The following is a 72,089-nucleotide window of genomic DNA, read 5'->3' on the forward strand; positions in this document are numbered from 1 at the left end:
TGCTAGCAAACGAGCGCGCTCTGCTGGACTCTGGAGAGTCAATAAGTTCTTTTAAAGTTGACTTACAGAGAGGCTCGTCCCACTGTTTTTGCGACTTAAGAGACACCGGAAGCGGGCTACCGGGACAAGACTTCACAGTGGTAATACAATCGATACCAGTGGATGGGCAAAAATTTTTATTGGCTAGGTCCTGTGTGCTGTGAAAAGAGGCCAAAAACGCAGGGAGGGCGACACTGACAACTTGGCGTATACCCAGGCCGCCACGACGAATTGGCAGAGAGGCCTGGGTCCAAGCGCGGTTATCGAGATGGATGTTTAGGATAGATGAAAAAGTGGTTTTTAGTACGGAGTCTAAGGGTTCGATAAAATGGGGATGTTTCCAAATGGGACTACACCTGAGTATATAAGTGAATTTCGGAACGAACAAGCAAAACTTTATGATGATTAATGCCATGTGTGCGCTGATTTTTAGAAGGCGGTCCGAACAAGCATTATGGACGTTGAGATGTTCATTAATGAGTGGTGATATTGATTCAGGGAAGATAGGAGCACCTAGGAGTCTAAGGGAATTTTTATCTATTATTTTGATGTTTGTAGCCAAGGTATTAAAATATGAAATTAAATTTTGCATGTCAACCGAAGGGAGGGGTATGTTTACAAATAACTCGCATTTGGAAAAGTTTAGCTCAAGGCCTATTGAGGTAAAAGAATCCATAAGCTTTCTCAAGTCGTCCAAAACGGTTTTCGAATCTCCTCCTAGGATCCCATTGTCAAGATACCATGAGTTGAATTTTGAATTTAGACTTGAAATGGTAGGGTGGATGGCGAGACTGAAAATGGCAGGGCCAAGAGGGTCACCCTGCTGGCAGCCTACTGCTGATGATAGACGATGAGTTTTAAAAAGTAGGTGTGAGGGCTGATGGTAGCACTGCCAAAGGTATTTATATATCAGGGGTGAAACATCCTGAACTTGCGTGAGAATAACACCTCTGTCTATAGAATTAAACGCGTTCTTTACGTCTACCTTCAGCAGCACCTCACAAGCTTTGTCTTGCAGCATGTACAGCAGCTTCACAGCCGCCTTTGCTGCCGAAGCCTAGTTGCACCCGGTCATCAAATCGTCCATGTAGAACTCTTGGTGGACCCGTGGCGCAGCTATAGGATACTGCTCTCTGTGGTCACATGCTACGTGATTGAGTGCCTTTACTGCCAAGTAGGGCGCTGAAGCAGTTCCGAAAGTAACAGTCAGCAACTTGTAATCTGTGATTTCATTTCCAGCATTTTCGCGCCACACTATGCGCTGAAAGTCGGTGTCCTCGTTGGCTACTCTTACCATCCTGTACATTTTTACTATATCCGCCACTAGACAGACGGGGTACTGTCTCCAACGCATAATGAGGTGACGAAGTTCTGGTTGCAAGGTAGGTCCTGTCATAAGCTGATCGTTTAGTGATATCCAGTCATCATATTTACAGGAAGCGTCAAAAACGATTCTGACCTTGGTGGTGCTTTTGTCCTCGCAAATCACGGCAGGGTCAGGTAAGTAGATCGCTTTTTTCTTTTTATAATCAGGTTCTGTCACGGGAACCATGTGACCGAGCTGTTCATACTCTTTTATTACTTCAGAGTATCGTGCTTTTAGGGTTGAATCTCTTTCAAATTTTCTTTCTAATGTGTGTCACATTACTTTTGACTGCTATCTCACGTAAATTTCATTTGCAGGTTGGATTGTCCCGAAATGGCAACTTCACCACGTACCTGCCCTCTGCGTCTCTCGCAGTCTTGGATGCGAAAAGATCTTCACACTTTTTTTCTTCGTCTGTTAACAATAATTTAGCTTTCCACTTAATGGATCATCTTGTCCCAATGCTAAAATTATGTTTACAGTACATATGGGGCTACTTTATAGCACTAGTGCGAGAAGTAGCATATTATGTTACTGTGTCGAACATTTAAAGGGCCATATGTACTGTAAAACGTTGTACGATACATGTGCGAATAGGTAATTCGCAACTCGTGTCGATTTTAAAACACTCCCTTCGGTCGTGTTTTAATTTATCGCCACTCGTTTCGAATTTCCTATTTTTCGCACTTGTATCGTAATGTACTATTCCCTGATTCAGCAATTTGCCAAGGATTACAGACGAAGAGGACAAAATGTAACTAACGTGATAGGACACTGACATGTCCACCAAGACATCGTGTGTTATGGCCCGCTTTTACGATTCTACAGCGGGCCGTATTGTCACCAGGCTTCTTGATTTGCATGACGTTTTCCCAAAAGGAGACGCGAGTGCGGCTGAAGAAGGTGCCACTGGCTCGCGACTTTTTGAGTTGATAATAAACTCCCTGAATGAAAATAACATTCCTGTAGAGAACATACTCGACTTTGCTTGCCATTCTGCAAACAATAACGTTGGCGAGCATAACTCTATCATCAGTCGTTTAAGACAAGAATGCCCAGGTGTCATTCTCATGAGGTGTATATGTCACTCATTACATCGGGCTTCCAGCGACGCATGCAAGGTTTTGCCAAGAATGTGTGAAGATTTGGCTCGCAATATTTGTTCACATTTTAAACACAGCGCTAAAAGAAAGGCTCGCTTGCAGAAATTCCAAGAGTTTACACAAATAAAAGAACACCAGATGCTTGCCTCGGCTATTACAAGTTGGCTCTCCTTTCTCCCTGCTGTCGAAAGAATTTTAGAACAATGGCATCTCCGATGAATATACTTCACCGATGTCTGGATGACAGAGCGCACGATGGCAACCGAACAACCGAACAAATATTTCAAGCTCTTCAAGACCCATTCATGAAACTTTAGTATAAGTTTTTTGTTTGGGTGCTACCAAAGGTAACATCATGAATGCCTTTTTTCAATCATCTGCAGTCGTAGTAACCTCACTACATGATAAAATGGCAACTTCATATCGCGACATACTGTGCACATATATGAATTCAAGCTATGTCAAAGGCATAAATCTCGACCAGATTGAACCAAACGATTCCAAAAAATTTATACGGCTGGAGAGCATGTATTTAGGAGTCGCAGTTATGGAAGGCCTTAACAATCCAGACATTATAGCTACACCTGACTTTATAACTAGTTTCAGGTTAAAATGCCGAGAATATTTAATACAATTATTTCAGGGAATCAAAAACCGGTTCCCGTTTGAGATCAAACTTGTTACTGCTCTGCCGGTTTTACAGCTAGAAAAAGCTCTGTCGGAAAGACAACGTGACCTAATGCCGTTACTTCTATTTATGACTGAATTATGTCCCAGGGCGAAACCAGCTGAACGCTATTGCAAAAGTTAGATGACGAGTGCGCTTGAAGCCTTTGTGTGTAAGTGTTAGAGGTGTGCGCCGACCGGCGTGGCGTACGCCGCCGGTCATTTTTGCCACGCCGCCGGCCGCCGATCATTCCACCGGCGTGAAATCGGCGTGAAGTTAGAACTTGAATTTTGGTCCGTTCTGTGTATGTATGTATGTACATTCCAACAAGGCATATAAATTAATTCACGCTCGCGCGCGAGTACATGCAGCGTTAATTTGAGGTGATGTCAAGAGAACAGCATATTCCATCGCTTAAAACTGCCACACCGACGCGATGGCATAGCGTTGTAGTCATGCTAGAGAGTATATATAACCATGCAAATAGAAACCCCATTCATAAGCTGCTTGGAAAACTAAACAAAATCGAACTAAAAATAGAGGATTATGAATGGAAACTGATTAGTGATTTAATTAAATTTTTAAACAAATTTAAAGATGCTGTGAACATCATGAGTGCTTCAAATTCGACAACAATTAACGTTGCACTTGTGTTTAGGTGTGAGCTAGAAGACACTTTGAAACAGGTTAATGATGACGAATGCCTATTGATAATTAGCATGAAGAAAAATATGTTAAGCAAGCTGGATCACCGATTTCCCATTAACAAGGTGCTTATCGCAGCAGCGTTGCTGGATTGTCGGTTTCAAGGACTCCATACGCTGGATACATACCTTGAAAAGAACGGGGAAACCAGAGTTACGTTTCTATCCTCTTACATAAGGGAACACATAACAGAAAGTGATCTCCCAAAACACCTGCGGAATAATAGCAGACTAGAAAACAGTTCTAATGATGCCGCAATTGCTGGACCAAGTTCGTCATCAAAGATGCTATTGGCCATATCCCGGAAGCATACCGCTGCCGCTGCCGGTAGTATTACTAACGATGACACTATCGTAAATGACTGTTGGAAATACCTCGGGGGTTGTGATCCAAACGATTTGTCGGATGGTGACCTTCTTCGTTATTGGCGGGAAAAGAAAAATAGCTATCCTTGGCTTTATGCTCTTGTGAGAGCCTTAATGTCCATTCCCGCCACGAGTACTCCTAGCGAGCGAGTTTTTTCCGTTGCTGGACTCGTACTGTCTGCTAAGAGATGCAGACTAAGTCCTAGCAACGTGGACATTTTTGTCCATGACAATTATGACTCATGTAAGCAAAGCTTTAAAATGTGAACTGTTCATATGTTAATGCTTTGCTTAAATGCTTACATGAACATGACGGTTTGTTACTATGACCAGTTGATTAAAAAATATATGTATGTGCCATGCTGACGTTGTTTAAATTAATAGGTTTAAATTGTTTTTTCGTGAAAGAAAATGTTTTATTTGTTTCATTCTTAGAGTATTAAATAAACGGTTATTTTTTCAAATTTTAGTTGTTTTTATTAATTACGCCGATCACGCCGATTACGCCGACGCCGCCGGCTATTTTTGGACCAGACGCCGCCGCCGATGGTTTAGCCTTCGGCGCACACCTCTAGTAAGTGTGTGTGTGTGTGTGTGTTTTTACATGTTTCATATTTCACCTCATTTTCAATGAAAATTATCCAATAGCGTCCCTTTTATATGTGTACGATAATTTGTGAAGCCCCCTCCGGACTATGTGCGTGAATCGCGGCGCGACTTCGCGGAGCGAACATACCGCGACGTTGACGTAGACTCCACACTCGCACAACTTCACGGCGATTTCGCAGTATGGTTCGCTGCAAGATGGCGCCGAAGCATTAGCTGATCGGATTTAGTTTGCGACAAGGCACTGATTCAAACTGGGAACTGTCAAATTGATTTTGGTTGATCAAGTTCGCACCCAATATAATCAAGTAGCCGCCATAGAAGGTTTAACAGATTAACCGACTCGTGAGCGAATCGCGGCGCGAAGCGATTGCGAGTGTGGGCCAAATACCGACAAAAAACGGGGAATAAGGCGCAAAGGCGTGAACAATCTGCGAAATCGACGCGAGGGCCATCCACACTCGCGTTCGCGCCTCGATTCGCGCACGAGTGTGGAGGGCCCTTAAGGGTTGGTACGATAATCCACCTGGGCGCACCTGGCAACACTGATGGCAACACTGTCACTGTCAGTTGTTTTTTTTTTTGGCGGGAACTCAAAAAAGAAACTTGTAAAAATTTTCACTCCAAGTTTTAAAATTGTTAAATAATTGTAAAAGTTAGTTTAATTTGTTCATATTTGTGTTAAGTTTCTACATAGTTACTGCAACTAGTTGTTAGTGATGACTGGTAACGAGGGGGGCGGGGATAACCCGCCCACCTCCCACAAACGCCCCAAAGCCGGCGGCGATGGAGTCCAGGACGATGGCAGCGGCGGTGAGCGATCTAATAATGAACAATACATTCCGTACTTTAAGCCTGGTTACAAAAGACTATTTCCGGAAAACTCGACTACAACTGATTTTAAAGTGTTTGTGGAACACACTGACTTAAAGGACAGACTGGGATATAAAAGCCCAATTTATTTAAACCATATATTTACCACTAGTATAAAAGGTGTCACATCTATTCAGCGTGTAAATGCGAATAAAATCGCAGTAGTCTTCAAACGACACAACACAGCGAATAACTTTCTTAACAATTCTGCGTTTCTAGAACAACATAAAATGAAGGCATACATAAGCGCAACGCAAATTGAAAAAACTGGCATGATAAGGTTTGTTCCGGCAAACATTTCGAACAAAGATCTATACAGGAAACTGAGTTCCGTTTATGAAATTATATCTGTACGACGCTTCACCAGGAAAGTAGGAGAAGACCGCGTTCCACTATAAACAGTTAGTGTTACATTCTTATCGAATGTACTGCCAGATAATGTGCAGTATGATTTATTTTGATATAGAGTATTTGAATATATCCCACCTCTGCAGCAATGTTTTAAATGTTTTAAGTTTAATCACTCTGCTCGAGTATGCAATGGCAAGCAAAGATGTTCTATTTATTCAGGTGAACACTTTTACAAAGAATGTAACACACCAAATGAGATATCCTGTATTAATTGCAGTGGTCCTCATCTGGCTATATCTAAAGAATGTCCAATTAAGATTAAAAAACTAATAGAAAAGAAAAACAAAATAACTTACGCAAGCCTTGCACAAACTAAAATTCCTGAAAGCGAATATCCCTCCTTGCCATTGTCCAAACAACAAAATAAGCCATTCCAAAAACCTGTACAATTTGTAAATAAAAATGTAAATAACAAACCTGCTTCACAGGTTATAAATCAGGTCCAGCCTATGGACCTTAAAGCCCAGATCCTCGGTGATAAAGATGTACTAATGGCCCTGGTACAAACACTGATAGAGCTGGGCAACAATCCTGATTCTGTGCCGATCAATACAGCATCCATAAAAGATAGGCTAATTAAAAATTTATCCTAATAATGGATTCAGGTTCCTCTGGAAAATCTCAGTTACGTATTGCGCAGTTTAATATTCAAAGTGCGAATGGTAAAAAGCCTTTATTAATTAATTTTTTGCAAAAAATGAATATTGATGTATGTTTACTCAATGAAACTTGGTTTAAAGAACATCATAATTTTAAAATTCCTGGTTATAATCTTCACTACAGATTGTCTAAAAATCCTCACAATGGTGTAGCAATATTAATTAAACCGCACCTGAAATATAATACTTTAAATACAATTTTTTATGAAGACATACAAACTATAGCAGTTTCTATATCTACCGAACGCGGTAATTTAACTGTTCTATGCGTCTACTGTCCTCCCTCTACAGGACACATTAGATTAAAGAGGCTGCGCAATATTATCAGAGACCTCCCTAAACCTATATTTATTGGCGGAGATTTTAACGCTCATCATATTGCATTTGGATGCTTATCGACAAAGGGTCGTGGTAAAGATCTATACGATGTTATTGATGAATGTGAATTGTGTATCTTAAATGATGGTAGGTTTACTACAGTGAACCGTCCTAGAACAAACCCTTCAGCCATTGACGTCAGTCTTACTAGTGATTCCTTGGCACCTCTTTGTGAATGGTCTGTACATGACGATTGTATGGGAAGTTACCATTACCCTACTATAACCGTAACAGCATTAATCACTGAAAAGTATCAATTTTGTTGGAAAGTCAATGGCACACTTTATTAATTGACATGCTCGTATAGAGATGTCTTTAGAATATTTTGGCTCTGGCAACTTGTGCGCTGTCATTCTTTTTTTTTTGCTATCACGGATCGACCGGTAAATATCTCATTAGATTTTACTCTCGATATTATAAGTTATTTACTTAATGTTAATGTCCTTATTGACGACTTTACATTTGTGCATTTTGGAAATACACGGAGTGTTAAAGGACGACGTTGTTTTAGTTCACTATCGCACCACTTCCTCCTGCTGCGTATGCACCCAGTGACGGGCTCTGCTTAACAGGTTAAGATGCCCAGCATACCACGAGAAAAGGAGAAATCGTGATCCATCTAGTAAGTGGCTGTCGATCGAGTGGCAAAACCTTCAAAATATAATCTCTTACGTCGTCCTACAACGTTAATTCTACATATTTTTGACATAAATTGCCACGATGGCTGTAAATGCCACTAATGTCGTCATGGGCACTCCCGTCATCGAGAAGCTGGACGGGAACAACTATCTAACGTGGAAGTTCGCATTGAAGATGATTTTGATCACGGAAGGATTGTGGGACACAATAGACAGGGAGTCGGACGAGGCTTTGACGGGCACAGATGCCGCGCGCGACCAGCGCGCTTTGGCACGTGTCTGTCTCAACATAAAACCGGCTTTATTTCAATACGTTCGGACTGCGACAACAGCTAAAGAAGCGTGAAAAAACTTGTCGGACATATTTGAGGACAAAGGGCTGTATCGGCGAGTGTTACTTTTAAGACAACTACACAGGGTAGATTTCACTGAGCATGCAGACATGGCTACATATATTGAACATGTAATGTCCCTAGTTCACCAACTCGCTGACATCGGCAGGGTGGTCGAAGATAAAGAAGTGGCCGAAATCTTATTGAGTGGCCTTCCGGCAGACTATGACACATTGGTGAGCAACCTAGAAACGTATTGTATATCTTCTGAAGAGCTGAAAAGCGACCTGGTGCGTACTCGTCTTCTTCAAGAGGCGCAAAGGAAGTCTGCGAATAACGGGAGCTCGACAACAGCATACATTACAAGCAAGATTAAGTGTACATACTGTCACCGAGTCGGTCACATCAAGCCCAAGTGTTTTAAATATAAGAAAGATAGGAAACAAAGGGATTCTTCCAAGTCTGCCACCGCCACTGCAGCTTTCTTCGCCCAGGACCGGACAGATGTCTTCTTGGACTCAGGAGCGTCTTCTCACCTTTCTAATGATCCAAACTTGCTCAGCAATATAAGGGATACAAAGAAGCAATCCATAAGTTTGGCTAACAGCGAGACAATGTCAAGTTCCAAAACTGGAGATCTTAGTGTTGCTTTAAATGGACAGGTGAGAACCTTTAAAAATGTCATGTTAGTTCCCAACTTATCCGCAAATTTACTTTCTGTGTCTAAATTATGTAAAGATGGTCATTCTGTTTTATTTAATAATGATGGGTGTTTTGTTTATGATAGGGGTCATAGTCTCAATAAAGCACCTAGCGACTATATGGCTATAGCTAACTGTGTTAATGGAATCTATAAACTCTCTGGGGATGTGTCTAGGGCTGAGGGATATAATCCTAACAGGAAGCACTCTTTGGACCTGCAACCCAGGCAGGTCGCACCGAGCGCTGCAGTTGCCGTCTCTACCCCGTCTGTGATGGACATGTGGCATTTTAGACTTGGTCACCTGCACTCAGCTGGGATGTGTAAGTTGAGGGATGCATGTGGTGTGTTGTTTCAGGATAAAAACCTCAAGAACTGTGAAGCATGCATTAAGGGGAAGCTTTCGGCCGAGCCTTTCCCTAAGGCTAGTAACAGTACAACAACGCAACCACTACAGCTGGTGCACACTGACGTCTGCGGACCAATGCCTGAGACGAGCCATGGAGGAGGAAAATATCTGCTCACCTTCACGGATGACTACAGCCGGAAGAGTTTTGCCTACATAATGAAGAACAAATCACAGGTATTTGATTGTTTTAAACATTTTAAAGCTATGGTAGAAAAAGAAAAGAGTTTGCCTATCCTTTGCCTTCGTAGTGATAATGGTGGAGAGTTTACTAGTTCTAAATTTACACAATATTTAAAAGAACATGGTATTATCCACCAGACCACTATTCCCTACTGTTCTGCTCAAAATGGAGTAGCAGAGATGTTAAAGATTGTGTAATCTATGCCGTACATTAGGGGTAAAAAGATTTTGTATCTGTGGTTTCCTCTTTGTCGCTGCCCTCAGCCCAATGCGGTTGTAAGATTGTGTCGTCCCATTTATTTTAATTATTTTATGTTTTACTCAGCCTTTATAACTTTTACAAACCTCTTTTAATGTAATGTTTTCGATCATATAAAACTAGATATAGTTGTGTGTTAATTTACTACGATTAATACAGACTCATATCATAACTTGGTGTTGCTCATTCGTAATCTCGGTTAGTCCCTCGTCTGCTTCCCGTGTGCTCCTTATATTCCGAACAGGTTCAGGGCCCAGGCACAAAAGCTGCAGAAAAGCTAAAAGGCGTTGAGATATTCCCAGATTACCCGAGTTACGACAATGGCGCAACCAGGGACGAGCACATGCAACATAACCTCAATGTCCACCTTAGAGAAACTGAAAGGCTTGGACAATTGGATCAATTGGAAATTCGCTGTGAAGATGGTGCTTACTCTTGATGGTTTATGGGGCTGCGTCGATGGCACAGACACGGACACTACCAAAGATGGACGGGCTTTAGCAAAAATTTGCCTGTCATGTGAGCCACACCTTTACCAAATCGTGCGGAATGCGACGACCGCTAAGGATGCGTGGAAGTCATTATCCGATACTTTCGAAGACAAAGGACTGTACAGGCGAGTACTTTTATTACGCAAATTACATAGAGTAGAATACGGTCACTTTGCGGGCATGTCGGATTACATCGAAGGTGTCCTTAAGCTCGTCACGCAGCTAGCCGATATCGGGAAGGTTATCGACGATGCAGAGACAGCTGAAATCCTGCTGTCGGGCTTGCCAGAAGAATTCAACATACTAGTGTCCAGCCTTGAAGCGGCTAACCTCAGCGGCACCTTATCAAGTGAGGTGGTCCGGACTAGACTACTTCAAGAAGATCACAGACGAAGCCAAAGTAACACTACAGACAACCTAGCCTTCATGGCTAACAGGAAGAAGAAAAGCAACAATAACTTATGTACTTACTGTCAGAAAAAGGGCCACTCCGCAAGCCGCTGTTTTAAGAAGAAACGAGAAGAAGCAAGGAAAACTGGACAGGAACACACCATGTTTGCTTCTGCATACTCGGCAACACATTCTAATGAATATGTGCTCGACAGTGGAGCGTCCAGTCACATGGCTGGTGACTTGTCTCTTCTTCATGAAACTAAAAGCAAGAAATGTGTGATCACAGTAGCCAATGGACAGCAACTTAATAGTGAAGTTATTGGTAAGACTTTTATATCACCTGAATTGACTCTAAATAATGTGCTATATGTGCCTAATTTAGCGAAAAATTTAATGTCTGTCAGTGAAATTACAAAAAATGGTTATGTTGTAGTGTTTTCTAATAATTATTGCAATATCTATAGCTCTTGTCAAATCACAGGCAATAAGGTTTTAACTATTAATAAACAAGATGGGCTCTATAAGTTGAAAGTGGATGAGCAAACTCGACCTGACCTCCAATTAGGCAACTCTATGTCCCTGCATGGGCAAGGATCCATGAGTGCCAATGCTGCTGACGCTGTGCCTTACTCTATTATGCATAAGCGTCTTGGTCATTTGAACAAGCAAGGTATGTCGGTATTAGGTGGAGGGAATAAGTGTAGTGTCGTATTTCAGGCTGAAGACGGCATTCCTGCACAGTGCATCGCCTGCCTTACCGGGAAGATGTGTGAAACATCGTTTCCGCGGTCAAGTGCGGGGCGTGCTGCTAACCTTCTGGACCTGGTGCATAGTGACATCGCCGGACCGGTTCATGTACCCAGCTGGGGCGGAGCTCGGTATTTGCTGACATTCACCGACGACAAGTCAAGACGCACCTTTGGCTATCTACTGAAGAACAAGTCTGAGGTGAGTTCTCATTTTGTTAATTTTAAAACCTTAGTAGAAAATCAAACTGGATTGCGTATTAAAGTATTACGTACTGACCAGGGTACTGAATATTGCAATAAAACTTTGTCCGATTACCTTAAAAAGGCAGGAATAATTCACCAAACTACTTGTCCTTATTCTCCTTCTCAAAATGGTGTCAGTGAGAGAGCAAATCGTACGATTTTTGAAAAAGCTCGAGCTATGTTACAGGATTCTCAGTTACCTGATCGCTACTGGGGCGAGGCTGTTATGACGGCCATTTATTTAAAAAATAGGTCGCCTACCAGTGCATTATCGGGTGGAATTCCTGAATGCGAATGGACCGGATCTGATAAGTTAGATCTTAGTCATTTACGTGTTTTTGGCTGTGTAGCATACTCTCATGTGCCTAATCAAAAGAGACGCAAGCTGGATGCTAAGGCAAAACAGCATATTTTTGTAGGATATGGCGAAACGTGTAAGGGATATCGCTTAATAGATCCAGTTAACCCTAGAAGGGTTATTTATTCTAGAAGTGTTGTGTTCCTTGAGGACAAATTTATAGGAAACAATCTATTACATGCAAATGCTGAGGCGAAAAGAGCAAATTTTATTATTTTTGATAATTTAATAAATGATAATTTAAAAAATGATAATAGAGGGAATAATACTTGCTGCAATAACATTTTAAACAATAACTGTGATATTAGTGTAGGTAATAATGATTGTGATAATAATCTTAACCCTCTAAACAGCCATGAGGATCATGTAAATTATAATTCACCTAATCGGGACTCTATAACTGTTTCAGAGAAGGCGGCAAGCACACCAGTGCAATCACCCCTGTCTGAGCTGTATCGCACAACTGAAGACGCCACTGAGGATAGCGGCGAGGCTGTGGTGCTGTCTAGCCCTGTCACCTCACCACTGCAACCCTCTGCATCTTCAGATTACGAGCCAATGTTGGCGGAAGTAGAAGAGTCTGCTGTTCCAACCAACTTTAGGCCAGTGCGGAGTACGCGAGGTATATTTCCTGAAAGGTATAATGATTTCCATATTGATTCTCTGATGGCTACAGCAAGTTCATCGCAAGAGCCACTTACTTTCCGCGACGCCATGAATTCACCTGAAAAAGACGAGTGGTATGGTGCCATGGAGGTTGAGTTGGGCTCGATGGTCAAAAATAATGTGTGGGAGTTGGTAGATCGTCCAAAGAATGTTAATATTGTGAAAAACAAATGGGTTTTTAAGAAAAAATACGACTCCACAGGTAATTTAAATAGGTATAAAGCAAGACTTGTTGCATGTGGGTATAGTCAAAAAGAAGGAATAGATTACTCGGATACTTATTCGCCTGTGGTTAGGCATTCCACCCTAAGAATTTTATTTGCAATTGCAAATCAGTTGGATCTGTGCATGGACCATATTGACGTCACCACAGCTTTTCTAAATGGTGAGTTAACTGAAAAAATCTACATGGAGCAGCCAACTGGTTTCCAATCTAATAATAATAAAGTATGTTTGCTTAAAAAATGTATATATGGCTTGAAACAAGCAAGCCGGATGTGGAACATTAAAATACACACATTGCTTGCTAAAAACGGATTCTTGCAAAGTAAATGCGAACAAGAGAGGACTTTTCGCATTATATTTGATAAGGTACGCTGCATGTTACAGCATTCAGGTCTCAGCAAACGATTTTGGGGAGAAGCAGCAATGACTGCTGTATATTTAAAGAATAGATCTCCCACGTCGGCTTTAGCTGGACGTATACCTGAGGAGGTCTGGTCTGGCAAAAAGGTCAACCTTGGACACCTCAGGGTTTTTGGCTGTACTGCTTTTTCATTGTTACCTGAACATAAGCGAGATAAATTGGATGCTAAGGCAAAGGAATACATTTTTGTGGGATATTGTGATACATCTAAAGGCTATCGCTTAGCTGATCCTTTGGATCCCACAAAGGTTATTAAATCTCGAAATGTTGCTTTTATTGAGAATAGATTTTACAACCCGTGTACAAACCCCTTTCAAGAACTTTCCACGAGTGATAGCATTTTAACTTATAATGATATTTCTAATGAGATCTGTGATATTGGTAATGTTTCTAGTCAGAATAGTCAAGTAAATTCAAATAATGATAATGAAATCGAAAATAATGAAATTATTAATAATGAAATTTTAAATGATAATATTTATCAATGATAATAATAATGAGAATAATTTGAATTTATCTGACAGAGATTCATCATCATTTTCAGGTGGAGAAACCGATGAGTACTGCACTGGGAGCAGCGACTCCAGCACAGCTGATTCACCAGGTGCCGGCGGCCCACAACCAGTGAGCCTTCCCCCTGTGGCAGCTGAAAGTGATGGAGCGTCTCGTCCTGTGGCCGACGCTACACCACAACGATCGTCTCGCTCCACGCGTAATGTACTCCCTGCGAGGTATTTAGACTATGATTTATCCTTACTCGCTCATGGTCCCTCTCCATCGACTGATGAACCCATTACCTATGAAGAAGCTGTAAGTGGCTCTAATAGCCAGCAATGGCTAGATGCCATGAAAAGTGAGTATGATGCTCTAGTTAAAAACAATGTCTGGGAATTGGTAGATAGGCCCGTTGGTAAAAATGTAATAAAATGTAAATGGGTTTATAAAACTAAATATGATGCTTCTGGTAATTTTGATCGTTTTAAAGCAAGATTAGTCGCCAGGGGCTTTACCCAACGGGAAGGCATTGATTATAACGAAACGTTCGCTCCTGTTGTCCGTCACTCGACAATGCGAATTTTATTTTGTATAGCTAATCAGTTAGACTTAAACATTGACCATCTAGATGTGGCAACAGCTTTTCTCAATGCTGACCTTAATGAGACTGTATATATGGAACAGCCTATTGGTTTCAGTGATAATAATAAAAATAAAGTATGTTTGTTAAAGAAAAGCATTTATGGCCTCAAACAGGCAAGTAGAATGTGGAACTGTAAAATACATAGTTTACTTAGTGAGCATAATTTCACTCAATCCAAGTGTGAACCCTGTGTATATGTAAAAAGTAACAAGGATGATTTAGTGATTTTGGCTTTATATGTTGATGACTTTTATGTGTTTTACAGCCAAAACAGTTCGATTAAGCGAAATTTGTTAAACATTTTAGAAAGTAAATTTAATGTTAAAAATTTAGGTCCGCTTAAGAGCTGTTTAGGTATAAATGTGTCTAGGGATAAAGTTAAGGGAACTTTGACTCTAGATCAGAGTGAATATATCAGAAAACTACTTGTACGTGTTGGCATGGAAAATTGTAAGGCCGCAGCCACACCTATGGAAATTAACTGTAAACTTGTAAAATCTGAAAATAATGACTGTTTGCAGGATGATGTTTTTAACTATCGACAACTTTTGGGTTGCTTGATGTATCTGTCTGTATGTACACGGCCAGATATATCATATGCATGTAGCCAACTTAGCCAATTTAACAATTGTTTCGATAGGTCACATTGGTTAGCAGCTAAGCGTATATTGCGTTATTTGGCAGGTACAATTCATTATTCTCTATGTTTTCATAAGAATGAGAATTGGTCTATGTATGCTTATACTGACGCAGACTGGGCCAATGATATTACTGACAGAAAATCCTATACTGGCTATGTCATTAAATTGGGAAATTGTACAGTTAATTGGGAGTCTCGCAAACAAAGGTGTGTCTCTTTGTCATCGTGTGAATCAGAATACCTAGCAATATCTGATGTATGTAAAGATGTATCATTCATTAAGAGTCTTTTGTCTGAGATTTTGCCTAAACAAATTAATTGTATTGTATATAATGACAACCAAAGTGCTCAAAAGCTTTTACAAGCTAAGGAATACTGTCATAAGCGAACGAAACACATCGACATAAGGTACCATTATGTTAAAGATTTAATATCTAAAAATGTAATTAAAGTAGAGTATTTGCCTACAGACAAAATGATTGCCGATGTGTTGACAAAACCTTTAGGTAGAGTTAAGCATAATGAGTTTATCAAAGCTATGAACGTTTGTTAATACTTTCAATAACTAGAGCATATAAAGTAAGTTGTGATTGTACTCTAAATTTATATTAAGTATTTTTATCTGTTGTTTTTTTTTGTATAAAAAGCTAACAGGTTTATTATTATTACTAGTATATGGTAGAGTCAATATGAATTTGTTTTAAATGTACATTCAATGTTTATTTGTGACATTTAATATGGTAGAGCCAAATTTAGTTGTTTCATGTTAGTTTTCTCTTTGAAATATTTGACTCTACTATGGTTATTATTTAGATAACAGTGTGCCCTTGAGGGGAAGTGTTGGAAAGTCAATGGCACACTTTATTAATTGACATGCTCGTATAGAGATGTCTTTAGAATATTTTGGCTCTGGCAACTTGTGCGCTGTCATTCTTTTTTTTTTGCTATCACGGATCGACCGGTAAACATCTCATTAGATTTTACTCTCGATATTATAAGTTATTTACTTAATGTTAATGTCCTTATTGACGACTTTACATTTGTGCATTTTGGAAATACACGGAGTGTTAAAGGACGACGTTGTTTTAGTTCACTATCGCACCACTTCCTCCTGCTGCGTATGCACCCAGTGACGGGCTCTGCTTAACAAATTTAACTCTCCTGTTGAAAAATTTTTGTACAAAAAAACTGATTGGCGCAAATATAATGAACTTTCTAAGAGCATGTTTGAGGATTTATCAGTTAATATTAAAGATCCGCTTTCCACTTATTCAGAATTTTGCATTCGTCTCGACTCCCTTATGCATAAAAGTATCCCAAAGTTTACTAATTCTGCTCATTTTGCTAGTAGACCTCCAACACCTTGGTGGAACAAGATCTGTGAGGAAACTGTTATTGCATCCTATAATGCTTTGAAACTATACAGAAGTGATCCTACCATAGAAAATTACATAAATTATAAAAAGCTAGATGCATTGAAAAAGAGAACTATTTCAGAACAGAAGAAAATCGGCTGGAATGACTTATGCCATTCTTTCAACAGGACTACCCCTATAAGTAAGATTTGGGATATGGTTAAAATGTATAAAGGTGTTAAGTCCAATATTATATATTATATCATACAAAGATGAATTCATTTCTCCATTTTTAGACAAATTATCAGAAAATAGTCATTTAAAAGATACTAGTACCTTACCTAACTACTTTAACAGAAATAATAACAGAAGTTATTTCTTGATGTTCTTAATATATTGTAGCGGTAACTCGCTACCCGACCCGCTCCGCTTATGGCGCTTGAACCATCGGCCAGACGCGCGGACACAAAGGGGCAGCGCATACGTCACACGTCCCGCACGCCGCGCGCAACACCCGCCGTCGCCTCGAGGGCCGGTTCCCTCACTGCATCGGCACCCGACACTCGCTCTCTGACCGCGTTCATATGCGCCCGCGCACTTGTTTTGTATAACTGCCGCTTACGCAAATTCATATTGTAACGCTTTCTCTTTAGTTTTTATGATTATAATTTAAAGTTGAAGCTGCTTTTCTCATTTCTTCGCTTCTCTGCTATCGCCTTGCTTCGCATACGAAAGCTACGTGTAGTGACCGTTACGGTACCCACAAATTGGTGACCCCGACGTGATAGATACCTGGATTATATTTCCCAATTCACCACTGATGTCAGATTTATAGCCGGCAGAGACAATGCAGTGGCAGACACACTATCACGAATTGAGGAACTCGCCTTTACTCCCTTTGATTACCAGTCTTTAGCCCGCGACCAGGAGGCAGACACTGAGTTGCAGGACCTACTCAGAGATGGTTCTTCGCTAGACCTGCAGAAGGTAACAACTCCGCATTCAAACATGCCAATCTACTGCGACGTGTCAACTCCAGAGCCTAGACCGTACATCACGCCAACGCATCGGCGTCAGGTATTCCATGCTCTCCACAACCTAAGCCATCCTGGCGTAAAAACTACGGTACGATTGGTCACGCATAGATTCGTATGGCCTGGCGTGAGGCAAGACTGTCGACAATGGGCAAGGGAGTGTATACACTGTCAGCGTTGCAAAATAACGAAGCATACTTCCTCACCAATTGGACAATTCAAGCCACCTCAAGCCCGTTTTCGACATGTCCACATTGACATTGTCGGTCCCTTACCCCCATCTAATGATTTCAGGTACTGCCTCACAGCCATCGACCGCTTCACGCGATGGCCTGAGGCGTACCCACTGAAGGATATCACAGCAGAGACCTGCGCGGCCGCATTCCTGGCTGGCTGGGTCTCACGCTTCGGTTGTCCAGAGCGCATCACAACGGACCGCGGCCGCCAGTTTGAGTCGCGCATGTTCCAGTCCTTGGCGAAACTGATGGGCACCGAGCACCACACTACGACCGCGTACCATCCTGCGGCAAATGGGATGTTGGAACGTCTGCATCGGCAGCTCAAGGCCGCCATCACGTGCTATGCGTCGCCATCATGGACTGAGGTCTTACCTTTAGTACTTCTTGGGATTAGGAGCGCCTGGAAGGAAGATATCCAGGCATCTGCAGCTGAGCTGGTCTATGGCGAGCCACTCCGCTTGCCTGGGCAGTTCCTGACTTCATCACCCGATCAGGTGGTCGACTACGAAGACTACGCCAGCCGGCTTCGTTCTCATATGGCCAAGTTGGTTCCACAGCCGTCATCCCGCCATGGTACTCGACCATTCTACATCCCCAAAGACCTCAACACAGCTACACATGTCTTTCTACGGCAGGGTCCAGCACGAAGACCTCTTCAGGCAGCATATCTTGGGCCGTACAAGGTCGTTAGAAGGGGATCGAAAACATACGACATACTCGTGCAGGGTAAAGAAGTTACCGTCACCATAGATCGCCTCAAACCGGCTTATATGGCAAAGGACGAGCAACTGGCACGTACTGGTACTCCTGATATCAGCAGAACGATCGAGCAAGAGACCGAGAGAAGAACAAAGAGTGGGCGGGCAGTCAGATTCCCAGATTACTATCGCCCGTAGTCACGGTCTCAGCGGGGGAGTACTTGTAGCGGTAACTCGCTACCCGACCCGCTCCGCTTATGGCGCTTGAACCATCGGCCAGACGCGCGGACACAAAGGGGCAGCGCATACGTCACACGTCCCGCACGCCGCGCGCAACACCCGCCGTCGCCTCGAGGGCCGGTTCCCTCACTGCATCGGCACCCGACACTCGCTCTCTGACCGCGTTCATATGCGCCCGCGCACTTGTTTTGTATAACTGCCGCTTACGCAAATTCATATTGTAACGCTTTCTCTTTAGTTTTTATGATTATAATTTAAAGTTGAAGCTGCTTTTCTCATTTCTTCGCTTCTCTGCTATCGCCTTGCTTCGCATACGAAAGCTACGTGTAGTGACCGTTACGGTACCCACAATATTATGGCTTAATTTAATCATTACTGAATCATGGAAATCACAGTGTGTCATTCCAATACTGAAACCAAATAAATCCCCAGAACAGGCTAATTCCTATTGCCCAATTTCCTTGTCCTCTTGTCTTGGTAAGTTATTTGAAAACATGATCAAAGTCCGTTTAGATTGGTTTGTAGTGGCTAGTGGTATCATTCCATATTTGCAGTATGGCTTTCGTCGAGGGCGAAGTTGCGCTGATAGTTTTATTTCACTCATCTCTGATCTGAAAATGTCAAATAATTTAAAGTCACACACTGTTTGTGTTTTCCTTGATGTGCAAGGAGCATTCGATAATGTTGACCCAGCTATCCTAGTCAATATGTCAGTGGATATATAATTTCTTAACAAATAGAACCTTATTTGTTAAACACAATAATATTTTGCATGGGCCTCAATCAACTTCAAAGGGCACTATGCAAGGTGCCACACTTTCACCACTACTGTACAATTTGTACACATGTGAAATTTGTAAATGTGTAGATACTAGCAATGTAAGTATTCTCCAATTCGCAGATGATATTGTTTTGTACAGTAGTAACCATAATTTGCAGATTGCCATAAATAACATAAATAAAGCCTTAGATCAATTAGGTATGTATTATAACAATAGATTAAATTTAAAGATTAATGCTGCAAAAAGCAGTTTAATGATCTTTGGTGATGATGATCCAACCTGCAATATTATGTACTGTGGAGAGCCCATTGAAAGAGTAAGATCCAAAAAAATTTTGGGTGTCATCATTGATCAAAAGCTGACTTTTGAAGAACATGTGAAATATATTTCTAAAAACAGTCTTAAAGGTATAAATGTATTAAGATGTCTAGCCGGTGTCTCTTGGGGTGCTGATCCCAAGATCCTAACTGTTTTATATAAAGCTATAGTTAGGAGCCATTTTGATTACAGCGCTATGGCATATATAAATAGCCCACATGCAATCAAATTAGATATTCTGCAGAACAGGGCTCTGAGAATTATATACGGAGCAATGTGCTCAACTCCCATAAGGGCCATGGAAGTTGAGACACATATTATGCCGCTTATTTTAAGACGCCTTATTCTTGCTGAAAGATATTGTCTCAAGATATTATATTCTAATAACAATAAAATTATAAACAAGATTTTACCTCACCGAGTCAATGTGTTCGGTCCTCTGGCAACTGGAGAGGGTCTCCTTCTTGGCAACTCTCCAATGTTGTTTCAAATTTTTCTGGAAATTGAAAATAAATATAGTAAAATTAGTAAGCGGCATCCTTGGCCATGTTATTCCTCCCATTACAAAAGCATTATGCAACCATTTAAAATAATTGATTCGGTTACTAGTAATGTAGACATGTTACAATTCCTTTCTGATTACACTATTTATACTGATGGTAGCAAAGGTGTGGATTATGTATGTAGTGCAATTTATGATCCACAATCTAAATTTTCTCAGAGCTTTCTTCTGCAGAATGTACGTACTATATTTACTGCTGAGGCTTATGCAGTTTATCAGGCCCTACTGCGAATTGGCAATGTAAATAATTGTAAATATTTTCTAATTGTACGTGATTCGTTAAGTGTGCTTCAGGGCTTAAAACTTCTTAAAATTCATTTTAAAACCAATTTTATTTTATATGCTATAAAAGAACTATTATTTAAATATCACCTTAAAGAACTTGACGTTTCATTTATGTGGGTTCCATCTCACAAAGGAATCACTGGTAATGAAGTAGTAGACAAAGTAGCTTTTGAAGGTATAAACACACTTGATGTTAGTGAATCTATGTATGTTCCTATGTCTGATTACTTATCCTGTATAAATATATCTACAAGAATGTTATGGGAACAAATGTGGAACAAGGATCAAGACTTAGGAAAAGGAAAATGGTAGGTACGGAAGCATACAAGAAAGCCTGCCAAGAAAGCCATGGTATAATAACCTGAAAAAAGCCAGTCGGGATTTTATTACCACGATAAACCGGTTGCGCTACGGACACAATGCTGCACCATCACACCTTGCCAGACTGGGATTGATACAAAATAACTTGTGTACTTTCTGTGAAGCTGAAGAAGGAACCGTTAACCAAAGAGCATATAATCACTACGTTTTTACGCCGTTAACCACCTATTATTTAAATGTCAGAAGTTCCTTATTGACAGATTAGTGCTTGCCAGTGAACTGAGTGAAGTATATATTATATAAAAACAACAGTGATTTTTCTTCCCGCCCGCCGCCGCTTAGTAATCTACTAAAAGACATTGATGCATATTATCCAATTTACAAGTACATTAAAAATACAGTGTTAAAACTTTAATATGGCTTATCAAAATCGTAGTGCTGTGTAATACACTTAAAGACTTGGCTTAAAGGTCTTGTAACCAGGCCATAAAATCCAAAAAAAAAAAATGTCACTGTCAGTGATGTCGACAAGCTCCTTGCTGGCCGCTGGACCATAACATAACCATATTTAAGACAGGTCAGTTCAGTCTAGCTTCACTAGCTACTCTAGAGACAGTCATTTCGCTTTGGGTTTTGATTCTGGGTGGTTTTCCATTAATAATTTTATTAATTTGCGCATAATTTTTTATATAATACTTGTTTGTGTCGGTCGTGATCTTTAGTGAACTTTGTTTCTGAACCATACATTTTTGCTTTGAATACAGAAAAAGATTTCGTACTAATGCTAGTTTTCTAAATGTTGTTTTCATCCAATGCAGTTTGAAGTTGATATATTTTTACTTCGCCGCATTCGTGTTGGCATCGGGTGATGTAATATTTTCTTCTTATCATATCGTGACTCATCGTGGGCGAGAGTGCTGAGGAAGCCGTCTGTCGTTGCTCGGTAGCTGCCATCTTAGTGTCTATGTCTGTTATTTTAGACGTGAGTGCTTTTTACAACAATGGTTTGTAGTGTCTTTGTTGTAAAATTTCTGTAATGTTTGTGAGAAGTGACTGTTGGTGAGTCGTTGCTGGGAATCATATAGGAACAGGGCTGGTATAATTCTATAGGAACAAGGCTGGTGTAATTGTATGGTAACAAGGCTGGTGTAATTGTATAGGAACAGGGCTGGGGTAATTGCATTCATGTTGATGGGCGAGTCACGGGTTAAAACATGAGTTGTTGTTTGTTGGAAATAAATGTGTTGATATTTTTAAATCATGCAATATGAGTATTCCTGCTATATCTTATAAATCTATTGATAGGATAATGTTCAGTGTTCAAAGCTTTACAAATTGTGAAATATTGTCGAATATGTCACTGTTTTGCCTTTTCATTTCAAAAAAATTTGAGTTGATGCATTATCTCATTTAGCACCTTATAAGTCCATCCTTTTGTTGGTTATAGCAAAATTTCAGAATTTTATAGATAAGACACATGGGTAGAAATGGGTAGATGGGGTAAGGTAAACACCGGGATAAGAACACTGTGGAATTGCCAGTGGTTGTCTTGTTCCAAGCAAATAAAATATTCTTTTTACTGCACCTCACTTTAACAATGCTGCTAGTTAGGTCCAAAGCTCAAATGAAGTTTTTAAATGGTTTTTGGCTTTAGAGCTGATTATACAACATGAAATATTTTTGTGCTCCGACTTGTATGGTATTCTTACTGGCCACTAGAGGTTGAATCTAGTGGAAAGATGAGGAAAATTTTGTTGTCTGAGTGGCACTGTAGTGCAAATTGTCTTCTGGACCTATGTAGCTTTGTATACCTTAGACATGTTCCAAAATGTCTTCGACCTGCCTGAATACAAATTTGCTGCTTTTTTCCTGTCAAATTATTCTGCGGAAAGTAGCTAATTATAATGTGCGCAAACAGGAAATATATCCAACAATTGATATCACTATTGCTTTTTGTTCCCATTTTGTAACTATTTTCATTGTAATGAACTAATTATCCTGTGTCATGAAGATTATATAATCACATTAATTGTTGTGGGGTTTTTATTTTGTCGTTTCCTATAATACGGTTTGTTCCAACTATCATAGGAAGTGACTGCATACCTCTTGGAAAATCAGTCAGTAAACTTGTTTTTTATTAGAAATAATGTTAATTTGTGAATATTTTATATAATTTCAGTGCTCCGCTTCAAGCAACTGCTGCAGTTTATCAAAAGCAGGAAATGTGATCTACGGTTGAGATCAGCAGCATGCTTCATATTCTCGAACTCAAAGTGCAAATCGACTGACGAAATTCCAAAGTTGTAAAGGACTAATTTCTAAGAGTTGAAGCAGAAATATTGGGAGCTTGTTCACAAAGTCAAACAATCTAATATGTAGCTTTAGACTTCGCTGATATGTTGAGCTCTATCTCTTTGTTACAATTTAAATGTAAATATACTCGATTGTAAGTCCGTGTTTTTATTAGAACGAACAAAAATGAAGACAAAAAACTAAAGTATAATTCATATTTATTCATAACCTTCAATGAATCTACCCTGAGATCTGTTGCTCATTTTCCAGATTTTTGTGTCTTAACAAGTTCGATTGTATCACGTTTCGTTTGATCTTCCTTTTTAGGTCGATAGAGAGACAACTTAGTTAGAGATATCCAAAAGGCGCGAAATATACGAATGGACCAGCCATATTTTGAATACAAAATGTAAGGATTAGCAATGATGTCTAGAATAAAGTGAATAATTTTGAAAACGAAAACTCCGCTAAACCAGCAGCAACACCACCAATACCAACCCGAACCATGAAAACGGGCCCCAAATTAATGACCATATATCTGGGAACAGTTGGTTCTGTACGTAGCCAACTAAGAAACTTTTAACGTCGACTGATCCTTGCATGCCGCTGGAAATTTGTTGAGATAGTGTCGCTGTTTGAACTTTTGTCTCCTTGGGGTTAATGATTCGTTCTTGCATCGCGTCCAAGTCCTCCTGTATATTCCACTGCCATTAGGTTCGCTTGATTTTCGTAAGTCCACGTCATTTCAGAGCTTGGTTTCAACTTCATCGGCTCATTAGTATCCACTCGATATCTTCCTTCCAGCTTGTAGTGCTCCAGCAGCGGCAGGTTGCACGAAATTTCGTTGGCGTTCTTAGTGAGGATGTGGGTCCGCGGCATCAGAAACATACTGGGATTCCTTTTGTCAATCGGTAGTCGATTGTAGCATTTATAAACATGTCTGTATGTCACTTCAACTGGCACACACTGCATAATGTGTACCACCTCCCCAGCCAAAACTGCCATTTAACCCGGACCTTCCATATATCTGAACGCAAATTCGTCTGGCTTGGTCGAAGCGATTGCCAAAGTGTTTTTCCAGAATTTCCTTCTCCAGTTTGCAGTAGTGCCTCATAACGTCTGAATAGAGAGACGTTACTTGCGAGCGTATATGCTTTTCGACATAGACGAATTTCGCGTTGACATACTGGAAAATATTCATGTTCTCAACGTTTATTTTTCCAGTTATAGTTTTTCCTAGGTGGCCCATATTGTTACTGTCTACGATGAACAGCTTAGGTGATTCTGTTTTCAGAAGTGTTACTGACGTGCAATGAAAATATGTAACGTGGTTCGATCAAATGACTCAGCTTCAGTCTTGAATTTTACGCAAACTCTTTTCTCAATAAATCTTGAATTCCCGAATATTTCCGCTGAAGATAAATACAGTACAGCGTCGATTGTCTTTTAGTGAATTTCAGACCACTAGGTATTTTAAATATAAGCTTTTCTATTTGAAAACTTTAGATGAGGTAGTAACCTGCCATCTATGGTTCTCTACTCTCTGGACGTAGTTCTAAGCAAAGCCTTCGAATTTTCCAATACTTGTCTATGAATCATCAACGGCCAACGGATAATTAGCGCTTATCGTTAGAGTTATGCGGTCTTATAACTCTCATACGACGTAATTCGCGGCAGGCCACAAAGAACATACTGTTGTGATTGTGGTGGAGCTTGTTTGTTGCACGAAATTTCGTTGGCGTTCTTAGTGAGCATGTGGGTCCGAGGCATCAGAAACATACACATACTGGGATTCCCTTTGTCAATCGGTAGTCGATTGTAGCATTTATAAACATGTCTGTATGTCACTTCAACTGGCACACACTGCACAATGTGTACCACCTCCCCAGCCAAAACTGCCATTTAACCCGGACCTTCCATATATCTGAATGCAAATTCGTCTGGCTTGGTCGAAGCGATTGCCAAAGTGTTTTTCCAGAATTTCCTTCTCCAGTTTGCAGTAGTGCCTCATAACGTCTGAATAGAGAGAAGTTACTTGCGAGCGTATATGCTTTTCGACATAGACGAATTTCGCGTTGACATACTGGAAAATATTCATGTTCTCAACGTTTATTTTTCCAGTTATAGTTTTTCCTAGGTGGCCCATATTGTTACTGTCTACGATGAACAGCTTAGGTGATTCTGTTTTCAGAAGTGTTACTGACGTGTAATGAAAATATGTAACGTGGTTCGATCAAATGACTCAGCTTCAGTCTTGAATTTTACGCAAACTCTTTTCTCAATAAATCTTGAATTCCCGAATATTTCCGCTGAAGATCAACGGCCAACGGATAATTAGCGCATAGCGGCAGGTTGCACGAAATTTTGTTGGCGTTCTTAGTGAGGATGTGGGTCCGCGGCATCAGAAACATACTGGGATTCCCTTTGTCAATCGGTAGTCGATTGTAGCATTTATAAACATGTCTGTATGTCACTTCAACTGGCACTCACTGCACAATGTGTACCACTTCCCCAGCCAAAACTGCCATTTAACCCGCAAATTCGTGAGGCTGGGTCGAAGCGATTGCCAAAGTGTTTTTCCAGAATTTCCTTCTCCAGTTTGCAGTAGTGCCTCATAACGTCTGAATAGAGAGAAGTTACTTGTGAGCGTATATGCTTTTCGACATAGACGAATTTCGCGTTGACAACCTGGAAAATATCCATGTTAGCCACGTTTATTTTTCCAGTTATAATTTTTCCTAGGTGGCCCAAATTGTTACTGTCTACGTTCAGTTCAGTTCAGTTTCTTTATTGATAAAAAATATTTTACTGGTCACACAGGTACATTTGAAATTATGCTAGATATACATAATTGTAGATAAAAATTAACAGATGAAAGTTTACGGTTCCTTAATTTAAAAAAATAATCGTGCAATAGTTATTACAATAATTTTTAAATTATCTCCTTGACGATACGATGAACAGCTTAGGTGATTCTGTTTTCAGAAGTGTTACATCACACAAGGACTCTAATCCAATTGCGGTGAGCGAGAAACTGGTGTCGGTAACACTCACCGAGTAGACTATTTCTTCGTTAGAAACTAGTTTAGTAGCTGATCCCTTATATAACGGAGAGTAGCTATGAGAATCACATTTCTCTTTCGGCTGTGGATCCCAGAATATATAACCTCCGACAGGGTCGATGCATTCTCCTTTGGAAAGCTTGCACGAGTATCCTGAAGGCAAAAATATTTTTTCTTCTTCCACCTTAACTTTTGCTACGTTCGAATTTAGAGTTATTAACGCGGTTCCCAGTGACAGTTACGCCATCCTAAGATCCGTAGGGATCTTCACAGTGGGAGCCACTACAACTACCATCAGACTTGATGGTACCACCGGATGGAATCACGCGCCTGTTAATCTGATTCGGCGTTAGATCAGCCATACTGACACCCTTCAAGTTTAATGCGCCAAATTTTTCTATGTATCATAAAATACCACTTGACACAAGGGAGCTATGTGAAAACATTCCACAGTGGTTGATAGTTCTGCTGATTTCAACTTTGCATTGAGAGATTTTCACGCTTTCATATTCGTTTAGTTGCTATTACTTCGGAAGATTTAGAGTGTAGCTTTTTCGAGATTTATTGGTTGATTTGCTACAATTGGGTAATTTGAAAATTAACCAAAAAATTTAACTGCGCGACATACACGTTAGATTTGATGCTTAAACCGAAAATGGTATACACTGCAGCCACTAACCTGAGAGCTGATGATGGAAGTTGGAATCTTGGAGTCCACTCGGTCAAGGTGAACTGCAGGGTCTCCTTTCACGTTTCTCACACGGTTTTAGAGAGTTTCGTATGCCGGCCGGCGGGAATAAACACTATGGAACACTAAGTATCTCAATTTTGGACATTCCATTAGAATACGTTTGGAGGTACGTTGAGATTTTAAAATGGAGTCACCGAGAAGACTAAACTTTTGTGTGAGTTGTCTTGCTTGCGCACTGGTTGCGTGTTGATCTTGCATCATCGGAAAGCATCGGGAATGTACTGATGGCGTGAAAGTTTGAAAATACTTATATTTAAAACATGAACAATATGGTTGTCATATTCTTGAATGCGACTGTCACAATCGGCGTCTTCAGACCGCAATCTCATTGTAAACATGAAAATCGATAGTATTCCCATATCTGAAACAATAAATAGTTTAATAGGGTTTAAAGCCGTCACGAAAACTCACTACTTTGGTCCATATACATTCGGTGACTTGGAAATTGCAATTACAGTTTACTATGAGCTTTGGGTTGTGCAATTGAAGTCCTGCCAACATAATGCTCTGTAAGAACGTCACTAGCAATTACGTCTTTATTTGTTGAAAACATCCAGAACCATTTTCCATGTCCTTAAGCCATCGCAACGGGACGACTTTGTAAGGGTGGAGAAAGTAAGACCTTACCAATTTTTCTTGAATTATACTACCGTGTTATAAAATTATAAGTTACATGTTTACTGGCAATACGAGTACTTGCTCCGTTTTTAACAATTTGCGTTTTATAAAAGTACTGTGTTGGAATTTTACGGGTTACAGGTACAAGTGCCTGTAGCTCAACCATAGACGAAAACATGGGAGTTTAATAGTTTTAAACTCATAATCGAACAAGCGTTTTATAACAATAAGTAGTGGTTCAGAAAAAAAGTAGCAGCACATTATGCGGATTTTTCATTTTATTTAGTGATAACTTATAAGTAGCGCATTTTTGTAGTAATCCGTACATACTATTCTATACAGTTAAATACAATCGTATTTCGCCTTTTATTACATGTCTACTAAGACTTTTTGAGCAGCGTCTTCTGAGAGAATTTATGAGGTGTTTCTCATAAACATAGTTTTTTCTTTAAGTTTGATAATAATAAGCTACTTAATACGAGTACATTATTAAATAGTCTTTTGTTCGATATTGCACTTATTTGATTTGACTTCACTTTGAGGTAGTTGCATGGAATTTCCATTTTTGTGTATTTGCGATTTTTACAGAAATTTGTCTCCCATAGAAACACCTCTGTGAGAGGTTAGATTGGAGACACTTCCTGACTACCTACCGTAGATGAACTCTAGTTTATTGGTATAATTTGCTAGTAAGATGGTATTCCTAAAAGCATACAACTAATTGTGAAAATTTAAATTCAAGCGTAGCATTGTGGAAAACGGCAAGTAAAGATTGTCAAATTGTGTTGTACAAAAAGTTACGAAGTACATTGCAATAAAAATGAGAAAACTTAAACAATCTGATATTTCTCAATATGATTTTATTGTTATTATATAGTATTTTATCTACAGATTACTGAAAAAAATAAACTGCTTCATAATTAGTAAAAAATTAAAAAAATATACTAGATAATTCACTGCCACTTTTTTACTGAACCACTCCTTATTGTAAATTACAAGTGTTGGTTGGTAGACTTGTAACAAAAACTGACGTAGGTTTGAGTCCTGTAACAGCATAATAGCAACTACTTGTAGTGGTACAGTGATTCGCTCTTTCGTTCGTAATTCTTACTGTTAATTAAGATTCGTTTTCTGATACAACCATTACTATAGTTTGTAGCTTTTATACAACGAACATATTGAACATACATTCTTTACCATTTGACCATCAATGTTTTAGAATATCTAAATATAAAAAATAAACCGGCCAAGAGCATGTCGGGCCATGCTCAGAGTAGGGTTCCGTAGTTACTCTTCCGTCACAATAAGCTAAACTGGAGCTTAAAGTATAGTAGATTGTTAACCAAGGGATGAACTGTGGATGTACGTCTTTTTACTATGAAGGGGAAACTTTTTGCGATAACTCAAAAACAGCTTAACTGATCATGTCCGCTATAGTTTTCATTTAATGTCTTTCTTAAGCTCTACTTCCACAATTTCATTCATATTTTTTGGACCTATGGTCCTATGGAGCCCAATTGTCATACAACATCAAACGTTGTTTGCAACTTTAGTCAGGAAATTCGTGACTAACTTAAAAGGTTTTGGTTGATTGATGGTTACCTTCTGAAAAACCTATTCTCCGGAGGAGCAGCATTATGTAGAAACCATTTCTCGACTGCCTAGTGGGAGGTTTTCTGTTCAAATTCCTGAGGAGGCACTAGGCCATAATTTCAACACAGCAAAAGTGTTTAGAAATTTTAGATAAAAAAATTGTTAGGGCCTTTCGTTTGACTTCTCTTGATGGTCAATATATTTTTTGAAAGTTTGCCCAGCGCTACATTTTATATGGTTCTTTCACAAGCAATATTGTGCCATTTTTGCCCAGTATTGTGTGGGAGTCCTATAGTAAATAGGTAGGTATACTAGTGTAGGAAAAAATCTTTGTACGGAACTCTCGGTGGGCGAGTTCGACTCGTACTTTGCTGGTTTTTTTTATTATGACTAACGATAGTCTACTGCGGCCGAAGTAGCGTAACAGAGATTATCATGACAGTCCTACCAATCAATACTTATACAGGATGGAATTTTTTAAGCCCACTTAAAAGAAAAGTACCTAAATGTGGAGTAGAATGTGCTAAAGTACATAAGTGGTGGTTTGTCCTTACCAGCAATATATACTCTATGTTGATAAGAGCCACCCTTGTACAAATTCAGCCTTTTCCCGCAAACAAATTTGCTTATGACACTCATGAAATTTTCTGCAACATTTGTAGAATTCGAAAGTCTATGACATTTTGACTGTGACTGACAGGTGCCTTAGTTTTGAGGTCTTGTAGAGAGTCCGTATCCTTTTAATCACTGTTCTCGCAGAATCGACAGTAATAGAGTTTGCCCAGCGAGTGGCTGCACAAAAAAAAGCGGCAAATTCAAAAAATCTTTAACTGGTAACACGAAGCATAGTGCAAAAAAAGTAATTTGATACTTGGTAATTCATACGTAATTAATTTTTGTTTTGATTAGTGACAGTTATATTTTTGATAGGATTAAAAATTACTTCATTTGTGTTTTATTTTGAAGTTTTGAACTCGGGTTAATTACAGGCGATTATTTATTAAGCATAAATATTTCCCTTGTGCTATTAAAGTAAACCTTCACAAGGGAAATATTTATGCTTCCCGTTAGTAATGATAAAAAAGTGACATATTGTATAATGGAGCTGAACTGAAGGTAGTAAGGTGAAAGAAAACACAATCTAGTTTCAATCTAGTTTTAATATTGTTAGTTTATAAAGGAGGTGCCTATTTATTTAAGATTCATAATCAAAATCGGATTCAAGAAATTCAATGCCTGACAGAGAACTGTCACTGTCATTGTCACTTTCCCGAACTTCTATTATGAATGGAGCTAGTTCAGTGTCTGTAATGTTGTCCTTAGACTTGTATTTTCGTTCCACATTTATTACATGGTCTGTACATTTTTTCCAATCTTCCGGGGTAATCATTGCAAAATATTCCCGGATCAAGTTTTCCGTATCTGAACCCGGTAGCCCCACATTTCTGCTGGCTATTTTTCGCTTTGTGAGGCTCCATATCAACTCAATAGCGTTTAGATCGCAATGGTATGGAGGCAATTTAAGGACCTCATGCCCATGCTGCTTCAATAACTCCTCTGCTGCATATATGGGGCCAATTTTATTTTCCTCGACAAGGCACATCAATTCTTCCTTTTTGAAACACTCTTCATATGGGATATTATTTTCCCTTAGCCATTTTTGAATGTCAGCCTTTAAGCTGTGCATGGTTGGAGGCTTATTTATTTGTGTTACATGGTAACTGGCATTGTCCATAACAATTATACTGGGCTCAGACAAATTTGGGATTAACATTTCTCGTAGCCACTTTAAAAAATTTGAACTGTTCATGTCATCATGATAGTCAGCTGCTTTGGATTTTGTGCTAAAAACAAGCAAAGCATTTGGCACAAATCCTTGCTCTGATCCAGCATGCACTATAATATGCCGCTTACCCGAGGAATTTTTTTCAACTAAACCGGAAGTTGAAGGCCCTTGCCATGACTTCTTTGGTCTATAATTTTGATGGACATATGTCTCATCAAGATACACATTTTTTTTTCCTTCTTGCCGTTTTTTATGTATAGCTCTAAGAAACCTTTGCCTCCACCCAGATATTTCAAATTTTTCCATGAGGATGGAGCGCTCTTCTTTATTTTTTTTAAACTCAAATCCGTTCTCTTGTAGTATTTTCCTCAGTGTTTCACAACATCCTGAGAATCCTATAGATTCTTTCAAATCCGCATGTAAGGCTCTCAGAGTAGGTACCTGCTTTTTGACCCAATAAAACTCGTTAATTTTATTACGAATGGCTGACACATCAAAATTGTCTAAATTTGACACAGTTGGTGGCCGGGGTCGTTTTTTCCCTGGCGTATTCCATTGGCCTTGGTTAATAGAGCCCTCTTTTTTAATTGTGCGTAGTGTACGAATGCTTACACCTGAAAAAAAAAAACAGTTTTAACAATAGGAATTTTAACAAAAGAACACTAAAATATTAATAAACCTAGATGTGAAAATATAGATTATTTATATTACCTGTCATAGTAGACACTTTCTCTAAATAACTTGATTCTGATGCGTTATTATCAATAACATTCTTCAGTTCTCTTGCTAGCTTTTCAATAGTTTCTCTAACATTTTCGTCATCTACGCCCGCTGTAATATAAATAAATCATAAGTTTAGTAATACAAACAAATGTTCCTATCTCGTAAATTAAAATTTGCTACAAGAAGCATCAACATTGTTTGATAATGACTTACCGGTCGCCTGAATGATTTCGTCCAATATTCGCTTCTTTTCTAGTAATCTCTCATTTTCGTCGTGTCGAACTTGATTATAGTTACTGATTATCGTAAATAACATGCTCCTCACACTGCTTCTAATCGGTTTAGCCATTATAATACGATATAAACTTCCGTAACGAAGGAAGTGAAGGAACTAACATGAGAATCTAGGTTATGTGTAAACTCGTTTGACAATATTTTTGACACTTTTGACAGCTAAAATTATTGCCATATATAGAATTCTCTAAAAACGCTTGTGCAGCGACTCGCTGGTCAAACTCTATGCTTTGCACTCTTGGTGGCTGCCAAAAACGTGAGATGGCCCATTTTTAAGTCCTCTCTCATTGATTTACGGTCAGCCTCCATAATTATTTTGCTTGATAATGCCGTAAGTTTTTGTAGCTTTGGCTCGAGCATTTTCCTGCCAAATAATGGCAACTTTGTATTAGCCAGAATCTGAAATGAAACACAATAAGTCAATTGAAATATAAAATTGTAGGTTAGATATTATGCGGTGTCTCCTATTACTTTGCGACTTGATTGGTGAGCGGCGCGGCCAAAGGACAAACAACGATCTTTTAATTCATTTATTGATTCGTGTGAACAGTGGTAGCGTCGGGAAGAGACCGCGCGAGCGATCGTATTCGCTTATCCCTAGCCTAGTCCTCCATATCAGGAACGCCAGCGTAAGCAAATGTGTCCCCACAGTAATCTCCTCCCTTTTTTACATAAAAAACACGATCAAAAGTAAAACAAAATCACTATCTAAAAATAAACTTCATAACAATAGGGTCTGTCCTATCTGTGTCGACCTTGTAACTGGCCATAAGCCTATCTATATATATAAAACGTTTAAGTAGTAAGGAACTACGGGGCCTTAATAAAAAAAATATATAAAATTAGTTCTTCTTTAGATTGTTTAGATCGGAATTTGATGTTGAGCAATCTGTCCTCCCCTTCTGCAACATTCTGCAATATGCCGATGACTTGGTGGTTTATACCACAGCCCACAATGTAGATGATGCATCTACAAGATTGAATGAGGCATTAGTGTACCTCAAAGACTGGTTGGATGAACATGGCCTTTCACTTTCACCCTCCAAAAGCTGCACAGTCACTTTTACACGCAGCCACTCCATTCCTAATGTTGTTCTCTACTATGAGGACCAGATTATTCCCAACAGCAGAAGTGTAAAATTCCTGGGTGTTATATTTGACTCCAAAATGACAGGTGTTCCTCATTTAAAGCATGTTGTTGACAAATGTGAAAATGGCATTAATGTGCTCCGATCCCTGTCTGGGGTCTGGTGGGGCGCTCATCCCTACTGCCAAAAACTTGTCTATAATACCATAATTCGTAGCCAAATGGACTATGGTTCATTTGTCCTAGAACCTTGCAATAAAGTAGCTCTCAAGAAGTTAGACGCTATCCAAGCCAAATGTCTTCGGATCATTCTTGGAGCCATGAGATCCTCACCAAAGAATGCCATGCAGGTTGAGTGTGTGGAAGCTCCCCTTTTTCTCCGTAGGCAACTCCTTGCAGACCGATATGTTTTGAGGGCTTGTTCGATATCCAATCACCCCCTCATTCCTCGCTTACAGGCTCTCTCATCTGTGGTATCTGTAAATGCATATTGGACCCATAAACAAACACCAAGATTCATTACCAGCTTGAGAAAAATTGAAAACCTCCCATCCTCACTTTATAACACAGAGAAAAACCCAATATTTGAATTTGAATATAATTATTTAACTTACTGCCCCAGTGTAATTTTAGATTTTAACATCAACAAAAATGATCCAGGAGCTAATATTAAATTAAACAAAGAATTGGAAAAATGGCAAGATTTCTTACCAATCTTCACTGATGCTTCAAAATTGAACCCCAATAGCTGTGTAGGAGCAGCAGTTTGGATCCCTAGATACCACATCCTCTTATCATACAAATGTCCCTCCCAGTGCTCCGTCTTCACTGGGGAATCAATTGCCTTAATGGAAGCAGTGGCATATGTTGAGTCTCACAAAATTCCCAAAGTTATCATCTTCTCTGATGCCAAAAGCTGCCTCCAAGCCGTATCAGGTAACCAGCTCAAAATGAAAATGATTTCCCCTTTCATCCTGAAACTTAAACAACTACTGTACAGATGTGAAGAAATAGGTTTACAAGTAACATTAGTCTGGATTCCGGGTCACTGTGGGATCGACGGCAATGAGAACGCCGACATGTGGGCTAAGCAGGCCACCCTTAATGGATCGGAGACTCACAACATGGTTCTAGCGTCTAACTTAATGATTAAAGCTCGCCGTGACTCGAGGGACGATTGGCAAGAATTATGGGATTCTTCTAGACGCCATGTTGGAAAACATTATGGAATCATACAACCAATTATAACTCATAAACCGTGGTTCTTCCGTTTTCGTTCTGCTAGTAAATGGGCCACGTCTACACTCTGCCGTCTCCGTTTGGGTCATGTCTGTACTCCTGTATTCCTCGCTAAAATTAGGGTGCGGGACAGCTCTTTATGCGAGTGCGGTCTTGACGAAGGAACTTCGGATCACATTTTCTTTTCTTGCAATAGACTTAACCGCTCGTTATATGATGTATTACCGAATAATATCCCGAGGCCTATCAATTTTCAAACGCTTCTAGTTCTCATGGATCCTCCCATCACTGGAATTCTTCTTAAACACATACAAGAAAATAATATAAAACTTTAACGGCTCTACATTTTCTAGTAAAATCACCTTATCTTATGTCTATTGTCCATTTCTTATCTCTCCTTATGTTGGTATGCCTTCTAATTGTCAAAACTGTTACCTTTCCCGCTCTTTTTCTAATAAACTGTACATGTCCTGTGTTGTCTGTGATGTCCTTAACAATAAATGTTTTTTGTTTTAGGTACCTACCATAAGTCCTTTTACCAAACCAAAATTTATCATACACCGAACATGCTTATCGTGCGTGGTACGTCTTAAAACGTCGTCATTGGCAAAATCCCTCCTGCCAAAACACAAGAGGGGAAAGCCAGGAAAAAAAAAAGGTTATGTTTATCAAAAATGTAGAAAAGTTTATAAAGTTAACAGGAAAAAAAATAGTATAAGAATGATTGTACCTGAAGAAAGAAGCATGTTAATGATTTGTTGAGATCTATTGTTCATCTACATTCGGCTCCTAAAACAAGAAATTTTTAGTAAATAGTAGGGAATAATGGAGATTATAAGAATTAAGTACATACATAATACGTTTAAGAAAAGAAAACTTACAATATGGTTGTTGGGAGGAACCCTCAGGATGGGTGGAGACTTAGGCCTTAACGGGCGTACAGCCAATGGTCCTGTAAGCTATGAAAAAAAAAATATATAAAATATATTAATTATATAGTGATGAGGTTACACAATGGTTTAGTTAGGTTAAGAACAGAGGCAGCAATAGGCATGAGTGACGTGGACCTCGAGGTCCGAGGGGCCTCACGCATCAGATAAGTAGAATGCCTTGGACACAGCGTAAAAGTGTTCTTTATTTCTTGCACCACCAGTGGGTCTCGCTGAGTGTACCTTGCCCACATGGAATTTTGATATAGCCTCGCCACTAAAGAATGTAACTTTTAGACGAAGTTCATAGAATAAAACTAATTTACCACATCAAGGAGCATCTTGGCATCTGGATGGTCGCACTAAAACAATAAAATAAATAAATAATAATAATGAAAATATGGAATGCTTCACAAGTTACACGCATATATTAAGGTGAATAGTTACCAAAAGGTCCAATAGGTCCGGGGGAGGATTGGGATCCTGTGGACATGAGAGAATGAAAATGAAATAAAAATTAATATATATACTCGTATATACTAATCTTGACTACCTTGAATGTGTAAGTAAATCAAATTATTGACACCTGATTTTGCTCCTCTCGTCTTGTGCTTTGTATGTTGGTCTTTGCTCCTTGTCCAGTGACCTCTTGCTAAAAAAAAAGAAAAAAAAATAGAAAGTTTGTAACTTTGAAGGGAGGTTAATAATAGAGATCAAAAATAAGAGTTATTGTACCTGAGTGGGATGCAAACCCAACTAAAAAAAAAAGGAGAGAAAGGGAAAATTATAATAATAGTAAATCAGGGCAGTCAAAAGTATTAAAGAATATTATCAATAGATACAAATAATGCTTCTGCTATTTTCTTTAACAATCTTTTTCTACCAGATCTATAGGCGGATCTGTCACTGGAGAAGATAAAATTAAATTCTATAAGCTTACCTCTTTATAAATCTCTTCCATTTTTTCGTTCAGAATGGCCTCTTCACTCTCCTCCATCTAAACATATATATATATAAAAAAGGGTTTCTCATTTTGACAAACTAAAAGAAAAGGGAGGTAGTAAGATATACAAACAGGAAATGGAAGATAATTTGTGAGGTCCACTTCTGGTTGAGGAAGTTCAGCAGGCTGAAAAAAAAAGAAAAAGAAGTACTTAAGGTTAGAAAGAAAAAAAAAGTTCAATACATAACTATCTAAAATAAGTTTATTCATTATACATACATTCAAGGAAGCTGGTTTGGGACGTTTGTTCTGAAAAAAAAAACACGGTAACAAGCATACTAAATTCGTCATATTGTCTAACAATCTGTTTGAGAATTAAGGGGTAAAAATATTTTATGGAAATTAACGTAAAAATATACTTACTGCTTTTCGCTTTTCTTTCCGTTTTTCTTTCCGTTGAATAGAGTCTATCCAGCGGCAAACATCCTTAAAAGTATAAGCAACGCCGAATTTCTCTACGCATTCCTTTAAGAAAGCCAGCTTGGCTTTGTACCGCAAATTGTGTGTGCGAGTCTGGGGATGTTTGAAGTTCCATAAAATAGGGAACTTCTCAAATAACAATTGTTTGGCAGGGGGATTCATCATATAGTCCAAAAGTTGAAAGTTCGCCACCGATCATAAATTTTCAAGTAATCAGCGGTTAAGGAAATTTTATTGGGTTACCAGAAAAAAAAAAACAAAATTAAAGTTAAAGGACACTAGTACAGACATCAGATTTTGTTTAGGGAAAAGACCGGCAATTTGAAAATATAAGCGCAACCTCTTGTGGGAAGTATGAATTTTGTGCATCTTCTACGAGTGGAATAGGAGTGTATAGTTTCGCCTAGGTATTTTGACATGCTATCCTTGTCTTATATAGCATATTAGAGTTGGAATATGGGGCAGGGGGTAATGGTAATCTTCATGATACTATTTTGGTGGCAGGTCGAGATTGCAAAATTATTTATGATTAGAATTTTTATAACAAATTATCAGTAGTTATAAATATTTTGTTTATTTAAAAGAAAAAAAAATCCAGTCAAGGGAGGAACGCTCGAGATTCCCTCTCTGTGCGGAGTTCCCTCTCTGGAGGGGGTTTAACAAATTATGAATGTCCTAAATGGTTTTGAAATAGTTCATAGATCGATAACTTTCAATTTTAACTTTGACAATTGAGTTTTTACGTTTTGAAATAAACAAAGAGCGGTCTTGCGGATTAATTGTGAGAAAGTATAGTAATATTTGGCCCAAATTGTAGGGTAAGGTGCTCTTAGAGTGCGAGGTCTATATGAGGGCGCACCTTACGTCACACGAGTCCAATAAGCCATCTGTAGCTAACTTCAGTTGTATTTTGGTGCTCTAGGGAACCGGTGCGCGCTGCCGAAAAATAATCGAAATTCATGGAAAAACGTGGATTCCAGGTAAACCTAAAGTTTTTTTGACGTTTTGATCTATTTTTCTTGTGTTTAACAATGATTGCTGTCTAAAAACTATGAAGAAAACAATAAAACGAACTGTCACAACCCACAAATTATAAACTAGTCTAGCGATGAATAAAGAGCAAATGACCGCGTTCTCCGATAGATGGCGTGACGAGTCCATCATTTCGTGTTAGGGCGTAGTTACTAAGAGTGCGCAGTTTAGATGCGAACAAGAGTGCGCGCGCACTCTTACATACCACTTGATTTTTAGTTTTGATTTTTTTATTTATTTGCTTATTATTATGTATTTAGCATACGTAACTATTTATTTACAGTATGTCTACGAAAAAGAGAAAGACTGATCGAAAGAATTGTCCAGCCGATGTACTTGAAGAAGCTCGGAAGCTCATAGAAAAAGGTCAGTCAAACAGATCAGTCGCCGAGGCTTTTGGTATGCCAGAATCATCGTTGAGAAAACGTCTGAAGAGAGGTGAACCTGCTACTAAATTGGGTAGATACGAAACAACATTTACGGAACAAATTGAAGAAGACTTCTGTAATTATTTGAAACTTCTAGATGATATGTACTTTGGCTTGACAGCAAAACGTTTGAGAGAGTTAGCTTTTGAATTCGCCGTCGCGAATAATATACCACATAGGTTTAACACAGACACAAAATTAGCAGGCAAGGGATGGTTAAGAGGGTTTCGAAGCCGTCATCCAGAAATATCGTTGAGACAACCAACGTCAACTAGCATTGCTCGTGCTATGGCGTTTAACCGGCCACAAGTTGAGCGGTTTTACATCAATCTTATGGTGTTGCAAGATAGATACAATTTTCCGCCCCACCGTATTTTTAATATGGACGAGACTGGCTTCACCACTGTGCCTAATAAACCTTCAAAAGTTTTGAGCACAAAAGGAAAACGGTCAGTGAGTAAAATATCTAGTGCAGAGAGGGGAGTCAACATTACAGCCGTGAATGCTATGAGTGCATCGGGTGTTTATGTCCCACCAGCATTTATATTTAAGCGCAAAAGAATGAAGCCCGAGCTTTTAGATGGCGCACCAGCTGGGTCCATCGGTATGATATCCGACTCCAGTTATATAAATTCGGATCTTTTTCTGGATTGGTTGTCACATTTCAAAGATTATACAACGCCAACGAAAGAAAACCCAGTATTACTAATTTTGGACAACCATGTGTCACATTGCACGATTAGAGCTATTAATTTTTATCGTGACAACCACATCCACGTATTGACTTTGCCTCCTCATACTAGTCACAAAATCCAACCACTTGACTGTGGATTCCACACAGTCTTGAAAAAATACTATGCCAATGAATGCGAAAAATGGCTGCGCAACCATCCCGGTAGGGCGATCACTGTTTTCCAAATGGTGGCAATTTGTTCCCCTGCTTACCTCAAAGCTGCAACTTTAGCGTGCGCAGTTCAGTGCTTCAAAGTCACTGGTATAGTGCCTTACGACCCAGATGTCTTTACTGACGCAGATTATTTAGCAAGCTCAGTAACTGAAAGAAAACGAGGTGATGATAACGCTGAAAGTGCCACTGATGTGCCATTAGTCGATTCTGGAGCATCGATTGTATCAGAGGCAATACCACAAACCTCACGCAGCCCCTTAATGGATTTAACAAATGTGGGAGGTCCTACAAACTCATCAGTGATTTCAACCGAACATTCGGCTGCAAACGAATCACCAATGCAGCCAACTGAAGTCTCTTCACATAATACAAATTCTGCTACAACTGGAAAGCCCAAAACAATAATGGATATTTGTCCCATCCCCAAGGCCCAGCCAAGACCAGTCCCTCAACGAAAACACAAAAAATCTGACATAATTAGTAGTTCACCGTATAAAATTGAAATCGAAAAGCAAGAAGCACAAAAGAAACCTAAACCTAAACTGAAAATTGACATTCACACTTTTTCCTTGATACATTTCGAAGTCTACTAAGTAACCGCTCGGTTTATTCAAGCACCAAACCTTGAAGCCAAACCTCATTGGTTTACCGCGTATGTACTGTTTGCAACCATGCCTTCCAAAATACTCCACCATTGGGGTACAAAATTGTGTAAACTTACCTGGAAACAGAACTCCTGAGTGAGCAATACTAGGGACGGTATTCTGTTCCATAATATTTTGCGGGTTCATGAAATTTAGACTTAAATATTTTTTTTGTCTTCGAAGTTAAATCATTGGTGTATTTGTTTAACGCTTTCAACGTAGAATAGGATGCATTTTTCTTTGAATTGTTTATGTTCTAGCTCAGTCATCCTCCCCACAAAATCTTCTTTCATTAATACTCGTAATGAAGTAGTATTACCACCCAGGTATACTTGATCAAGAGGTAGATGCTTTTCTCTTAGTTCGAAATCCACATTTAATATTTTTGTCTCTAAATCCAAGCTCTTGTTTTTCTCATCTTTAGTCAGTTGTAGCAAATTTGGTGTAATGAAGCAGTCCAAGATAGTTTTGTATATCATAAAAATCCGTTCATATAACAAATAAAGTTTAGGACTTTCTGCTTGCATTTCTTTGTTAATATCATGGAAATAGGGCAACACATAATCCAAGAAATTGAGATATAACTCTGTTGATGGATTCATACATTTTTCAAGGATTTTCTGAGCTGCAAGTAGCCTATCATTCAAAACTATACTTTGGAAATATAACTTTAAAGCTGAAAGCTGTTCCAATAGCCTTTTTACTACTGGAAGTAGAGACAGCCATCTTGTCTGTGCGGGGTGTAACAGTCTATGAGGTTTCACTTCGACAAAGCACTGGAATTCTTTATAATCACCCTGACATGTAGATTATATATATAATTGTACAAATCCCTTGCAAAGTGCTCTACACCCCTAGGAAGAGTTTTACATAAGCATATGAAGCACACAGGTATGATGATATTGATCTCCAAAAAAAAAAAGCGCTGGTGGCCTAGCGGTAAGAGCGTGCGACTTGCAATCCGGAGGTCGCGGATTCAAACCCCGGCTCGTACCAATGAGTTTTTCGGAACTTATGTACGAAATATCATTTGATATTTATCAGTCGCTTTTCGGTGAAGGAAAACATCGTGAGGAATCCGGACTAATCCCAACAAGGCCTAGTTTACCCTCTGGGTTGGAAGGGCAGATGGCAGTCGCTTTCGTAAAAATTAGTGCCTACGCCAAAGAAGATGTCTGTGACTTTTAGAACTTATTCTAGAAACATTCTAGACTAGTACTTTTATACAATTGTTTTTTTTTGTCTGACAATATTTTATGAAATTCTTAGTATTAAACGTGATATATGAATTATATTCATTAGTATTATATATGCAATAATATTTACATCAATAAATTGTTCTGATAATTAGTTTAAGATAATAATATGTAATACTGTCTTACTATTCATAAATGCTTGTTGCTAGGCCGTTATGTGTTTAATCTAGACTTATCCGTGGGCACAGAAATAAGCATAACTTGCAAAGATAAGTTGCCGAAACAATTTGCGCTAGCGAAGCTATTGAAAAGTCATGATATTCTAGGTATCATTAGAGTCAGGTACGTTAATCCATATAAAGTGCTTGTCCAATTTGATAATTAAACCAGCGCTGAGCGGCTTATTTCCACGGTTGCTATACACGAGTTGTTGGGCTGGCGGTGTCAAAAAACATACGAAGTTGGTGTTTCATATGGCATTATAAAATATGTGGATTTAGATTTAAATGAAAAAGATATGATAGAAAGTATGACATGCGGAGTAGAAATAGTTTCGGTAAAAAGATTAAGTAGAAAAAGTTCGGATGAATCAGGATGGAAGGACAGTGAGACCGTGAGCTTTTAACTTTCAGATCGCTGATGTAAACTGCAGGTTGCTGCACGTAAATGCGCAGTACCCGGGAAGACTACACCACCAATTCATTGCGCCGGCTATACGATCTTAGAATCGGATCGTATTATCTGCTGGGTAAGTTTATAAATTATTTTATACAGAAACATGCTTATTGAGAGCGGAAAATTATTAATTTGGTTACACAATTTCAGGAGATTCAGGTTACGGACTGGAGCCATGGCTTATGACTCCAGTCCTTAACGCTGCACCGGGGTCCGCGGAGGAGCGCATGGCACTGCCAGGTCCGCAACATCATCGAGCGGACCAATGGCTATTTGAAGGGGTCACTGCGGTGCTTGGGTTTGGACCGGTCTCTACATTATAGCCCTGAAAAGTCCTGCCGCCTTATCTATGCGTGTTGTACCATTTACAACATAATGAAACATTTTAGGTGAGTTAGTACATACGTCTATTAGACAACAATGATATTAGTAACAATGATATCTATCTATCTATCTATACATCTTGTAAAACAAACTCCCCGCCGCGTCGTTAAGCTTTTCCCGTTATTAGTTATTAAAATATAACATTTGGCGCACCATTTTCAAATCTGAATAGAGTGCATAGTAGCTTAGTCTCCTCGACTAAGTTTCTTTTTCAACTATGATTATCTAAGACTCGCCGTGGCTCTAATGTGAAGCCAAATGTGCAACGGCCACCAAGGGCTTAGTTGCCCAAGAAGCGCCAGTCTTTCTCCACACTTTTGGACTGTGCCACAATTAGGTACAAAAAAGAGATCTGAAATAATTTTTCGAAATTTTGAAGATAATTTGCAAAGGTTTATAGTTTCTTGCATTTATATCAATTTGTAATTTTCTTACTCACTAAATTGTGTAATTTTATTGTTACTAGGGTGGAAATGGACGAACCGTTGGAAGAACCCGTCCAACAACACAGGCCGGAGCCAGTACCACAGGCGGCACTTTATCAGGCCGCTTTGAACAAAAGAAATCAACTCATCTTTACTTACTTTAATTAAGATTATTTAACTTTTAGAATTATATTTTCATGTTGATTTCAATTGATTTCGTTTTATTTTTGCATTGTCTTGAATCATAAACTCGCTAACTCTATGCAATCACCTACCTATACAGGATGAATGGAAGGACACGAGTTAAAGTAGATACGGTTCTCATCAACAGGGTCGCTCCAGACCAAATGATCTGCCGCCCCATCATATAAATGTTCGCGGTTATAGCCCTGATCCAGTGAGGTATCCATCCATACGCGGCACACGATCCATCTCGAATTTTAGCGTGACGGACATGTATTTCATACACAAATGTCTCGTTGCTATATTTTGTTAATTTAAATTTGGTCCAGTCGTTGAGAACATAATTATGTGCATACTATAAAAATGTTTTTAACACTGACTTATTTAACCCTTTACCAGGCCCCGAAGAACCAGCGTGTCTTAATACGTACTTTATATTCTGTTGCAACCGTATTGAACGCCTTGTAAAAAATGTATTTATGAACGTCGGAGATCTTCCTTTAAACCAGAAATAAAAATGTGGGTTAAGGTTATCCCATCGCCTGTCTAAGTAATGAACTGTCATACTAGATTTTGTCTTATTATATTCTTGATCAGGCCAAGGGATATATTCCACCCACATCTTATATCGGTTATAATAGTCAAGGTTTAACTCCAAATCTCCTATGAAACATTATATCAATCACTGAAAAAAAAAATCACTTACTTACGTGAGTTTTTATGACATGACAAGACAATTTACCGGGCCATGGGAAATATAGCTCCCACACAGTTAAACTCTAATAAGGCCATGGGATAATGTCAACCCACATCCTAATTCTGGTCATACATAATAATGCATGAATATTTAGCAATGTTTCCGATTACATTAGCTTTCAACACTCAAAATCTACAAAATATCAAAAAATTGTTCGACCTATGTACTTCTGTTTCATAGAAATTATGAAAAGTGATCGAATTTCTCCGTAGTTTACTGAAATTAGCGTTCAAGTGAATTTAAACGGCTGCCAAAGATATATTACGCAATTTAGAAGCGTGTTGTGAATGAAGATCATAAAATAATATTTTCAGGGATTGACAAAATATTTTGTAGGTGGTTTGGAGTTAAAACCTGACTACGGTAACCGATATAAGATGTGGGTGAAATATATCCCTTGGCCTGGTAAAGGGTTGAATAAAACCTTCAGGAAATGTATTATTAAAGTAAATAAAAACATTCAAAATTTCAGTTGGTGTATAGGGCCGTGTACACGACGCCTCTCTCGCCTGGCTGCACCGCGGATCTCATTTGCTATATCCTGGAAAAATAAATATTTGTGACTAATTGATTTGCTAGTCATGTAAATATTTTAAGAGTAGTCCCAATTAATTGAATATTTAAATCTAAAATTGTGTAAATTACCCATGAAGAGTATTCTGAAAGTATATACGAAGCTAAATCGATTATGGCAGCTACTAAATATCGTTATTGAAGCGCTGGTAGCCTAGCGGTAAGAGCATGCGACTTGCAATCGGGAGGTCGCGGGTTCACACCCCGGCTCGTACCAATGACTTTTTCGGAACTTCATGTAGGAAATATCATTTGATATTTACCAGTCGCTTTTCGGTGAAGGAAAACAACCTGAGGAAACCGGACTAATCCCCAGCAAGGCCTACTTTACCCTCTGGGTTGGAAGGTCAGATCGTAAAAACTAGTGCCTACGCCAAATCTTGGGATTAGTTGTCAAGCGGACCCTAGGCTCCCAGCATGAGCCGTGGCAATTTGCCGGGACAACGCGAGGAAGAAGAACTAAAATTCGTTATTTTGCTTTCGAGATTACAATTATGCATATTAGGTTCAATTATATGATTGCAATTATGCATAGGTTCAAGGTAGGTATGCGTGTTATTTAGTTCAAAATTTAATTCTTGGCACCTCCTAATTAGTTAAATTGAGAACTTAATTTCTCCACTATCTTAAGGTTGTCTGCCTTTAGCGATAAGACCTCCTGTTTATGTAGGTATTATGTATGTCTCCTTGTTTTATTTGGAGATTGTGCCGTAAAGAGGATTTGTAGTATGTTATAAACATAATTATGCACAAACCCGCAATATGAGGTTGGTTTCTCTTTGAGCGACCACAAAAGCAGCAGAATGTAGTTGCTGGTGCGTGCGCCGCCGAGCAGTCGGCGCGGGGTTTGGGCGTGGAGGGCGGACTAAACGAGGCCTCGTCGGAAGCGAGGGAGTTACCACAACTATTTCGGCGTGATCAATATGATCAGCCTGTAGTTGCTGCGACCCTCCCGCCTCTAACGAGGACTCCGACGCTCCAGTATCAACCTATTCAATATGGGAAAATGTACGTGTGCTTTATTTATTTTGACATTACTTAAAGTGACTGCTGTAGTAAATGTGAAAGTCTAAGACAAAGTCGTGCTGCGGATTTGATAGCTAATGAAGGCACATTTCCAAAGTATACGTTTCAAGATTCAGTGACCACAAAACATATGGCGCTGTACCGCGCCATTTATTTCATCTATCGATATATATAATCGATAGGCACGATTTTTTGTTAGGATATCACATCATTATACAATCAATGAATCTGTAATCGGATGTTAAGAAATAGGTATAATCAACCTACCTAGATTATTTCAAAAATAGGTAATTTTTTCCCTTTTTTCGGTATTTGATACTTACAATTCCCGAGCCAATCCCTGTCTCCTGTTCGACGCCGATGCCCGTGGCGCACTCTGTGCCAATGGCACCAAGGTTTTTTTTTAAAGTTGTGCCTAATTCGGGGACGACCTCCGCGTTCCCCGTTCTATTAAAAGAGAGGCGGATCCGTCCCCCCTCCGCACGGGCTTTTTTTTTCAATTCACGCCACGTCTGAAATATATTATTATGAAAAATTTAGTCATATAATTCGTAAACATCTTTATTGTACTGAGGAAAACATTCGTTAATAAATGGCAGGCTGAGCATGAGTGAGTGTGCATGAGGCTTTTTATATATTCATTGGTCCACGGACTTGTCCGGGCCGTAATTAGACAACATGGCCTTTAATTGTTCCCACTCGGCTGCCATCTGCTGGTATCCGAGCGGGCCGCGAAATTCCCCAGCTGCAAATAAAGGGTTCGTGGACATGTAGTCCACGAGCTTCTCAATTTGCAGCGAGGAACTTCGTAGTCTAGAAAGTGTAACCAAAATAATAATAGGTCATAATTTTTCTGTCTTTCATAAATTGTTTAGGGCAAATATAAAGATTATTTTGTTATTTATTTACTACGATTTATCTATGTGGGAAAAGACAATGTAATATTAATATCAAACTAAGTAGTGAAGTACCTTTAAGATGGATTATTGAAGGAATATACTTACATTGGTCGTTTCGGCGGCATTGTTTAAATTTACTGTTTTTTACAAACGTCAAAATTTACGCAATCTTGACGTGTATAAACTATAAACTAGCACCATAAAGAAAAATTGTTTGTTTTTCCGTTTGAAGAACGAATGAAATAGCGCAACCCTGTTTCCGATTCAGTGTTGCCACTTCGGTTTCACCGGGCAACACTAACGAGTCGCGCCGCGACTTTGAGTTCTCTACGCGACTGCTGCAGTCGCGGGTGACAGTTGTGCTACGGAAATCGACAAATTTGACAGCTGCGGGAATGTCGACTCGAGTCGCGGTCCTTCTCGCGGATGTAAGTTATGCTAGAAATGTGCAGCACGGCCTTCATTAGCTATCAAATCCGCAGCACGACTTTGTCTTAGACATGCAGCAAAGGAGGATTGCGTAGTGTTGCCCAACGAATTATGCGAGGGAGTATTTTTGGCTGGCACAATAAATTCACCAAAAAATGGCAAAATAGGCATTAAGATTTTAAATACACGCGGAACAGAGGCGCACTTAAGTTATTTTAATCCAGCAATTCATAGGCTTAGCAAGTTTGATTCCTACAAATTTGAGAAACCTGATATCAACGGAAATAGAGTACGACAGTTATTTTCCAATCTTAAACTAGATTATCTAAACAAAGAGGAAAGAATTCAAATAGAAAATATTTGTGGCAAATTTTCCTACATATTTCATTTACCAGGAGACCCGTTGACAGTAACCAACTTATTTAAGTAGTATTACAATAAACATCATGCAGACAACGTGTGTTTCCGTTACTCATCTCCCACATCACATGGCGACCTTGCCAGTCGTGATTGTGGTGAGCGCGAGGCGCGAGTGAGTGTAGTCAAGGACTTCAAGGTTTTCCGAATTCCGTTTTTTTTTCGGATCCTATGGCACTAAAACTTGGAAATGGGTTCGAGTACGTCAAAAGATGAAGTGGTTATCGCCCAAACCGCTAGTGGCGGCAGCAACACAGCCGGAGTTGAACAACTCAAGATGCACCTGTCAATACTACACGACCAAGCGTTGTCGAATATCGCCATTGCCTCTAACAACGAAAAATGGGAATGAGAAGACAATCTTAATATCCTAAAATCAAAATGGACGGACATAGACAACACTGGGAGATAGATGGCTTAGTCAAAGGCTCTGATGAAACTTAACTAAACTAACTATTGTGGCGCAGTGATCCAAAGAGGGTCTTGGCCTCCAAAACGAGAGAACGCCACCTGTCCCGATCCTACAATAACAACAACTTACAATAACTTACTACAATATATTCGCCGACATAAAAAACAGGTACGATTTCATGCAAAAATACCTCAACAGCAAGATATGGACAACGTCACATTATCAAAAATCTGCACCTCGCATTTCGATACCCGAATTCTCAGGAAAGTATAACCAATGGATTTCGTTCAAAGATTTTTTCGTTGTGACCGTCCACAACAATCAACAAGGCACAAAAGATGTAGCATCTCAAAACTAAACTTCGAGGACAAGCAGAAAGATAGGTCCGGCCTCTCAAAATTAACGCAGACAACTACAACTCATGCTGGGAAATTTTAAATCAGCGTTATGACAATCGACGACGTCAATCTTCAATTTACTTCCTTTATGAACACTATGCTGAATTTGACTATCATTCAACAACCAGATGCCAACCATGCAACAACCTGAAGAAAATGCATGACGTCATAACCGAATTAAACGGACTAACACTAATATTGGTTTGGACACCACAATCTGGGCTTCTATTATTGTTCATTTGATAACTTTGAAATTGGACGCCTCCACATACTACGACTACGTAAAGGACCTCCAAGACCACAGGGAAATTCCGGTCTTACATGACTTACTCTTCTTTTTCGAGAGCAAATTCATGGCATTGCGAAACCATGAAACGCGCAAAAAATTATGTGACCGCCCAACAGAAGCAAGCATCCGTGAAACCCTTCAGTAAGGAATATCAAGCTAAGAAGACTAAATTCAATAACTTTAACTATTTCAATAATAACTTCAAAACATACCATGCTACACACGGTAAATGTCCACTTTGCGAAGGGCGACTTGCTGAGACAGTGTCAGAAGTTTGTTGACCTGGATATACCGCAACGTGGTTGCGAAACTAAAGGTCTGCAAAAACTGTTTGACCGATCACGGGGACAGGGAATGCAGATCTCAATATACGTGCAAGGAATTTAACAAGAAACATCATTCATTACTGCACAATAATAACATGAAGAAACAAATAACTTCTAACTATAGAAAATTTTCCTTCGGGCTAAAACCATCAACTTCAACTCAACAACCGTCGAGCCATCATATATGTAGCTACAAAATATGTAGAAGTCCTCCTAACGACCGTTCAACTTCAGGCTTCAAGCCAAAAATGGAACAATTATAACACTTCGCGTATTACTAGATCAGGGATATCAAGTTAATCTTATAACTGACACCTGTCGAATCCTATGTCCGAGGTGATCGGAAAAATATTAAACATTGTTAAGTGTGGGCTTAAGGACAGACAAGTGTGATTTAATCAAGTTTATTATATATATTAAGTCTTCTTTTAACGAGGCGACATATTCGGTTAATCGAAAAAGCTCCATAATAAATGAAAAAAAAAGCCGCACAATTACTGAAACTGCCCAGGAAGAAAGATTTGGACGAACTTATTGCACGAAAGAACCGGTTGGAGATTCGGGTGGAACAAGTTGAAGTTGAAGTGAATCAATGTACTCGAGGAGAAAATGGCAGTGATTGCTGTTATTGCCACTGGGATTGCTTGCTGTAAAAGGGGAGCCGAGGTTCGTCAATGAATTAATTAACGGAGAATTGAAGCGGCAGATCTTTTTCATTTATTTTCAACTACGACATTGCTATTCCATCAAGTTTGTACACATATAAAATAAATATCGAATTCTATTGTTGCAGCAATTTAAGAGATGAGGCTGCGGTCTGCACAGCGTGTTTTCGAGTTATTTCAAAAATTGAAAAACTCAAACATTATTCCGTAAAACTGTCTTACTTTGCTCCTCTGGTGGTAACTATGCTACAAGATTTAAAAAAGTTAAGTTCCGTTCCAGACGAAAGTGCTTGTTAGCGGGGTAAATTTAAATGTTTTTGTCGGGTGATTCAAGATTACACCTGCCAACACCGGTGGCATTGACTGTCAAAAACTTGAATGTTTTGACAGTAGCTGTCAAAACTTCAACACGCGTGGATACAACCGAATGTGTTTATGGAAAAAATCTGTCCAAATCTCAGACATCTCTGGATGAATTTCGGTAAGTGTTTTATTGTTTCAGATACGATTTCAGTACCTATGTGGGAGCATGATATGTTTGTGATTGCTACGTTAGTTTCGATTTTTTTTTCTCGGACTTCGGTCCTACTTTGCACATGGTTTTAGGGATATTTTACTCCAGGAGCAAAGTTTCCCTTACAAATAATGTTGAGTTAATATTTTGCTGTTATTGTTTTTTTTAGATAATCATGCCAAGAAAATACGTGAGAAGGTTTGACGCACGGCGTTTTAAAACATACACTGAAGAAGCGTTGGAACAATGTCTGCAGGCTTTATAGAGTCGAAAGTTATAACCCAAAGAAAAACAGCTGCAGAATTTAATATTCCAAGAAAAACACTGATCAACAGAATTAAAGCTAGAAAAGACGCAAAAAGGTTGGTCCACTTGGATTTCCACCCATATTTAATGACGAAGAAGAACTACATTTCTGCGACTGCGTTGAAAGAATGGGCCAGCATGGATTTCCACTGTCGGAGTTAGATTTACGCATCATTGTCAAAGCGTACCTTGACAAAATTGGCCGAACTGTCAAAAGATTAAAAAATAATATGCCAGGGACAGACTGGCTTTACTCATTCCTACGTCGTCATCCAAGCTTGTCCAAGAGCTGCTGTTGATGCCGGAGCCTTAACCCAATTGGTTGAAAATATCAAGGTACCAGTTAAAGGAATACCTGCAAGTAACATTTGGAATTTTGATGAAACCAACCTCACAGATGACCCTGGGAACAATTTTTTTTTGAGATTTTGCCTTGGGATATTTTGGTCTGGAGCCAATCTGGGGCCTCTCGTAAAAATCATTTTATGAATTAAACATTTTTAATCTGTAAAGGTGGCGACTGACTTGTAACATTTCGGTGTAATGTAACGTGATACAACCCGAGCATTACAACAGTCAGTGCAGCGAGCCGAGCCGCTCGACGCGAGCACCGCGTGCTCCACTCGGCTGTCGGTTTTTAAGGTGGCGATTGACTAGTATCCTTTGTTTGTAATGTATCGTTCACGGCGATCGTGTTACATGATCGGGCCAAGAAAAAAATTACCAGTTTACTTGCCTCACTAAGAAGAGAGAAGGCTAAAATAAAGAATAGCACTGGAACGGGCAAAGGTAAGTTTAAAATGATTTTTTACGTCACTGGGCGGTAAGTGAGATGTGCCGCGGCGTAGCGGCAAATCTCACTTCACACCCAGGACAAGATTTAAAATCGAACCACGGGCGGTAGGTAATAAACAGGGACGTACCTTTCGTGCCGATGACAGCAAATTGACGTCACGTTGCATATAGGATGATTCCAGTTAGTCTTATTGTAGTCATCAATCATTAATCATCATGTGTGTTTCATACATCATAATAATATTTTATTGTGTAATATCATAATATGATATCAGTGATAATTGAGCATAATTTAAAATTTAAGAAACTGGATCATGATTCATGATGTATGAAACATGACGTAAAATGAAGAATTGATTGATAGTAATGAAAAATAAAATGGCATGTTTTCCGCACTGATACAGATGGAAATTGACATGGTATATCTGTCGAAATTAATATAAAACATATTTGAAAAAATGGTTACAATCTATATAATAAAATGATTCATGATTAATTTGATTGATGAATGATTGATAATTTCAGAAAAATTAGTATCATCCTATATGCAACCTGACGTCAATTTGATGCATGCCGATGCATGAAAGGTACGCTCCCTGGTAATAAAGAAGGCCTCAGATCGCTTGTTTATAGTATTTATTTATACAGTGTCCTAATGATATTAATTATTTTTCAGGTGCCGACGAAGTCTATACTAGTACATGGTTTGCATTTAAGCCATTACTCAACAGTCCAGTCCACCGTATGGTCAATTGTTAACTGGGTAATTGGACTGTTGCCCTAGTGCGTTTTGGAGGTGGTTCTTCGTTTTCAAAACACTGGTTCTGACCTAATTCCTGAATTGTGTTTGTGTCCAGTATGATCTTAGCGATTTCTAGTTTAAAACTCCGAAGTTGCTGGATCTTCTTCTTTGGGACATTTTTACGCAATTGGTCATTCTTATATTGTAACCAGGAGTTGACTACTGCCAAATCAATCATATGTGCTACGAATCTAGAAGTCCATTTTGCAGTCCGATATCTACTTGGACACACAGCCAACAGACGATCAGCGAGATCTACTCCCCCCATATTAGCATTATATTCTTTGACAACTTCTGGTCTTTGGACGTTTACATAGACTTTTTTCTTCTTACACCATCTCTGGCATGTGTCAGATGTGTGTGCAGCATGTATATTTGACATAAATGTGACAAGTTTGTTGTCAAGCCATTTTGTTATAGCATCAGTGGCGGATCGTTCAAAGAACTCGATTCCCACCGGCTTGTCTAATTTCAGCCCGTTGAGTACTTTCACGATCGGTTCATGGAGAAAAGGAAAGCAAAATTAGCTCCGGGTTCCCCACGAATATTTGTGACGCGCCGCCGCTGTATAGCATATTCTTTATCTGCGTTCACTAAAACTTGCCATTCGCCTCTTTTTGCCTTTTTGAGATCTTTGTCGTCTATTAAATTCGGTTTCGCGGTTTTAGGAATCCGGTTCTTCATTACGGTTCCAGCAACCATCAAGTGTCTTCTTCGCATTTCAAGAATTAGTTTTGCACTGGTAAAATATCTATCGCAATAAATGATATGACCAGGTATCAGTGTTTCAGTCAAAGTAAGTACAGCCTTCTCTCCTAGGCCAAATACTGTATTAGCATAAGTAGGGTACGTGTCAGATCCTTGATAAATATGAAAATCGCATACTGTCCCATCAGGGTTAGCAAGGACAAAAGTTTTCAACCCGACTGGGTTCGGTTTTCCAGGGCAATACTGTTTCATGCCACATGATCCTGTGAATGGGATAATCATTTCGTCAATTGAAAGCTCACGTGATTTTGAAACAGTTCGACATCCTTTCAATATGTTTTCAATTAAAGGGCGTACTTTTCATAGCCTGTCATTTTTTTTAAGTTCATCTGGGATGTCATTGTCATCATTTACAATTTTCAGGGCATTTCTCAGCGTAAAAAACCTGTTTCTTGACATATGATCAGCAACGAGTGCCTCTCTAAAACTCGTATCCCAATACATTCTGAGCTGTGGATATCCGATGCATGACATAACTAATGTTATTGCTATATAGTTGTTCCACTCTATTAAAGTAGAATTCAGTAACCGACCATTTCTTGCAAAATACATCTCATTGGATTTGTCCACAATAGTTTGCAATAAGCTGTCATTTATATAATGCCGCAGATAATCGTATTTCTCGAACGAATGCTCTGTATTTATTGGTAAATATGCTGGTTGTGTAAATAGAATACACTTGGGAATGAATTCTCCTTCTGTCCACTCATTAGTTGAAATATCTTGGATAACAACAGAATGATTTTCTTGGGACATGCTTTGAGACCTCCCACGTCCACGCGATGACCTTCCCCGACCACGAGCACGTAAGCAGCTTAGAGTCCTTGAATTTCCACGAGAACGGCATGAAATGTGAGATTCTGCAGGCGTGACATTTTTATTTCCAACCGAAGCAGTAACCATCTGGGTCTCTGGAGGAACTAGTTCATTTTCATCTTCAGATGACGAAGATGTTGAGGAGTAAGAAGGCTGATCACGTCTCAGGGGTTGAAAATCCGCATCAAATATGTCATCATCGTAATCACTTATTTCTTAGTCGGATTAGTTTAGATTTAAATAATTTTCTAATTCTGCATCCCTCAAGCCTGTAACAATGCAACACTCGGAATAAACGCCCGAAGTCCCAAATTTATGACAAAACAATTATATTGTACTAATGCAATAACATTCCATCGACCTAATTTTAGGACATCGAAATTTGCTCGCATCTCCTGCTCGAAATAAATCATAACGGAAAATTTTTTTTAGTGATCGTCATAATACAAAGCTTAAATAAGTATTTTTAATTAAATTAAGGTTAAAATAATTTAAGATTCTGGTGAAAAAAAAACGGATTTACTTACAACGTTTTCGCGAGGATGCCATCTTCCCAACATCCGCGTGCCAAAAGACTGTCATTTGATTGTCAAACGTCAAACTGACAGGTAATCATAATAGCTGCGTTCAGTTCCGCCATATTTAAGAAATAAAGGTTTCTTTACACGCAAAGATTTAGGATCGGTACGTGTCAGAAGTGAATGACCTAATTTTAGGACTCTGGGCCGCTAATGAATATAGTTGCTTGGGCCGGAAGGACTACATTTCTCAGTCCTAAAAATAGGACGTTGGGCCTTACGAGGTTAAAAGCAAGTATGGTATATCATCTAATCCTGGGGTAGTATTTTTCCTAGATTGCAGACTTACTTTGAATTCCTCCAAAATAAAAGGTTCAATAAGGTACTTAAACTCATTATTATCATTGTTATTTTCAAATAAACTTTCAATAGAGCTAGGATCGTTAATACAACCTTGGGCTAGTTTAGTTATGAATGGTTTTATAAATTTATTGTTTTTAATTATTTGCTTACTTATTAATCCCTTAAAACGTTTAACCCTTCGGTGCATGATTAAATTTCAGCGAAAAAAATATATGTGATTAGAAAATTTACGTCAATGATGGGAAAAATACGAACGAAATAGAATACGAACTACAGTTGCTGGAAGATAACAGAGAAGAAGAAGAAGAAAATAATAATTGTGATTTGACTTGTGAAATTGGTGCTAATGATAATAATTTAAGAATATAATTTCCTATTAGTTTAATTAAAATAACTTGATTGTTTTATTGAGCGGGTTTTTGTTACTTCCTTGACATTCTTCTTCACGCACATCACTGGTCATAGTATGTCATCACTTTATTATTGGGATCAAATACAGCTATATCCATTCGTCTTAGAAACAAAGTCAGCTAAATCCAAAAATTGGTATCAAAAGCAGCTAAATGAAATAAATTAAATTCAATTAAAAATTAATCGTAACTTTGATCAGTTAGTGTGTAGTTCCTGGAGATATCATTCTTAGCAAGGTTTTTGGGAGTTTTCTTCATACAGTGATCCAAAAATAAAATTATTAACAAAAGTTTTTTTCCTTTCCTGAAAAAAAAAACGAAATGGATTTAGCTGACTTTGATTCTATGCCCCTCATGTAAAGCCTGACCAGTAATATATGATCACGCGCCATATTGCGGAATTTCATCGGAACTACATTTTTCATACTAAACTGAACTGTCACCCTATACATGAGAATAACAGCGCCCTCTTGACAAAGATCCTATATTTCTAGTCGGGCTTTATGAAAATTTGTGGTTTTTACCTAAACAAACATTATTTTTCTTAAATATTACTACACTTAAAGGGAAATACGGGTTAGTGCTCGTCACTCCATATAAAACGTTGCATTTTGATCTGCGTCAGTACCCTAGTTACTTCATTATCCTATTTATGTGAAAAACTATTTAATCCCACCTGATTTGGGAGGTGGAAACAGGGGACTACCGCAGCTAGAAATGCAACTTTTTATATCCCATATTTCATTTTAAACTCTTAGGGCTCGTGCACACTAGTGTTTTTGACGACGGTTTCGCGGCGCGGCGCAGCGGTAACTCGGCGTGCACGGAACGGTATCTCTGCGATTGTTTACCGCCTGTATGCCTCCGCGGTATCGTCGCGTGGATGCGGTGTCATCGCAGCGGCATGACTGAGACCGTAAATTTTCTACGCGTGCACGACTCCGCCGAGAAACCGCTGCCAAAAACGCCAGTGTTTACAGGCTCTTAGTCTCTGAGCTACCAAGGTGCTAGTTTCACGGATCTAAACTAACGACAGCCACTCACCTTTAAACACTCTTGAGCCAAATTATCGAAGTTTTTGTTATGAAATGTTGTGGGCTGAAGCTTGTGATGCCTTCTTTTTTGTTTAGCTGGACCTAGGTCTTCATTTTCTGTATCATCCAAGTGTAAGTGAAGACGTAAGACATAGGCAGTATTCCGCACAGGATTTTGGAACCTCTAGAGCTTTCCTGTGAACCTCATTCATGTGAGGGCAAAGGCCGAGCTTCAGTAGGGGCTTAGCCATTGGCCATTGGTTTTTGTCAGAACAAGTACCAATGGCCACAAATGTTTTAAATAGCAAATTATTGTTTACGAAAACGGGACTTAATAGGGTAAGTTTTAAAATTACCTCTGACCCGACGTTTCAAGGACGGCGTTGTCCCCATGGTCTCGGAGAAGACTGTGTAAAGTCGACATCATTATCTTGGAGGTAATTTTAGAACTTAATCAAACGCGAATAAGTCCCGTTTTCTTAAATAATAATGTGTCACAATTAGGCCAATACAATTAGATTTTTTCGACCTAAAAATACGTGTAATCCGAGTTTGCTCCACTCCAGGAGGTGTGCATAAATGTTTCCTCTTTTTCAGTTTTTTTGCTTGTAAATCGAAAACGGTACGGCTGTCGGAAAATTTGTTCTAATTACAAGTATTATTAAAATTGATATCTGAGGATCCGAAATGTAATTTAACTATGTTCTTGTAATAAAATATATTGATTGATTGATTTATTTAAGGTACCTTAATATGTATTCGTAGTCCTAAATTGTAAATTAGGTCGACATTTTTTATTTTTGGTAAAATCATGTTAATAATCCGAAAACGCTTTCTTACCAGTGTCTGGTCCACTAAGTGCTATTGTAATTGATAGTGGGTTCCTTCTACATCGAGTGGTTTGGCAATCCAAAGGAAAAAATTATCTCCTAAGGATCCCAAAATGTATGCACACCTCCTAGGATAGAGCAAACTGGGATTACACGCATTTAGGACCAAATAAATGTATTAAAACAATTTCCAGCTTGCTGGGAATTAATTCCTCAAAACGCTATTTTTGGATGTAATTTGATTGGCCTAAATCGTGAAGGTGTTTTTAAAGGCAAAGTCTAAGGCTGAATGCGCGGAGCGTTCGATCAGCGCTTACGGATGAGGCCAAAGGTCGAGCTGGAAGAAAGCAAGGCTTGAATTTGACCAATGGCGAGGTATGAATAGCTGGACGTCCGCAGCATCAGATCGCGGCGCGTTATCATATAATACAACTAATGGCGAGGTATGAGCAAGGCAGCCCAGCTGTGAAAGAGGACAGCATGGATTTGGATCCATGACCAAGCGAAAGTGGGGCAGTTTGCATAAAGTAGAAGGCCTGGCGTCGCATGAGACCTAACGCCGAACTGCAAAAGAGTGGCTTGAAATCGAACCTATGTAATCACGGTCCTCCTACAGCTCGGCCTTTGCCTTAACTCGAAAGCGCAACTTGATAAGATGCTTTTGTTTTTCGGCCTTCGCAGGGCCCTTTATTACACTTTGACAATGAGGTCGCAGGATCGCGGCTCTGCAGCAACTCGGCCTGGCCGACACATCTGGTGTGCAAGAGACCAAAATACGCTACAAAATCGGTAATCTACTTCGAGAAAATCGGTTGGCCACAAGCCCGACGGTAAGATTTTTTGGCCATGAGCTTTGATGAAGGTTGGAGATGTGCTTACGTGTACTCACTCTCTTACGACCCTTCGTTATTAGATGGGTACTTGCACACGTATCAAAAAGTTTCGTGTACATAAGTGTAGTACACTACGACTGCGATGCTAATGCAGCCTGCGCGTTTTTTTTTTCCCTATGATTTTGGTGCCCCCCTAGACGTGGTGCCCTAAGCAAGTGCTTATTTTGCTTAATGGTTAATCCGGCACTGGTATCAGCATAAGGTTCGGTGTCCGAGTAATCGCACATTCTCTCTATTTCTTTTTCTGCTTCTTCATATGATTCTATGTATAACGTAACAGTACAACGTGATTTAAGCCAGCTGTTATCCGGACCATTATTATCATTTTTTTTTTTTCAGCGTTTTTTTAGGCCACTTTAAAATCCCATTATCCTCCCAAGTATCCGGAATGCTGGTTAAAACAGATTTCCCCTTTTCCACCGTTTGAACTATTTTATACGGCATGGCTGAAATCATGAAAGCAAAATATGAGCTAATAAAGTCCGTGTGCTCGACACGCTAGTGCCCATTAAATGACACCTATCTATCACCTCTATTGGCATTGACATAAGTTCTCTAGAACTTAGTAAGTAGTAAGAATGTTGGCACCAAATAAAATTAAAGCGAATAAGCATTCTAATCATATTGTTATTTGTTACGACAAAATGTTCAGGCATAGTTAACATCGTTGGGAAACCACAATTTATACATTTTGCAGTTTTGATAAAATGCGTCACTTGCCAGGGCCATCTTAATTCAATTAGCAATTCGAAATCGTCTCTTTTAAGAAAAGTGTCCACATCCATAAAACCCTTCATTTTGTGTTATTTGATCTTTCTACAAAAAAAAAACGAATTACGGTTATTTCAAAAATAATTATGAGTAATTATTATGTTCACCAAGTTCACCAGGGAACCCTGAATTAGGGTGATGGCGGCCGTATCGTGTTGGCTTAGGAGTTTTAAGTCGTAAGCTAGTGCTTTTAATTATAAATGAGTCATATAACTACTCATAGATAAAAATTAAATTAATTAATTTAATTAAATATAATAAATAAACAATATTTAAAGGGGGCATCAAAATTTTCTTAGAAAACCTAGTAAATTCGTCGAAAATATTATGTTCGCATGCGTATCTGATTTGTTATAGTTACTCATTTTACAGGTCTGTTAACTAAAGCTGGCGCGATCAACACATTTACACATTGCGCTTGTGTAGTGTCTGTGAATAAGCGCGCGGCGTGACGTCGCACTGCATACGCAACATGAAAAGTCTGCCCGTCTCTCTCGCGCGCGGTCTATCTTATGAGCGTGAAGGAGACAGTTATTGTTTTTCTTTTGCTACTTTTTATAAATACAGCATGATGTTATTGTAAATGTTAGTGTCAGTCAGTCACGTGTGATCGACGCGCGGCGCTGTGTTGTATTTGGAGGTTAGAATAAAATGTCTTCGGAAAGAATTGGTTCCGGAAAAACTTTGTCAATCTCGTGAAATAGTGTACAATGTTTCATGCATCATAATAAAAACAGTGATGGTGAATATCTTTCAATGAAAGATTTGTACGGTTTGACATCGGAGGCGACTGGCGTTTCTCAGAGAAGTGTTCAACGAATTCTTTGTGAAATACGCAATCAAGTAACGGCGGCTGTTAAGGCTGATGCAACACCACAACCATCTACCTCAAAAGAAAGAGAACCGCGAGCATCCAAAAGATTGGCGTATCAAGTTTCTTTCAGAACACCGGGTAAAAAGCGACCAAGGTTAGCAAAAAAAATCTACAGTAGATGGTTTTGACCAAGAAGTCATAAGGCGAACTATCTACAACTTCCATCTGGTTAAGCATACATTTCCTACATTGAAAAAGTTATTAGAAGTGTTGAAAGAAAGTATCAACTTTGAGGGTGGTATTTCTTCACTAAGGAAGATCGTTCGGAGGCTAGGTTTCAGATGGAGAAAGACACAAAATAATAAAAAACTACTCATTGAAAAAAGTCACATCAGACTCAAAAGAACATTATATCTTTCTAAACTGCAAGAATATAGATCACAAGGCCGCCCTATAGTATATACGGATGAAACTTATATACACAGCTCGCACACATTGCCATCATCATGGGCCGACGAAACGAACAAAGGTTGTAAAGTACCTATTTCCAAGGGCGATATGCTAGTGATAGTTCATGCCTGTTTGAAACAAGGATTCATTCCAGATGCTTTGCTTATCTATCCAGCAAAAAAGCAAACGGGAGATTATCACAGTAATATGAATGCTGGTAATTATCAGAAATGGATTGAAGAAAAACTTCTTCCAAATTTACCGCCTCAGTCAGTTTTAGTAGTCGATAATGCATCGTACCACAACGTCGTATTGAATCCAGCGCCCACATCGAATTCAAGAAAAGGAGAAATGTTAGCTTGGTTGGACAAATATAATATATCATATCCAGAAAGAAACAAAACCTGTACTATATGATATTATTAAAAAAAATAAGCCAAACCATACACAATTTGCACTTGATAAAATCCTCGAAGAACACGGACACAGTGTATTGCGCCTACCACCCTACCATCCAGAACTCAATCCAATAGAGTTACTGTGGGGTATAATTAAAGGGAAAGTTGCATCACAAAATGTTAAGTTTAACTTGAAAACTGTGGAGGAATTATTTAGAAAAGAAGCAGATTCTATTACTCTGGAAATGTTTAGTGGCGTTTGGAGAAAGACGCGAGAACATGAGGAAAGATATATTGAACTGGAACCAAAAGTGGATGATTTCACTGACTCATTTATAATAACAGTAGGAGGTTCCGACAGCGAAACATCAAGTTCTTCGAGCGATGAAAGTTTTAGTGGGGTAGAAGATTTAATTTACGATTCTGATTAAAAGCAATAATGTAATTATCATAATAAAAACAAGTAACACATATATTTGTATTTATTTATTTACAACGCACCCATTTTACTTAAAACTAACTCTAGTCTACTTATGAATCAATTCTTTCAAAATCATTTATTTTTAAACATGCTGTATAGTGAAATTGCATAAGTGTGAGTACTGTGAACGCGCCAGCTTTAGTTAACAGACCTGTAGTTGCAGTAATAGATGTCGAATCGGTTATACTTAAGTACTTAAAATGGTAAAAAGTATAATACTTACTGTTTTTCACGACTTGTTTGACCGGCGATCATCCATGCACAGTACACACAAACGGGTAGTTATATTATGACTGAAACTGCTTCGCTATTGCATTTCACCGACTCATTAGTCGTAGAAACGTCTGCCTTATGATCACTCTACAAGCAATTGCACTTACAAATCGAGAACTTACGATACTTTTCCGACTAAAAAGTCGTTTAATATATTTTTTTATGACAGCTGTAGGACTAAATGTGCTTGCTTATGACGATTGAGTGACCACTCAACGACTATTTAGCCATAAAAACTGCGCCAAATTCGCGTCATTTAAACGTTTGTATGCCTTAAATTGCATACCATCAAGTTTTATGAAAAACGTTTGTACAACATTTATATGACTTATTTTTGCTACTTGGGTTGTTTTCATCATTTGCAAGCCTGAATGCAATTTACTTAATTATAACTCTGTATCTGTGTAAATATTATCTTAATTTAAGCATCTGAGGACGTTCTAAAGGCACATTGTTTGTTATGCAATCGGAATCCATTCCAAAGTGTATACAGTGATAACCCCTTTGTAAGTAGATTACCTAGAACACCCAGATATATAAGTACCTCAACTGCTGGAGATACTCTACTCTTTCGACTGATGTGTTCCGAGGCAGTTTTCCTCTGGCTAGCTAAGAAGACTCCAAATACAATGACGTAGCCGAAGAAGTATGCATCAGTTATGCTCACAGGAGTCATTCCACCGGGCGAAATTCCTTACAAGTGTGTGTCAAAAACCTGGTTGGTGTTCCAAAGTTTCGATGAAGTGGTACTGCCCTACCCCAAGACAGAGCAGCTGCCGCTTTCAATGGATCTTATCATTAATTACGCGCCACCGGTTCTGAGTTGGCCGAGCCACGCGGCTACTTTTGTTTGTGAACTAGGTGAGTATTTGATATATTTTAATAAAATGTTATCTACTATATCAGCAAACGTGATTCGTGTGTATTTTGTTTTAGATACTTACGACCAAGGATTGTTCCTCATGACACACGTGGATGACAATATGCTTGAAGAATATGCTATTATGGTGTGGCGAGAAATTAGTCATGAAGTCAGAGAAAAGCTGACTCGTAAGCTGTCTGTTCTTCGTAAGGTGTGGGAGTGGTTTCTGACTTCTTTGATTGATTAAAACACAAAAGGATCACAATCATTTTCATTTATAGACATATTGGGTACAAACTGATCATAAGGGTATGCCTAGTTGCTTGGTGAGTGTAATATGGACCTTCTGGACTTATGTTAAGAATTTTGTTGTGTGTATTTTATGGGTATAATATAAAGTTAAAGGACAGAGTCAAGAACACAGACATACGTAACAAAACCAAACTTCATGACGCCTTAACATTTTGCCTGCAAAGAAAATGGAAGTGGGCTGGCCACGTAGCTAGATACAGCGACGATAGGTGGACAAAAAGAGCAGTAGAGTGGACCGGTCCTAGAGGCACCAGAGCAAAAGCCCGACCACGCGCTAGGTGGGCCGACGAAATAGAGAAGGTAGCTGGAAAAGGGTGGATACAAGTAGCGAGAAATAGAACAACCTGGATTTCTTTGGAGGAGGCTTTTACCCGAAGGGGGTCCACACAGATTTAAAATATAAATAATAATGTAATACACAATAATAATAATAGGATTCTTAAAATATTAATTTTATTCACAAATAATTAAATTATTGCATGTTATTGATATTTTTCCTTTAAATTTTGTTTAAATGTATTATTAATTATTGTACTTAGCATGAAAGGATCAATTATCAATGGTAATATTAATGTGTAATTTAATTTAAGTCAATCTGTATGGAATTAATAAAGCTCTATTCATTCATTCATATGAGCTAATAAGGAAAAATGTTAAATGGTCATGGACGCCGATTCATCAAAATGCATTCGAGACAATTAAGTGGCAGTTGTCCTCTGATCAGGTTTTAGCGCATTTCGACCCTTCAGTTAAAATAATTGTTACAGCTGATGCGTCACCAGTCGGCCTGGGATGTCTCTTATCTCAAGTAGGTACTGATGGAATTGAACGGCCCGTTTCCTTTGCATCGCGAGTCTTACGGGATGCCGAAAAAAACTATTCCCAAATTCAAAGGGAAGCAACGGGAATATTTTTTGCCATTAAAAGGTTTTATCATTATCTTTATGGTAGATCGCAGCCGTTTATTCTCCGAACAGACCACAAACCGTTAGTTTCTATATTTGGACCCCAAAAAGGTATTCCGGAGGTCACGGCAAATTCTTTACTGTAGAAATAGATCAGTACAGAAGGCCTGCGAACTTATAAATGCTAGTTTAAAGGAACTAAATTTGTATTTAAATAATAATGGGTTAAATCTTTCAGTTACGAAAACCTCAGCGATTATATTTTCTCAAAGGAAAAAAACTGTTAATGAAATTTTATCTTATGGCGGATCTGCAATCTCCTTTTGCGAACAAGTTAAGTACTTAGGAATTGTTTTTGACTACAATTTGTCCGCCAAGAGTCATTCGAATTATGTTAAAGGTAGATGCGAGCGCTCGTTAAATATATTGAGATGCTTAGCTGGTGTATGGTGGGGTAGCCATCCTTTCTACTTAAAGCTTATTTATAATTCAGTTATAAGAAGCGTTGTTGCCCAGCCAGCACAAACCTTCTGAGTAAGTTTTTTATAATAGCAGTCACAGAAACGAATTGCTGAATAAGACTACCGTAATTAGCTGATTTGGCGCTTACTCAGACGTTACTCAAGCAATTTGGGCACAAAATTATACCGCTAATAGCTGAGTAATAGCAATATAACACATGGATAAGTTTTGAATAATTGTACGACAAGCTGAGTATCTTCTGCATAAAAGCATTTTGTTCTTTTATGCAAGTATTACAGCTCTGTTATCCAGAAGATGAATGAATGATGAATGAACTATATGCTTAGTTCTTCAAAGCTCAGATATTCAGATGATACACAGCTTTAAGCTTATTTCAGAACATTTTATCGAGAATTTATTCAAATTAAATTTGAAGTTGACATAATCGAACACAAAAATAAATTAAAAGTGCACGCGTTGTTTGGTGAGTGACAGCTAGCAGCAGAAAATAAATGGCCAAATTTTAATGTCCTAGCGGTAAGTAAATAATTTTATACGCTATTTGTGCTTGAAATAATAAATTCTAGGTGCGCATGCAACTTTACCGTGTATTCATATATACATTTCGTGCAAAAATTTTACGCGCTACCTGATTAGCCAGGTTTTTGAGAAATAAACAACATTTCGTCGTTGGTTTGTTTTTACGAGTGAAATATTTTTTATGTTCTTATACCATTTGAGGGTTCAAAAGTAACCTTGTAATACTTTTTACAAGAATATTATACCGATTTTGTTATCATAATTGAGTTTTCGAGTATAAAATTTCTCATCATTTAATAGGTTATGTTATTCATTATGGCGACGCTCATTCTGAATAAAGTCTGCTTGCACAGCGGCTCCTCGTCTAATGTCTGCATAACAGACCTTATGTGTCCACTTATTCAGATGTTCTCTGGTTAAAAGTGTTCTGCCCACAACATATTTTCGATAACTGTTCTATAATCATACACACTCGTAATATAAATTAGGATTCAGTCATAAAATAAATGAAAACCCACAGTATAGACCTAGGTCTATATCTTTGTTAAGTATTTGTTTTTTTTTTTAGCTCTAATCATATTCAGATTTATTATTAGTTAATACTTATTCAATATAAAAAGTGTTACGACACTAAAAATTACAACTAACGTAATTAATGTAGTACAGAATAAATAAGTAAGTATAGTAGGTTTTAACTACTTACTACACCTCTGTAGTGTTTAGGTACTCTCCTCGGTTCGGTCGGTGCGGGCGCGCGGCATAGGTGTGTTAAGAGCCCTTAATCCTTGGAGCGTTCTCCGATTTCACGAAATAACGCTCGATAGATGGCGTTGGCGAACGCGACGCGCGTTTCAATGCAGACTAGAATAATCTTGATAGTTTTCAATATAATTTCAAGCAACATTAATTTTAGTGTTATATGATATCATATGGGCACTCTTTATTTTATTTTATATGCACAGTAGTTTTTTTTATGTACACTACTACTAAGTGTACAGACTACAGAGTGTACTATAACCCTTGCTCTTTATTCTGTCTCTTTCACACCAATGGAAAATGAAGAAGTTAGTAAATGACTGCAGGTATAAATAAAGTATATTAGTGCGATAGAGAGACAGATAGTGTTTCGTTGTCGTATCATAAACGATTGGCATGTTGGCCACACACTTGCTTGGTGCCTAGCCAAAATACCAATCGTTTGCGAAAATATATTAGTGCGATAGAGAGACAGTAGTGTTTCGTTGTCGTATCGTAAACGATTGGCATGTTGGCTACGCACCCATGATACCTAGCCAAGAAGCCAATCGATTGCGCATATTAGTGCGATAGAGAGACAGATAGTGTTTCCTTGTCGTATCGTAAACGTTTGGCATGTTGGCTACGCACCCATGCTGCCCAGCCAAGATGCCAATCGTTTGTGCATATTAGTACGAGAGAGAGACAGATAGTGTTTCGTTGTCGTATCGATTGGCATGGTGGCTACGCACCCATGCTGCCTCAAGATGCCAATCGTTTGCGCACATTAGTGCTATAGAGTTTCAGTGTTATTTGAAATCACGTTAGGGTTTGTATTATTATTTATGACCCGAATGAAGTCCATCCAGGTTCTTATGATGGAGTCAGGAGTTGGTCACCAGAACTCCTAATCTACTCATTATAATTCCATCGTGCTTGGGCTCAAAAGATTTGCCCTGACGAACACCATCGATCTAGATGAGGTCCAGGGTCTCATGACGGAGTCAGGAGTTGGTCACCAGAACTCCCCAGAACTCCTAATCTACTCATCATAACTCCATCGAGTTTGGGCTCAATAGATTTACCCTGATGAGCACCATCAATCTAGATGAAGTCCAGGGTCTCATGATGGAGTCAGGAGTAGGTCACTAGAACTCCTAATCTACTCATTATAATTCCATCGTATTTGGGCTCAATAGATTTGCCCTGACGAGTACCATCGTTCTAAATGAAGTCCAGGGTCTCATGATGGAGTCAGGAGTTGGTCACCATAATTCCTAATCTACTCATCATAACTCCATCGTGTTTGGGCTCAATAGATTTGCCCTCACGAGCACCATCAATCTAGATGATGTTCAGGGTCTCATGATGGAGTCAGGAGTTGGTCACCAGAACTCCTAATCTACCCATTATAATTCCATCGTGTTTGGGCTCAAAAGATTTGCCCTGACGAGTACCATCGATCTAGATGAAGTCCAGGGTCTCATGATGGAGTCAGGAGTTGGTCACCATAATTCCTAATCTACTCATCATAACTCCATCGTGTTTGGGCTAAATAGATTTGCCCTCACGAGCACCATCAATCTAGATGATGTTCAGGGTCTCATGATGGAGTCAGGAGTTGGTCACTAGAACTCCTAATCTACTCATTATAATTCCATCGTGTTTGGGCTCAAAAGATTTGCCCTGACGAGTACCATCGATCTAGATGAAGTCCAGGGTCTCATGATGGAGTCAGGAGTTGGTCACCAGAACTCGTAATCTATTTATCATAACTCCATCGTGTTTGGGCTCAATAGATTTACCCCGACAAGCACCATCAAATTACCATTATGATGAATAGATTAGGAGTTCTGGTGACCAACTCCTGAGTCCATCATGAGACCCTCGACTTAATCTAGATCGATGGTACTCGTCAGGGCAAATCTTTTGAGCCCAAACACGATGCAGTTATGATGAGTAGATTAGGAGTTCTGGTGACCAAATCCTGACTCCATCATGAGACCCTGGACCTCATCTAGGTCGATGGTGCTCGTCATGGCAAATCTCATGAGCCCAAACACGTTGGAATTATAATGAGTAGATTAGGAGTTCTAGTGACCAACTCCTGACTCCATCATGAGACCCTGGACTTTATCTAGATTGATGATGCTCGTCAGGGCAAATCTATTGAGCCCAAACACGATGAGGTTATGATGAGTAGTTTAGGAGTTCTGGTGACCAACTCCTGACTCCATCATGAGACCCTGGACCTCATCTAGATCGATGGTGTTCATCAGGGCAAATCTATTGAGCCCAAACACGATGGAATTATGATGAGTAGATTAGGAGTTCTAATGACCAACTCCTGACTCAATCATGAGACCCTGGACCTCATCTAGATTGATGGTGCTCGTCAGGGCAACTCTATTGAGCCCAAACACGATGAGGTTATGATGAGTAGATTAGGAGTTCTGGTGACCAACTCCTGACTCCATCATGAGACCCTGGGCCTCATCTAGATCTATGGTGCTCGTCAGGGCAAATCTTTTGAGCCCAAACACGATGGAATTATAATGAGTAGATTAGGAGTTCTAGTGACCAACTCCTGACTCCATCATGAGACCCTGGACTTTATCTAGATTGATGGTGCTCGTCAGGGCAAATCTATTGAGCCCAAACACGATGGCGTTATGATAAGTAGATTAAGAGTCCTGGTGACCAACTCCTGACTCCATCATGAGACCCTGGACCTCATCTAGATCGATGGTGTTCGTCAGGGCAAATCTTTTGAGCCCAAACAGGATGGGATTATAATGAGTAGATTAGGAGTTCTGGTGACCAACTCCTGACTCCATCATGAGAACTTGGACTTCATCCGGGTCAAAAATAATAATGCAAATGCAAACCCTTACGTAATTTCAAGTAAAAATGCGTTTTTCAGAAAATCGCAGCCAAATAACACTAGACCCTACTCATAGTGTTGAGTTCCTGCCGGTGAGTAAGGTTGCCAGAGCTCAACGAGGGGCGGGAGGGGGTTAGAGTCGGCAACGCGCATGTAACTCCTCTGGAGTTGCAGGCGTACATAGGCTACGGATACTGCTTACCATCAGGCGGGCCGTAAGCTTGTTTGCCACCGACGTAGTATTAAAAAAAAGGACCACTGAAAATCCATCAATAAGCGAGAGTCTGTTAAGCATAGTGTAAAAAATGAACTTTTATTAAGATTTTCTAATCGCAGTATATACCACTTCTCGGAACTCCGTAGCTGATTACGATCGCAACGAATGCCTGACAATCGAGCACAGGTCCGTCCTCTAAGCGCGCTCCGCGCGGACTGAGAGCGGGGCGTCGCTGATGCGTGATTTATACGTGTTTTAAAAAAATATAAATTTACGGCAATGTAGGTCCCACAGTTATGATTTTTTTTTTATAGGTTAACATTAAGTTACAGTTTGCTATAATATTATTTTTAAAGAAAAATATGCGTACAATTTGCGGAAAAAAAAAATAATAAAACCCTGTTTTCGCCAAAAAAATGAAGAAAACTCGGAAGGTATTTTATCAGTTTTTTCAAATGAATCTTCGATTGTTAATCATTCCAGCCCCTCGTACGAGATATGTTGAATCAAATTGTAGTCATTCATGTACCAAATGATTCTTGTTTACAGCAAAATTGAGAACCGAAACGCCACATCTCACTGCAAAATTTGGAAAAGACTCCCAAAAAAACTCATTAAAAAAGAGGTTTAAAAGAGAAAATGAAAATTTGAACTGTTGGAGCCGCTAGTTTAGGAAACGATTATTTAAGTACGTTACCAGTTTTTGAATAAATACTAATAGTTACGTCGTAATCTTGAATGAAAAAGGAAGCATTTTACAAAATACGCTCGTCTGTAGGAATAAGGACTCTTAACCCCCCCGCCTCCCCACTCGCTCCGCCGTAAAACACAGTATAGTCAGTCAGTCTGCCATCAGAGTGCATGCGTACGGCCGTTTGTGGAATATAGCAGATAGGGTTAAAAAGTTGATAAGTGGCAGACATAGGATAGGTAGGTTGAGCCGCTGCGCTACTAATGTAGATAGATGTAAGTTGTGCCTTGCAAAAAACATTTAGGTTATTTCAAGTGGCCAGTTGTGCCTACTTAAGGTAAGTACGTACTAATTAAGTTATTGATATTTTTCAGGGAACATGCCGTTTAAAATTGTGTCGACTCGTCGAAAAGGCAAGGTAGAACTTTGTACTGTGCCCGAAACATGGGAAGTCAAAGGAATATTGCGTTGGCCTAAGATGTACGGTGATATACTCGCAAAAAATGCTAGTACCCAGCCCCAGACAGATTGGTTGACCTATAATTGTGTAGTGAAAAGAAGAAACTATAGTACATACGAAGAAGCAGAGGATGAATTAGCAAAAATGTTAGACAAAACAGACACGGACGATACCGATGACTGTGAACGATCCTACAAACGTACTACTCCTCCTCAAAAAGTTATAAATTTGAATGCTGCAGCTCAAAGAATAATGGTAAATTAATACCTACCTATCTATTTATTTAAATCTTTATGTCCATATCCATTGTCATTTTGTACATCATTTTGGTAGTATAAGTAAAAATATGAACGACAAACTAAGAAAATTTAGGTTGTATCGAGCTGGCAGTCGCGTTTCCCATGGTTTACGCAACTGGTTATAAGCAATTATCTGAATTATTTGTTTTTAAATAATTAATGCTCGCCACACACGGGCAGTTTTAACTGATCAGTCTTCTGATGTCCTTCCAAATGGATGACGACAGAGCGATTTACTATTTCTCGATCGATGCGACACGCGACCACAAAATAAAGAAGTTACAGAATGTCCGCTCCCGCAATTCTTGAAAATACATACCTATACTTGCTGACTCACTAGGGTGCTTGCTTCCGTATTGATTTTGAATTTTGAAAAGGAGATAGGTAGTATTAGTTTACAAACATACATACATGCCGTGCGTCTAGATAAAAAAATTACCAGCGTAATACGTAAATAGAATAGGTTGGTAGGTAGGTACGCATGACCCGCGCGGCGCGCGGCGGCGGCGCGGGCGGCGAGCGCCAACAAAGAATATGCCTACCTAAACCTAACCCGTAGTACCTAAATACTGGCGTTTTATCAGCGAACGATAAGTTGAATAGGTATGTACTTAATAGGTATGTAATAATTTTGTTGTATTTAAGCAACCAAATACATTGTAACTGTAATTATTATATCTTATTCTTTTTGCTAAAAGGTAGGTAAGTATGTGCCGCGTGAATGTCGTGATGAACGCACGAGCACTTCCGATGCTCGCGACCTAGCTCTGTCCGAGACTGTCCCAGATTGCCTGTAAATGTAGCGTCTATGTGTGCGTGCCAAAAATGGCGCTTTGTTCTAAGCGGCCTCTGCTAGCGCGCGCCGCGCCGCTACTTACTTTAAAAAATAAATTATAATGTAATGTTTATTTTTATAATATTTAGTGTTAAGAGCCCTTATTCCTTGGAGCGTTCTCCGATTTCACGAAATAACGCTCGATAGATGGCGTTGGCGCTCGGTACGCGAGCGCCGGCAACGCGACGCGCGTTTCAATGCAGACTAGAATAATCTTGATAGTTTTCAATATAATGTCAAGCAACATTAATTTTAGTGTTATATGATATCATATGGGCACACTTTATTTTATTTTATATGCACAGTAGTTTTTTTTTATGTACACTACTACTAAGTGTACAGACTACAGAGTGTACTATAACCCTTGCTCTTTATTCTGTCTCTTTCACACCAATGGAAAATGAAAAAGTTAGTAAATAACTGCAGGTATAAATAAAGTATATTAGTGCGATAGAGAGACAGATACTGTTTCGTTGTCGTGACGTAAAAGATTGTCATGTTGGCTATGCACCCATGGCGCCTAGCCAACATGACAATCGTTTGCGCATGTTAGTGCTATAGAGAGACAGTAGTGTTTCGTTGTCGTATCATAAACGATTAGCATGTTGGCTACGCACCCATGATACCTAGCCAAGAAGCCAATCGATTGCACATATTAGTGCGATAGAGAGACAGATAGTGTTTCCTTGTCGTATCGTAAACGTTTGGCATGGTGGCTACGCACCCATGCTGCCTAGTCAAGATGCCAATCGTTTGCGCACATTAGTGCTATAGAGTTTCAGTTTTATTTGAAATCACGTTAGGGTTTGTATTATTATTTTTGACCCGAATGAAGTCCATCCAGGTTCTCATGATGGAGTCAGGAGTTGGTCACCAAGAGGCCTACCGCGAACCACGTTCGACGTGTTGCCTCTCTGTCGCACTTGTAAATTCGTACGTAAGTGTGATAGGGAGGTAACTTGTCGAACGTGGTTCGCGGTAGGCCCTCTGAACTCCTAATCTATTCATTATAATTCCATCGTGTTTGGGCTCAAAAGATTTGCCCTGACGAACACCATCGATCTAGATGAGGTCCAGGGTCACATGACGGAGTCAGGAGTTGGTCACCAGAACTCCCCAGAACTCCTAATCTACTCATCATAACTCCATCGTGTTTGGGCTCAATAGATTTGCCCTGACAACATATTGCGAAATGCTTTGAAAAGGAAAACATCCAAAAACATTCGTCAGTCCAGCAAGAAAAGAAGGAAATTCGACAAAAGAGTCCAACGTAAGCCTCAGAATCAAAGAAGTGCAGCTAATAATCATGACGACGAAGATGTTATGAATAATCATGATGAAGGTAATACTAATAATGACAGTGAAAACAATACTAATAATGATGGTGAAGGAAATATACAAAATGATGGTGAAGTTAATATAAATGATAATGACGGTAACGATAATTCCAACGACGAAAATACTAATAATAATGGCATTAATAATAAAAACAATGATGAAGAAAATAATCCAAGTAATGAAAACGAAGCTATAATTGAAGAGAATGAATAGAGGTCTTGTTATTTTTATTATTTTTATTACTTTTTAGTATTTGTAAGGAAAGAAGATGTTTCCATAATGAAAGTATTTCGTTCCTAATGCGTAACGCTATACGTTTACTTCTATTTTTTTAATTTCTTTATTACGATGTAACGATATACGTTGAATTATATTTTGTTGATTTTTTATGGCGATGTAACGCTATACGTTTAATTCTATTTTGTTGATTTCTTTATAAAAATTTAGATTTTTATAACTAGAATTTTATTAAGTGTTCTTTCAAACAGAATCTCGAGTAAAACACTTGCGTTTACTCAATAATCAGATTTATAACTTGCTTTTTTTTCGTACTTTGTTAAGTGTAATCGTTTAATAGGTAGTGATGTATCGGACAATTAAGTATTCTCAAGTGATTTTTGTACTGAAAATAAAAGGAAGACTGATTGACTTAAATAATTGTTTTATTACAATTCACATTAATATTACACATTTAGTCAAATATCCAACACTTTTTATAAATAGCATGTGATCAAGATAAGTATTCCTTCCTTGGTTTTCATTCCTTTCCTTCCTTCCTACTGTTCTTAGTTACTAAACAGCAGCGTGCCCAAGTAAATACATAGCAATTGGAATACGGTCTATACAGTTTAAATTATTAATGTATGTAATAGAGGAATGAAATAAAGCTCATTTTTGTTTGTAGTTACTACAAACTTATAGCTAACGTTATTGAAACTTATGATTTCTGTTGTACGGTTTCCATTTTGTACACCTGTTTTAAACATATTAAGATATGAAGACTTAATAGGTAATTCGAAGATGTCAGATACATTTTCAATTCTGTACCCTTTGATATGTTCATCGGTTATTTCTGCCACTTCTATAATTTCTTCTTCTGTAGTCATAAAATACTTATCCTGTATTTTGTTAGAAATTACAAACATACCAAAATCTATTATTTTTCTATTTTTACTATTTGTTTTTATGACAGGATATTGGTTAGTTTCATTTTTCGCTTTACTTAATTTAGATTTAACATTCCAATCACTCTCTGTAAGCCTTTTAGCTATTTGTGATAATGGCTTGTTGCCAGCTCTAAGCATTTTTTTAATGCAGTACAGTTTGTTCTCAAAAGGGTAAGAATTAAAGGTGTTAAGTGGGCCGAATTTACGAACTTCATCAGTAATATGTACCAGATTATGAATGTTGCTAGTAATGTAGTTACCATAATATGTTTTAAAGTTTTCTACAAAATATAATAATAATTCGTGAGAAAGGTCCAATATTGAGCTGTACTTTAGGCTAGAGCAAATTGTTACCCCACAGAAAAGAGTCAAAAAATGTTCATAGGGTCCTTTCGACATAAAGTCAGGCAGAATAACAATACTCAAATAATAGAAAA

General features: G+C 38.9%; 4 protein-coding genes and 2 long non-coding RNA genes across 11 annotated transcripts in view; 2 read left to right on the top strand and 4 right to left on the bottom strand.

The window, feature by feature from the left end:
* Positions 1–1,096: 1,096 nt before the first annotated feature.
* Positions 1,097–1,591, bottom strand: LOC133525333 (uncharacterized). Its single transcript, XM_061861620.1, has one exon. It carries the CDS (start codon positions 1,589–1,591, stop codon positions 1,097–1,099), a length of 495 nt encoding a protein of 164 aa, XP_061717604.1.
* A 4,771-nt stretch (positions 1,592–6,362) lies between these two features.
* On the top strand, positions 6,363–9,629 carry LOC133525334 (uncharacterized). Its single transcript, XM_061861621.1, has 2 exons — positions 6,363–8,804; positions 9,201–9,629. Exons 1-2 carry the CDS (start codon positions 8,253–8,255, stop codon positions 9,627–9,629), a joined length of 981 nt encoding a protein of 326 aa, XP_061717605.1. The 5' UTR covers positions 6,363–8,252.
* Positions 9,630–18,936: 9,307 nt separating this feature from the next.
* On the bottom strand, positions 18,937–21,056 carry LOC133524775 (uncharacterized). Of its 2 annotated transcripts, none has more exons than XR_009800435.1 (3): positions 20,918–21,056; positions 20,094–20,176; positions 18,937–19,191 (listed from the first exon to the last, which is right to left on the bottom strand). It is a non-coding gene; the product is annotated as an uncharacterized LOC133524775 (long non-coding RNA). The 2 variants fall into 2 exon arrangements; XR_009800434.1 differs by having other exon boundaries at positions 20,889–21,027.
* A 274-nt stretch (positions 21,057–21,330) lies between these two features.
* On the top strand, positions 21,331–42,546 carry LOC133524774 (uncharacterized). 5 transcript variants are annotated; one of them, XR_009800433.1, is made up of 5 exons: positions 21,331–21,425; positions 23,028–23,294; positions 23,468–23,549; positions 41,485–41,916; positions 42,378–42,546. XR_009800433.1 is itself a non-coding variant. In XM_061860918.1 (3 exons), exon 1 carries the CDS (start codon positions 38,079–38,081, stop codon positions 39,603–39,605), a length of 1,527 nt encoding a protein of 508 aa, XP_061716902.1. In that variant the 5' UTR covers positions 38,054–38,078; the 3' UTR covers positions 39,606–41,600; positions 41,678–41,916; positions 42,378–42,546. The 5 variants fall into 5 exon arrangements, 2 of the variants coding, with proteins under 2 accessions (XP_061716902.1, XP_061716901.1); XR_009800431.1 differs by having other exon boundaries at positions 21,343–21,425; positions 23,028–23,549; XR_009800432.1 differs by lacking the exon at positions 21,331–21,425 and adding an exon at positions 21,432–21,830 and having other exon boundaries at positions 23,028–23,549.
* An 8,986-nt stretch (positions 42,547–51,532) lies between these two features.
* LOC133524776 (uncharacterized) lies at positions 51,533–58,647 on the bottom strand. Its single transcript, XR_009800436.1, has 3 exons — positions 56,947–58,647; positions 55,047–55,153; positions 51,533–52,980 (listed from the first exon to the last, which is right to left on the bottom strand). It is a non-coding gene; the product is annotated as an uncharacterized LOC133524776 (long non-coding RNA).
* Positions 58,648–70,977: 12,330 nt separating this feature from the next.
* The window catches only part of LOC133525336 (uncharacterized), a 4,697-nt gene continuing 3,585 nt past the window's right edge, over positions 70,978–72,089 (bottom strand). The window contains exon 2 of the mRNA XM_061861622.1: positions 70,978–72,089. This exon is cut by the window's right edge and continues 426 nt beyond it. Coding sequence (XP_061717606.1) covers positions 71,335–72,089 — 755 coding nt within the window. The 3' untranslated portion in view covers positions 70,978–71,334.

This window comes from Cydia pomonella, chromosome 14, assembly GCF_033807575.1.
Source record: "Cydia pomonella isolate Wapato2018A chromosome 14, ilCydPomo1, whole genome shotgun sequence".
Taxonomy (NCBI): domain Eukaryota; kingdom Metazoa; phylum Arthropoda; class Insecta; order Lepidoptera; family Tortricidae; genus Cydia; species Cydia pomonella.

Excerpts from the sequence above, each read along its gene's own strand:
- LOC133524774 (XM_061860917.1), top strand. The coding sequence starts at position 38,079 with ATGCCAGAATCATCGTTGAGAAAACGTCTGAAGAGAGGTGAACCTGCT.
- LOC133525334 (XM_061861621.1), top strand. The coding sequence starts at position 8,253 with ATGGCTACATATATTGAACATGTAATGTCCCTAGTTCACCAACTCGCT. Across the intron at positions 8,805-9,200 it reads GTGTTGCTTTAAATGGACAG|GATAAAAACCTCAAGAACTG; the intron begins GTGAGAACCTTT and ends GTGTTGTTTCAG.
- LOC133525333 (XM_061861620.1), bottom strand. The coding sequence starts at position 1,591 with ATGGTTCCCGTGACAGAACCTGATTATAAAAAGAAAAAAGCGATCTAC.